The sequence below is a fragment of the Papaver somniferum genome, chromosome 6 (assembly GCF_003573695.1).
Source record: "Papaver somniferum cultivar HN1 chromosome 6, ASM357369v1, whole genome shotgun sequence".
Lineage (NCBI taxonomy): Eukaryota > Viridiplantae > Streptophyta > Magnoliopsida > Ranunculales > Papaveraceae > Papaver > Papaver somniferum.
Genome location: NC_039363.1, coordinates 58,536,307 through 58,608,395, shown reverse-complemented (window position 1 = coordinate 58,608,395; position 72,089 = coordinate 58,536,307). Strand labels below are relative to the sequence as shown.

Genomic DNA, 72,089 nt, shown 5'->3' with positions numbered 1-72,089 from the left:
ATCAAAGATTCATGAGATAACTTCAGAGATGCGGCTGAAACATTTTCTTGAAGAAACATAGGGAGCCACGATAAACAACATAACTCTCTCATTTCTACCTCTTCGCTATGCAGAATATTTCTTCCATATGATATTCCGAGCATCCCAGCGTCACATCCAGAAGAGTACAACAAGCTTGTATCAAATCCCGTGGACGTGGGTTCAAGGCGATTCAATGAAATAATTTCTCAACATGAAGCCGTACATGTGCACCGAAGACTTCAAAAGCACGTCATAAAGATACATTCATATATTCGGCCATGCCATCGGATCAAACAAAGTATAACTGGGGACTGCTCACCGCATCCCATTCCGTACGATAATCCCAGATTCAGAAGATGGTTCGGAGGATGTCGCTTGGAACAAAGTCCTGGAAGACTTGATAGCAGCACATCGGCAACGGAATGTCTTCCAACTCATCTATTTCATCCAGTGGCGCCGGAAGATCTCGACCATACAAGCATTCACAACACATCATCATCACGACCAGAAAGTCCAGGCACTGAACAACCTAAATACGAGGATGGACCGACAACGCAACCAAAATATCCAAGATTAACCTCGATGGAGTTTGGTAAATTCTGGAATCCACTGGGAAGACACTGCAAACGAAGGCGTGGATCCGGACGAGCAACAAAAAACAAAAGAAGGTCAATATCTCTTTTCACGTGGACAAAGTTTCTAGAGTTTAAACAAAATAAAGGTTCTTTCTTGCTCCATGAACGGATGACTGGGCGCGACTATGCTACCCCGGGCCCGCAACATCCCTCCTGAATTTTCCCTGAATTTTACTGTCGGACTGTTTCCACCTCCTAAACGGGCTCAAAACCTAAATATTCTCGCGTGGGGATAGGAAATTATTTTCAGTAAAAATGGAGGGGCGAACCGTCAAAATCCGAGTTCGTATGAGAATTCTACAACGATTTTAGTAAGGGGCGCTAATTAGGGTTTCGGCATGCTAAACCCTAACTTAGACAAAGTCGTCATCTTCCCACGGAACTAAAGCAAGTTGTCATCTTACCGAAGCCAGTCGTCACCTTCCCACAGAAGCCAGTCGTCATCCTTCCACAGAACTGAAACCAGTCATCATCCTTCCACGGACTGAAGCCAGTTTCCACCATTCCACGGACTGAAGACAGTCTCCACTATTCCATGGACTGAAGACAGTTTCCTCCACTCCAAGCCGACTGATACCAGCGGCTCCAAGCCAATCTAAGACAATAACTCTGCGTTCTCAAGCCTAGCCAAGATGGCGCACGGCCAAGCCAAGCTGACGCCAACTGTCTGCATCCCAGCCAGCAACCACCTCTACCACTCCGCGGTCTAGCTAGCAGCACCACGAGTCGAATTTACACAAAGCCGGCATCGCAAGAGTCACAGATTCTCTCTGCCTCACGAAAAAGGACCCTTAGTATTGGCTAGCATCATCTTCTCTCATGCCAGCTACAACAGATTGAAAGAGAAATGCTGGAATACATACCTGGAATATGCTTTCCCGCTTTATTGTTGTTGCTGTGCTGCTAACATCAGGGTGTGAGAACAAAGATTCGAGATAAAAAGGAGAGTTAACCCCTTTTATATAGGCGTGATACTTTTGGAATTCGAATAAGGAAAGGATTTCCTATTTGAGCTACGCATGAAAAGAGGCAACCGGGCCCGCAAGGGCAAGCTTCACAGTTCCAACAATCCGCGCCACACCAAGCTTCATAGTGCCAACAATCCGCGCCACACCAAGCTTCATAGTACCAACAATCCGCGCCACACCAAGCTTCACAGTGCCAACAATCCATGCCACACCAAGCCAGCACTGTTCCAAGTCAGCGCCTACACCAAACCAACATCCTGCCAAGTCAATGCTAACGGCTCCATTCCAAGCCGACCAATGCTAACGGCTCCGTTCTAAGCCGACCAACGCTAGCGGATAATTCCAAGCCAATACAACGCTAGCGGCTCCGTTCCAAGCCGACCAACGCCAGCGGCTCACTTCGCGCCAACCAACACAAGCGGCTCCACTTCGAGCCAAATCCGTGCAGAGCCTCCAACACGAGAGTCGCAGGTTTTCCTTACCTCCGAAAAAGGTTAGTCGTATCTTCCTGACCATCTTTTCATAACTTGCCATTTAGATTCTGTCCTTGTCTGTCACCATCTCATGCTTACCTCGCAACAAAGCCCCTGTTCCGAGCTAAGTAAGGGACTTAATATTGATGGTGGTTTTTAGCTTAGGGTTAAAATCGTAAAACCTAGGCCTGACGTGACGTCACTCTGTAAGGAAACAAAGCTTGAGTACTAATGTCTTCACTAGCGTATTTATTGAGCCTTTCAATACGTATACGAGAAATTTACCAGGGTACCTTTTTTTTATATACATGTTATGTTCCACGGCAGAACTCTTGGTATTGACTGGCATCATCTCCGCACATGCCAACCGCGCATGCTATCCAAGCATGCCAACCGCGCATGCCGTATATTCGAATTAGGGTTTCGACATCCTAAACCCTAATTTCCGCATCACCGTGCCAAAGGCATACCATGCCAGCCGCACCACCGTGCCAACGGCATGCCATCCATGCCAGCCACATCTCCGCGCCAAAGTCATACCATGTCATCCGCACCACCGTGCCAACGGCATGCCAGCCATGCCAGCCACATCTCCGAGCCAAAGGCATACCATGCCAGCCGCACCACCGTGCCAACGGCATGCCAGCCACGTCTCCGCGCCAAAGGCATACCAGCCGCATCTCCGCGCCAAAGGCATGCCATGCCAGCCGCACCACCGTGCCAACGGCACGCCATCCATGCCAGCTGCACCACCAAGCCATGCCGGCCATGCATCCATGCCACTAGCTGCCAAACGGAGGGTTGCAACAATCAACGACTACCCTTCCTTCTGAGATGCAAATATCAGTCGTACAAGTTTGCCACCAAACGCGCGGAAACTTCTGGCCCAATGCCAAATTCCACGGTTTATGCCAAAACCCTAATTTGGCCGCGCCTAAAACATGCCAAAGCCATGCCGACCATGCCTCTATGCCGCTGGCTGCCAAACAAAAGGTTGCAACAATCAATGGCTACCTTTCCTCCTGAGATGCAAATCTCAGCCGTCCAATTCCGCCACCGAACTAAAAGACTTGTGGCGACTTTTTTGTCCACAACGCCAAATTCTTTGGCTTGTGCCACCAAAACCTAACTTTGGCCATGCCGCCATCCCTCATGAATTCTTCCCGAGTTTCACTGTCGGTCTGTTTTCACCCCCCTAAACGAGCTCAAAACCTAAATATTCCAGCGTAGGGAGATAGAGAATTCTTTTTTGATCAAAATGGAGGGGCGGACCGTCAAAATCCGAGTTCGTACGGGAATTCTACAGCGATTCTCGTAAAGGACGCTGATTAGGGTTTTAGCATGTCAAACCCTAATTTAGACAAAGCCGCACGCTGCCAGCGACTCCCTTCCAAGCCGCAAGTTTCCAGCGGCTCCCTCGCAAGCTGCAAGATTCCAGCGGCTCCCTTGAAAGCCGCACACTGCCAGCGGCTCCACTTCACGCCAAAGCCATGCCGACCATGCTACCATGCCGCTGGCTGCCAAACGGAAGGTTGCAACAATCAACGGCTATCCTTCCTCCTGAGATGCAGATTTCAGCCGTACAAACTTGCCACCAAACAACTTGTGGAAATCTCTTGGATACGGTACCAACCCTTGGCCACGGTGCCAAAACTCTAATTTGGTCACGGCACCAAACCCTAATTAGCCACGCCAAGAGCATGCGCAGGCCATGCCAGCACCGTGTCCGCGCCACTGGCTACTAAAGGAAGGTAACCACAATCAACGTCTAACCTTCCTATCAAGATGCAAAATCTCGACCGTCGAAGGTCACCACCGAACCGGAAAGCCTCTCAATCTTAACTAGCCAAATAATAGCAACATGTTGCACGTTTTCCACGAAAACACTCGAGACATCAAAACATGTCACAAACTGGGGGATGCTCATCAGGGTTTACACCGTGCGGCATACACTACTCCCGTTACGAGAAAGTGTCATAAGAGTGAGGCGATTAGTAAATATAAGGAGTAATGGTGAAATGTTTCCTTCGTTATGGAAACATCAATTCCATGCATTACCCATTACCGCTTTCTTCCATTTACTCAACCGTTTCCACTTCTTATGAGACCAGGGTACGTTTCGTTGCGACTTGTATAAATAGGTCTCACCTATTTCCACCAAGAACAAGTTTTGGTCAGGAGAATACAACACTCAGACATCACCTGTTAGCTTTCCACATTGCTAACGTTTCACTTTCTGATACAAGTCGTCAAACAACCACTCTTCCAGAATCAACTATTCTGGTCTCAACACTCTCTTCGCTTCCCTCCCTAAGACCAACCCTTCTCCTTCACTTTGTGACTGAAGCAAGTCTGGAACGACCATTTCTTGGTTTAGGACGGATTTGTACAGATTGATCTCTCGAATCAAAGTACTCCCTTGTAGTACATTTTTTACGGTTTAGACTCGTTTCTCACCCACACACACAAAATTACCAAAATCAGCAGAAATCGTTTTCATCTTCAAACAGGCAGCCAATTGGCTTTGTGACCATCTGGCGTGGTTTCCTCCTTTTCAACACTGTGGCTAGTTTGAAGAAACCTGATTGGTTAATGTAAGGGGGTCGACCAAGCATGGGAGTGGCTACACTTCTGTGTGAGTGTGCGGATTTAAAGCGACCTGGTTGGTCGATGGGAAGTGGGGCCGACAAGCTAGGGCGTGGCCGTACTTCCAGTGTGCTGTGGCGGATTTAATCGCCTAATTTTGCTAAGCATAATTTTTCGACCAACGAGGTCTAGTGCACTGCGCGGGGCGCGAAACCCTAATTTTGTAAATTAGTCGGGTTTATGAGTTTTTTGTGAGTTATCATAATAATTGGCTGGATTTTGTATGCTGCCATAAAAATCCTTGTCTACAGAATGCAGTGTGCTTTCTGTCTGAGCATTTCGTGCAACAGCCTTAACTTTGGTATTTGGAGGTTCACGATACTCCGCTGCGAGTGAACACAAATCCATCATGCCATACCGATATTAAGGGTTCTGCCGGAGAACATAGCACAGGAAAGTACTCAGTGAGTCTTGTATCTGCGAGGTGCCGAAATTTACAGAGTGTTTGGGATGGTTGCTACATTCGCTAGTCTGGATAAATTTCATGTAAATATATTGAATGGCTCAATAAATATGCTGGTGGAGAGGTTAGCACTCACGACACCGTTTCCTTGCAGAGTGACGTCAGATGCAAGGTTTTACGATTTTAACCCTAAGCTAAAAACCACCATCAACAACAACGTAAAAGTTGCTTCAACCTAAGTGAAAAATTTAAACCAATCTGCTTCTCACATAAAATCATATATGTGATTGCCATTCTGAACTTATATCAAGGTGAGATAGGAAATCGTTTGCAGTAGACTAGGTATAGAAAACCTCAAAGTTTGGTACTTATGACTTCTGAAGAGCATCATAGACTATTATTCAACTCACAAGTAAAACCTACTCTGGTTTAAAAAAAGAATCGTTATAGAGGAATTAACTTGTGGAATCACAAAGTATGAGACGAAGAACTTTCTATCAATTTTGCCTGATCGGGGTGAGACTCAACAATCGGTAGCAATCTCAGGATATACAAACTATTAAGATAAAGATAGTCGGACCTGGCTTCACGAATCCCTAAGCGAAGTATTTTTAGTCGCTAAACCTAAAAAGGTTTAAAGGAGAGGACGACTCTAGTTTATAACTAGGACACACAAGAAGAGTGTCAGAGATTCAAAAATCCCAGTTGCTTGAAGTTCTCCTTTTATGGACTTTCAAGATCGAAGGTTGCTTTAGATTTAAGCTAAGGTAGCTTTGAAATCAAGCAATCTTTTTCCATCGTTAGATGAAAAATCGACTTGAGATAAACATAAAAAAATATACACTCTGGTTAGGATAAACCGTAAACGAGCCGTGTATAATGACATGTTCATGAATGGTTAGCCGAAACTATCCATAAAAACCATAAGCTTAACCATTTTCATATAACACTTTTAGACTTTAATCTTGAATCACAACCATAGGTTATAATGTGATCAAATATATCTAGAGGTGTTTTACAGAGGTATTCAAATGCTGATTATCTCAAAGAAATAATTATGATGGATCTGAAAATATTCGGATGGGTAAGTATGTGTACTGGTACGTGCACTTACTTCAAGTTTGTGAGTTATTTTTGTCATCGTACGTATACCGGGTATGTGTACCCTTAAGACAAAAACAATTCAGGAACTTTTAGTATCCATACTAGGTATGTGTACTTTCCTGAGTTCACGAGTCAACAAAACTTTTTGGTATCCATACTGGGTATGTGTACCAAAGGTCGTTGTCGAACTATAGCTACGCTTGTACGTGTACTACGGCTCCGGACCCATAACAGTTACTTGTGTAATACTTTAAAGTCCACTTAGTCATGCGACTTAGTCTCATAGATAGAAAGGTGAAAACTTGAGTAATAGGTTGGTTCACTCTTCACATGCCTTTTGTCAATAAAGTTCTCCAAATGTCTTCAGTTGATCTTGTTTTCAAACGGTAGAACGTACTGATGTATGATACTCAACTACACACTTCTAATCATAACCCAAGACTTGACTAAATGTAGACTGGAAATTAAGATATAGTTTTGATCAACTAAATTTTACAACAAGCTTGAGATATCAACACTTGTGAGTTCGAACGAGCAATGCTTTAACAATCTCCCCCTTTGTCAATTTTAGTGACAAAACTATCAATACTTAAAACTCCATAATCCATCATGCATGATTTCCTTGGTTCTCCAACTTCTTAAATTCTTCGTTACTTCAAGATCGCCAATGATTCTGCACGTGTTCAACTTTGTATCGTTGTTGTTGAAGATCCGTCGGTATAACAACTTTGAAAACAAATATTCTCAAATCGTTGTTATACGGAAACATAGTATTATTATCTTCTCCAAAGTTCAATTATATCACAATTTCGAAGTAATACTACGGTGATATGTTTCTCCCCTTTAGTCAATACTTACATCTTTTGCATAATAGGTGAAACCTATAGATGTAGATTCGCTCCCCCTTACATAATGATATGTAAACCATATGTATGTAGTATGAGACTACTAAATAATTCTCCCCCTTTTTGTCAATAAAAATTGGCAAAGGTACGAAATTATTCGTAAGGAATTCTACAAAATAATAATTCAAGACCAAAGAAACACATATAAACTTTTAGATGATATCACAGAGTAAAAACATACTTAGGTCTTCATCTAGAAGATATTAAGATATAAGCATCCCCTACATATTCCACATCCGCTCTACCCACAAAGATATAACAATTAAGCACAAGTTCAAAAAGAACTCTCCCCCATTTGATGTCATTCCTAAGAGAACAATATGAGTGACCTTACTTTCATAAGAAAGAAGGATTTTGCTGGACATTAACAAATCACATGGACTTGTATCCAAAACTCGACATAAATTAATCTCAACACCAGTTACGAACAAGAAGATAATTTAAACAATAAGACTCAACATAAGAGAAATCTTACGGAGTTGATTATGCAGTAATTTCACAAACGTGTGATCATGGAGAGATCAATACTGCGGAAATTCTCAAAAAGTATACCTTTAGTCAATAAATCCATAAAATCACACAGGGTGGTCTTTGACAGAGACAACATACGTTCATATAAAGTTATCTCATCCAAAGAGTTGTTGATAAGCACGTAAATGCTACATTTTATACCCATATTTATATTAGCTAGGACTCGATATTTTGGCTAACAATATTATTTTAGTGCTTTTGTAGAAAGTACAAGCAAATTCGATCACCCGGAAAATAAGTGGCTAAATTTATGAAACTAAATGACGTTTGCGACAAAATGCAACTGAAGTTATTTCTCATGGCACACCACTCATCTTGTTGGCTGTCATTTCTTGTTGCCACACCACTCATCTCATAGATGGGAAGCACAACAGTAAGGAGGATAGACTAAAGTGGGCCGGGTACTGATCCAAGTGAAGTTTGGTGCAATAGAGTGTGAAGTGGCGTTCTTATTTGGATGCTGTTGGATTGGATACGTGTCCATCAGTATTTTATGTTCTCTACCAAACACAAAATAGAAAGTTTGTGGCCTCTTACATTTTCAGAGATTAAGACTACACAGAGAAGAAGAAAGAATACGTTCTTTAACTACAACAGAATGATTCTTTCCGTAGTCGTCGTTGCCTCTAGGCAGGTGGAGTCTGAGTTCTGTCGGGAATCAGCAACATGAATACTCCCCGGCAGCGACATCAAAAATTGATAGGATCCGGAGATGCCTATATGTAATAACCGCAATCGCACGGTGTCTAACTAGTAGACAGAGGCAAGTACGGGTCGTTCCCACGAGGAGCGGTGGAAATACTGTAATCAATATCTCTAATCAACCAACAAAGATGTTTTTGGGATTTTTATAATTGAAAATGAAATAAAAAAATAAAAATATATTAAAGTAAACTAATATAGTGAACTCTTAGTGAGAGAGCCGATAACCAGGGTTTATAGTTTCAACTACTATTTATATTCAATTACTGAAATGAAACATAACTCATGAAAACATGTTTATTGTCCGTTCTATCAACATCACCTATTATACTATGTATTAGTGTCGCAAATATCGCTGGTATACCCTAAGCATAGCACATCAAAAGACTAAATCCAAGCATGCACCATCAAATTGCATTAGCGAGAAAGTTATACGAAACTAAATTTAGTTCACAAATATTATTCGGCTTTTCTAAGCATAACCCATCAGGGAATTAATCGAAGCATAGATTATCAAATAATAAGAAGAAACATATTTGTAAAACTAATTCATTATGCACATAGGTTTTATAAAACCGGTGAAGCGACAACTAGTTTTCAATAAATCGATAAACAATATAGATTGTGGAATATTGTAATTAGTATTTTTGATTTTGTAAATAGTTAGGTTTTTATTTTATTTTTGTACAGTATTTTTTTATTTTCTTTTAGGATCTCTTTTCCTTTTGACTCTTTTTGTGTTTTAGAATTTTATTTCAGGAGCCTTTTTGAGGATGATGAATTCTTTGTACGAGACGTTTTCTAAGATGACACTTGCAGAAAGCGTAGAAATTCACATTCTCAAGAGACATCTTCTGATATGACGCTTGGGGAGTATATGTATAGGCAACGATATGGAGTTTTTGCTCCATATATGATAAGTGAAGAATCACCTTTAATAATATATGAGAAGTATTACAAACACACACTGCCTAGTTTGGAACAAAGATTGAGAGTTATTGAGTGCCAAAGATTATTTGCTGATGACGATGAATCTTGTAGTGACTCTTTGTTCCAGACAGAACTTATAAATGACCCTGTGGATGATTGTGTGGATGATTTGCCAAATTCCATGGATGAATCTATATCACAAGATCATTCACCCGACTTAGATGTTGTTTCTAAACCCTTAGACTTCCAAAAGTTGCATAATTTAGGGTTAGAATTGTGTGCTTCTAAAGTGTTGTTGGATTACTTTGCATCTAAGTACCCAGAGGACTTGCCTATTCCTGATACCGTGCATGAGCCGACTGATACTGGTCATGAAACTTGCACCGCTGATTTTGAACCTTTATCAGTTTGCATATCTCATTTTGCTGATTCCGATGACCATACGCTTATTGATATTGCATTATGCCCTCTAATAGTTCATCGAGGTAACTCAACGTTGGAAGTTATTTCCGCAGACTTGGAACCAGATTTAGGAGTTACTTATTTTTATGAACTTGAACCACTAAATGCGTATTTAGGTAATTGTGCTGAGTTTGATGATTCTTTGCCTTTTGACAATGTCAATTTATTACTTCCTATGATTTCTAGTGAAAATATTGTGTCGACGGAAGTTATTTCAGCTGATCTTGAACCTGATTTAAAGCGTGTTTCCCAAATACAAACCAATATACATTTTATGTTTGTTGTCCATGTGAGTGATTTAATTATCTCTACTAAGGACTATTTCTATTGGGAATGGATTTACACATCTTTTCAGATGTTTTTAGTGTTTGCAGGTTCATATTTGCAGCTGACCTGATTCGTTGGATCGATCCCCAACTTTTCAAACTTTATATATATGCTTTGCTGCTTACTTTGGTGCAACCTCACCTTGTTTGAGGTTCTTTCTGTGCGCAAGCAGGGATACAAAGATTTTGCTTCATGGGAGTCAACCCATACTATTTCGCTTCATGGGAGTCAACTCATCAGATTTGTTTTCTTTCATCTATCTTTTATTTGTTTGCTGGAATTTCCCATCTTAATTTCTACGTTGGATGACTCAATTACATTGAGCACAATGTAATGTTTAAGTGTGGGGAGTGGAATTTTCGTTAGAAGTTTTGATAAAAAAAAACAGATCAGCTGTTTAGCGGGTCTAAAAAAAAAGAAAAAAAAATTATTAGGATTTTTAGGGTTATGACCAGCTGTGTAGCGAGTCTTTTTCATTTTTCTTACATGTTATGACCAACTGTGTAGCGGGTTTACAAAAAAATAAAATAAATGTTGGTCAGCTGTTTAACGAGTCTTTATGTCTCGCTGTTTAGAAAACATCTCTCGATATCGTTGTTTAACAGATCCGTCTCGCTGTTTAGCAAACATTTCTCAATCTCGTTGTTTAACAGATCAGTCTCGCTGTTCAACAAACACCTTTACACCATTTTTTAGTGTTTTCGTCTCGCTGTTTAGCAGACAACACTCTTCATATCCAGCTGTGTAGCGGATATATTCTTTGTTTTGCTCGAGGACTAGCAAAATATAAGTGTGGGGTGTTGATAAGCACGTAAATGCTACATTTTATATCCATATATATATTATCTAGGACTCGATATTTGGCTAACAATATTATTTTAGTGCTTTTATAGAAAGTACAAGCAAACTCGATCACCCGGAAAATAAGTGGCTAAATTTATGAAACTAAATGACGTATGCGACAAAATGCAACTGAAGTTATTTCTCATGGCACCAATGGAGTTAAATTGGCTGTCATTTCTTGTTGCCACACCACTTATCTCACAGCTAGGAAGCACAACAGTAAGGAGGATAGACTAAAGTGGGCCGGGTGCTGATCCAAGTGAAATTTGGTGCAACAGTGTGTGAAGTGGCGTTCTTATTTGGATGCTGTTGGCTTGGATACGTGTCTATCAGTATTTTATGTTCTCTACCAAACACAAAAGAGCAAGCGGTGGCCTCTTCCATTTTCAGAGATTAAGACTACACAGAGAAGAAGAAAGAATACGTTCTTTAACTACATCAGAATGATTCTTGCCGTAGTCGTCGTTGCCTCTAGGCAGATGGAGTCTGAGTTCTGTCCGGAATCAGCAACATGAATACTTGCAGGCAGTGGCGCTTGTTTGTACTAAATTTTGGGTTCTTTTTGGATTGGAGGCCTGGAGGTACAAATGGGGTTTGTTGTGGACTGAGCTTGATTTGTTGGTTGAGCTCGTTGCCGATCATTACCAGGTGGTCGTGGACTAAGACCGTGGTATGAATGGAGATGGATGATCACAGCGAAGATGAGGGACGAGAAGTGAATGATTTGATTCGCAGGCGATGGATTCGATGAATTATTCAACAACATTTTATATTTGAGGTTCTCTGTGGATTGAGATTTAATCGAATTGGAGGTTAAGAGGAAGAAGTAACGGAACTAGTGCCGTGGCTGAAGTGTGATCCGAGCAGTTCAGGCAGTGACGATGAAAGTTGTTGAACAAGTTCTTCGAAGGCAGAAGTGTAATGGGTTTCTTCGGTATGAATCGAATGAAGACGGACAATGAGTAGATGAAGAGAAGATGGTGATGTTGTGTGTATATTGCTGGCGCTGGTTTGTTGTGTCATGTATTGCCATGGTTGTGGACTGAGTATGGGTGTTTGCCGATTTGATTATGCTGCGAAGAAGATGTTTACTGCAGCAAGGCTAGCTCCTGTTGGTGGAGCTGTTTGTGATCAATGGCAAGGAGCTGGTATATGTACTGCCGGCTGCAGAAGTGATGATGTAGCTGGACGGTGAAGAAAAGGGAGGAACGTGTAGCAGGTGCAGTTGGTGGCCGTAAGGACACAAGATTGGTGTGTTACCTGATCTGAAATGAGAAAAACTGAGGCTTCAATGACAGCATCTCCCAATGATATCTTGTGGTTGTAAATGATGGGTTCTGAGAAGAATTTAAAGGCTCGGAAGCCAAGAACAATACAGAGTCTGTGGAGTTCGATTTGCGAAGGAACTGAACTGAATTCAAGCTGGAAAACCAGCAGAAATGGTTGCGACGTTGTCGTTGTTGGGTCTGGTCCGGAATGGTGCTGCTAGTGATGTGATGGAGGAGATGAAAGAGGTATGAAGTTCAGTTAGCTGTTATTATGAAGGTGCATCTCGAGTTGTACTGCTAGAGTATGGCCTGAAGACGAGAATCGATGGTGGAAAATGCTCAAGGGACATTTTTTCCAGGTGCAGTGGGTGCTGTAGTCGGACTTTGAAAGAGTTCGGATCGTATGCTGGAGCTACTATTGTATGGGCCTGGACTGGGCTGTATTCGTGGGTGGTATTCTCCCTAGGAGAATTAAGGGAGTTATATTCGTCGAGATAGAGAATCAGTGGGGAGAGTTCCGACAACTAAAAAAAAAAGCTGCCGCTACAGAGCCGATAGGTGGAGAAGAAAAAGAGGCGCGGCCAGAAGCTATTAGCAGGGGAAGACAAGGGTTTGCGATTATTGTGTTTTCATTTCCATATTGATTAGGTACTGAATCTCTTTAATATGTTTATGGTTTTTGGGAAAGTCATGTTTGGCTAGATATTTTTGTAACTAGGATTTATGGTTGAAACTATTTGGGGGTATTAGGCTATTTGAATTGATGAATTTAGCAAAAGACTATTATGATATGAATAAATTAATTCTTGATATTGTTTATCGATTTATTGAAAACTAGTTGTCGCTTCGCCGGTTTTATAAAACCTATATGCATATTGAATTAGTTTTACAAATATGTTTCTTCTTATTTTTTTGATAATCTATGCTTCGATTAATTCCTTGATGGGTTATGCTTAGAAAAGCCGAATAATATTTGTGAACTAAATTTAGTTTCGTATAACTTTCTCGCTGATGCAATTTGATGGTGCATGCTTGGATTTAGTCTTTTGATGTGCTATGCTTAGGGTATACCAGTGATATTTGCGACACTAATACATAGTATAATAGGTGATGTCGATAGAACGGACAATAAACATATTTTCATGAGTTATGTTTCATTTCAGTAATTGAATATAATTAATAGTTGAAATTATAAACCCTGGTTATCGGCTCTCTCACTACGAGTTCACTATATTAGTTTACTTTAATTTATTTTTATTTTTTTATTTCATTTTGTTATTTCATTTTCAATTATAAAAATCCCAAAAACATCTTTGTTGGTTGATTAGAGATATTGATTACAGTATTTCCACCGCTCCTCGTGGGAACGACCCGTACTTTCCTCTGTCTACTAGTTAGACACCGTGCGATTGCGGTTATTACATATAGGCATCTCCGGATCCTATCAGTTATTGATTCGATATTTCAAATCATTCCTTCGGGATACAAAGTTCTTAGTAGCCCTAAAATCATTATTCTAACGACATATAGATAAAAGACAAGTTGAGTAAGAACCTTTTTCATCTCCCGGCAATTTCTCCTTTCTGATCCTTTACGATTTGATTCCTTTACATAGAAAAACATTAACAGCTTCAACCACATCCTTTTTGGTAATGCCTCTAGTTACAGGGACCATAATTTCGTATCTTTCCGAGAAGAAGGAATGATACATGAAAGTAATCATCAAGATGGAATATTTTATATATGAAGAGAAATGGTCATGACCAGTCTTATAAAAGGGGTCAGTGAACCAGTAAGACATAGGTAAAATCTTACCGTCCATGAACCGTAAAATACACAACCTTTGACAAACCTTTATATTTTGACTCTATCTTAGGATTCACGTGTGTTGCCCATATTGGTTGTAGGCGCAGGAATATTGAGGAAACTAGGTAACTTGGGGTAGTTACTTGGTCTCAACTATACGAAGTTGGTGGTGTCTTTGTACAACGACTTAATTCTGAGAGTATTCAGAACTGGACTAGGTCCCGAGGTTTTTCTACATTTGCGGTTTCCTCGTTAACAAAATCTTGTTGTGTGCTTTTACTTTACTTCTTGCATTATAATTTGTTTAAGTTATAATTAAAGTAATTGCACTTGTACGTTAATCCCAAACACTTGGGTTGATCCATGTAGTTTAAGGTTTATTTCAGAGTTATACTGTATACCAATTGTATACCTTTTGGTTTGCTATCTTATTGACAGTCTCTGTCTATATTAGTTCACGCAAGGTATTGAAATTATAAGTTTATATCGAAAATATTGTGGTGTACTTGGTATTCTCGTCATTTCACTAGAAATTAAGATATAATTTTATACATCTAACACTGGCAACAAGCTTGAGATAGCAAAACCTGCGAGTTCGACCGAGCGATTCTGTAACAATATGAATCATCCAAAAGGAAGTGAAACTCGTTCAAATCCAAGATTTTTTATTATCATTTTGAATAGGATAAAAATACGATGCCAGCGGTGAAAAACTGGAATCAGTCTGACGTCATAGGAATAAGTTATGAGCGTTTGAAGCAATTCAAAATTAAATAAGTTGTTGGAAACATATAATTGTTAAAGTTAAATACACATTTTACTCAAGGCAACCACATAATATTAAGGAAACTAAATTGTCAATCTTCCATGGCTGACAGTTGAATGACTTATAGGGGAACCCACGTTTCTACTGGGGCAACCACATTTGTTAAGAACACCCATTAGTTCAACTCAATACTTCCATAATTTTTAACAACACCAGCTCATTCAAAATAGACATCTGAGCTTCTTCCTCAATCCAACTGCACAAATCAGCAAATGTTGATGAGACTCATGATTGTTTGTTCGTTGTCACTTTTATGGATAACAGATGATGTTTGACGGAGAATGAGAATAGTGGAACTCGGAGGAATTAGAGTTGGGGATCAATAATGGTGAATTTAAACCAATACTCCTTGGAGAATGACACGTTCATTGCAAAATATAATTAACACTCTTAAAATAGGGGTTAAGTTGTATGTTGCAGTCGTAGCACCTTATATTAGGAACTTACCAAGTGGATGGACTTAAAATGATGCAATATGTGGTTCTCGGAAGCCCTAAACTTCGTTACAGGATATTTATTATTGTCGCCATTATATATATTTAGCTTAATTTTTTTTCTCCAGTACATAGAAGGTAAAAGAGCATATGAAGTGGGGCCACCAGATAATATTTCAAACATGAACAAGTTTTCTAGGTATAATATGAACCCATTGACTTGTAGCCCCAGATATCCACATCCACCATCCACCGGACCATCATTTTCTCAATGCGATGTTTCTCTAGATGACTATACAAATAATAGTGTTGGAACAAGTAGTTTGGATCAAAAAGGAGATATCCCTAAGCAAATGGTCTCAGGGATGATAAAGGTAGGGTTAGGCAAAAACAAGACCGGAATGAGGCTAAAGTTGTGAACGATGAAGTTGATAATGTGGCACACGTACTTAAAAAATACAACACTCACAGGATGGATAAGCCTAATGAAAGTGGAGTAATGTTTCTTGAATATTCAGATATCAAAAGACAGAATGTTGATATGAAAATTTTGGAAATTGACTTAGGCTCCTTGCCTTCGTTGCAAATTATTGGGATTTAAAAACTCCAGATTCTCATTCTGATCTGGATTGAACTTCAATATCATGAAAACTAAATTAAAATCATCGAGGTCAAAAATTCAAACATAGACGAGTACTTGAAAATTTCCAAAGGAGTTAAGTATAAAAATTGGCTAGGTTGAAAAATTCATTCCTAATTGATTTATGTTCTGAAACTATTTAAATCGTGAAAACTCAAACCTAGTTGGTTTTGTTATTTGCAAACCTAACCAATTGTTGATTTAATTTTTGAAAAAAAATGGATAGTAATAATAAGCTACATCGAGAATTTATAGGTAGCCGATCCTTGTATTTATATTTTCTTTACACTCCTCTTACGCTCGATCTCATCGGTTATTCTTTCAGAAAACTAGATGTTAGTGGTATTCTTTTATAATAAAATCCTTTATTTGTCGGTCACCACTCAAATTGTCCATTGTCTATTGGAATCACATACAAAATTTCCTCCGAACCATTTTTAAGGATCTACCACAACTTGATCGTGGTCTGAAAAGTTTTACGGTCTCCTGCTGACGAGTAAAGTTATCTTCATCCGAACGTTCGAAACAATTTAGGGTCTGGTTCATGACTTGAACCAATTGGATAGTAGTATTTGAAGTTTTACCCTCCATTTTTGAAATAACAGAAGTTCTGAATTTCTTTCTTTTGATGATTGAAACATTTCCAAATGATAAAATCATTGCTTAAGCAATTTTCAGTTAATCTACAAAATTAATTCTTGAACAATAAATTGTTTCGAACTAATATTTTTCAGTACCTTTGAACATTCAATGTTTGAATTCATATTTCGAGATGTTTAACAAGACAAGCTTGACTCGAAATTTCTTCCTTGCAATAAATCTACTAGACGTCATACGACGTAGTCTCATATAGATAGAATGGTGATGCATGTGAGTAAATAAAATGGTTCAATTTTCACATACCTTGTTGATGAAATTCGCCAAATATCTTTGTCGATCTCCAGTCTTCGAGGGTGATATCTGATACTCGATTATCAACTTTTATACCTAGTCTGAGACTTGATTTAATAGACTAAAAATCAAGATATAGTTTTTATCAACTAACATTGGTAACAAGCTTGAGATAGAAAAAGTTGTGGGTTCAACCGAGTAGTGCTCTAACATCAATTATTTAATACAAGATACTTTTAGATAATTATTGGTTTCACAACACAATGGATCCCGTTAACGATGTTACCAGATTCAAGGGTTGTACGACCTTGATTCAACCAAAAACATACTAGAATAGAGTTTCGGATATCGTTAGGGATGCATATGGGCCGTTACGGTACAGGTTTTCCCATACCCCGGTACACGTACCTCCTAATGGCTGGTTCCTGTTATGGGTACCTGAACCTGTCCCTGTCCCTGTCCCGGTGTTGTACCTGTACCAGTGATACCTGTCCTGTTCTAGACCGGTACCGAATTTTTACCTGATGCCGTTTCAATCCTTCTCTGCATAATCCTACACATATAACTTATAGCACAACCACCATTAACTCCATGGCAATTAACAACAACAACATCTCTAATTTTTCTTCATTCAACCATCAGAACCCATCCCTATAATTCATACACAATCAAAATCCTAATTTCACTAAATTGAAACCTAATTTCTCAATTAAATAAAACTCATATTTACCGATCTAAATCAAAACCCCAATTTAATTTCATCAAATCAAAACCTAATACAGTATCAAATCAAAACCCCAATTTCATTTCATTTCATCAAATCAAAACCTAATATCATCAAATCAAAACCTTATACAGTATCTGCAGTTTTAATATATCTAACTCGTGATCATAGGCATCCCCCTCATGATCAATAATAGTATTCACAGGTAGTTGATAACAACATGAATCCTTTGAGAGGTCGATTGTAGGAATAAGTGGTAGTAATTGTCTTCTCTGTAAGGAAGAACTGTCTTCTCTGTGAGGAAGAGAAGAGAAGAAGTGACTAATCGGTGAGAATGTCGAGTAGTTTTAGGTTTAGCTTTATTACAATGACCTAAAATCAACAACCAATATTCAATCATAGGAATTCTATCAATGGCTTACATTGATCGGTTCTTTGGTCCGGTCCTTGCATGGGAATCTACTAGAACCGGTCCCTGTACTCACTGTACGACCAGTTCTAAATCCTATTCCTGTTCCCTGTACTCCCTTCTCCGGTTCTGGTCCGGGTTCATCGATTTTGATCTGGTTCCTCGGTTCCGGTCCGGTTCCTGTGCACCCTTAGATATCGTGAGAAATAGGAAAATGAGAAAAGAAACATAATAACAAACTGATTATTTTTCATTCATTTTAAGTCTCACTAACAACATTCAAGGTAATATAAACAATGAGTCATCCATTGGAGATGTTCATTACTCTTCAACAGGCATGACATGAGTCTGCTCTATTACGTCACTTGGAACTCAAAACTCAGACAAGTTTTGATATTAGAAAAAATACACAATCTAAAACATATGTGATTGTTGAACCTAGACTGTCGCCTTTGCACCCTTAATTCAGTCAGTCAACTAACTTTGGCCGAGGAGGACACATCCCCTGATCAAATTTTAACCAATTTTGTTTTCCCATTATCATTAGGAAAAAAACCAAATTAATTTCCCAAATATTTGAAAATTTCTAACGATTTATTCTATTTTCACAACAGTAAATATCATATATTAATCAACTTTACTTAAATTTAGTGTCAAACACTTAACTAATGTTAGTTCTCTGTTGGAATTTCCAAAATACAAGTTGTTATTACATATCGATATAGCGCTAGGACTAATATAACCGGAATTGTTACACATTACTGAAGAATTATGTATTGGCTAGAAAAATTAGCGAAACCTAGTAAGAAAAATTTAGGAATCACTATCACCATCAGATTGGCCTGGATATTGATAAACAACATAAATCGAAATACTTGGTTAACGGAAACTAACTAAAATCTTAATATAATTTCACTAGTAAAATTACCATTACCCCGCCACTACTACCAGGATAAACACAATCCACGGTCCTAGTGTAAACACCAGAGCTAAAAAGGTGTAATTTTTACCACCATCATCGAGATGAAAGACTAACTTTGCCTAAAAAAACAAAAAAGAAAATGAAAAATGTTTCTCACCAACATAACATTATTCTTCTTTTTCCCGCTTGCTTCGCCCTTTTCTTTTTCTTCTTATTATTTTAGGCGGTGACTAAATTCAACTCTATATTATGTCTTTTTTTCTTGTTTTTTGCCTTCTCATTTTAAATCAAAAAGACTAAAACTAAGTCACTTGAAGCTTTGGAGAAGGATGAAGACATTTCAACGTAGTAGGTTACTCCTCTGTTTGATGTTGTTGCAATTTAGAAATTAAATGTACTAATATTGAGGACCACAAATACCTAAATGATGATCAACCTTTGTTGTTGTCATCGTTTACTTTGTCAATTATCTTTGTTTTGACAAAAATAAATAAATCGAGTTTTCTTTCTTTACATAACACTAAGTCACTAATATTAATATAAAAGAAGTAGGATTCATGGAAAGTTAGACACTTTTAGATGGACAAGGTCAGAGAAAATTTGTGCAATTTTCTCAAAAATCCAAACGATAATGAATTTAAGTGTTATATTTTGATGATATGTTCCTCTTATAAGACTCTATATTCCTTAAAAAAATAAGATATCAAACCTCACCATCTACTTAGCATCAAAAGAAAAAAAGAAAAAAAAACTCACCATCTACCAATCTTAATTTCAACCGTTAAATTTGAACGACTGATATTCAAAGGGGTAGATGATCGTTTTATACATCTCGAATTGTTTTCAACTTTTGTAGGAATGCAGAATCTTATAAGAGTAACATATCATCAAAATATTACATTTGAATTTTACGGAAAAAATAACACAAATATTGTCTGACCTTGTCCATCTAAAAGTATCCATAAACCCTCCACAATATAAAATACTCAGATAATCAATGAGGCCGAATGTCAGCGAACAGGTTCCATGCACCATTTTTTATTTTTATTTTTCTTCTTCTTTGGGTAGGGAATCAAGCATTCTCGTCCTCCAGTTTGGTCACAACCATTAACTGAGGCAGACAGTTAGCCGTTTCAGCCTAAACCTAATTTAAAGTTTAAACCGGATGCTCATTCATGTATCCACGCGCAGAGTAAACTAAATTGGACTAATTAACAAATGTATTTTGGCGGGCAAAATGTACAAAGAAAAACTTTAAAAAGGTCGTTTTCATATACAGTACGAGAGAAAGAGAGTTGTGATGTGGGAACAGAGAAAGCGCCTAGTCAGAAAAGAAAACCACGAGGTTATTGGAATGGTGACCTTCCTTTACCCTTTCCATCACGGTTTCTTTCTTTCTCACTTCCTATTCGTACCAACAAAGTAGTAGAAGACGATCCAAGAGAAAAACCCCAAAGAAGAATTCAGGTAAGCGACCTGAGATTACTCCTAGGTTTTCTTTTTTATTGCGTTTTACATTCTTATATTTCTAGGGTTTTATTTAAATTCCAGAAATTTGCATAACTGTTTTAATTTCTCTTCTTTGTAATGATCCTTCTCTTTGAAATGAACCTACTACTCACTTTATTTAAATTTGATTTAGTGGTTTCGATTGTTTTATTTTTTTTATCTTGTGTATGAATTAGTGTATTCTTATATGATTTAGTTGGATATTGATCAGTTTGGTTTTGAAATTGGGGGTTTTAGTCAACAATTTTGGTGTAATGTTCAGTTTAAATCGTTGGTTTTAAATTTAGGGTTTAGTTTCGGGATTAAGCTGTTTAAATTGACTTTTTCCCACTTATTTGAGGAATATAAACGTGTTGAAATTCGATCATTAACAAGCGACTTGGTAATCAACAGAGAATAATTGCTCGTTAACTTTGTGAAATGATGACTTCGGGAAAGAAATATACCTTTTCAGAGAGTGTCTGAAGTCGTCGTGCAAAATTGAAATCATTTGTTCTTTATTTGCAGTTTCAAAGCAAGGCTGTATAGTTCCAAAGGCTTGAATAAGTAACGGATATGAGTTGTAGCTGCTTCCGTTCCTCAATACTAGAACGAAGAAGGGGACCTGCTAATGATCTTGGGGACCTAACAGGTGATGAAAACATTTGGCAGTATCATGCTATTTTATATTCCTGCCTCAATTTTTTTAGTTATTGATGATCTTAGATTAGTTTCTAAACCCTCTTATTTACCTAGGTCCCCTGCCTGGGAATATCAAGGTTTTTACTTACAGAGAGCTTAGATCTGCCACAAACAACTTTCTTATAAGCAATAAAATCGGCAAAGGAGGTTTTGGAACTGTTTACAAAGTAAGCTTTTGCGAGCCTTTTTAATTACAGAGATCAGTTTTGTTGAATATGCTCCGTAAATAGTTCTTTGACCATGTTGAATCTTCATAGCTGAATCAAAGTTATCTTACGTTCGGTGTTATCCTACTGTCACCGGACAAAAAAAAATAAAATAAAAAAGTCCTACTGTCAACTCAAAGAGTACTGTAAGCTTTCACGAATATTCCCTGTTTAGTTACACTTTCACAGCATCAGTTGTGAGCAAGGTTCTCACGGGAACGTGTATACTTACTCTAGATGCATAGCATCTGATAATCTGATAAATGATGTTTGTTTCCAAGAGGCGGTCGCATCACGCAAATCTCTCAAGGTGATTTGATGGCATACACATGGGAGCATATGAGAAATTTAACATCTAGACTTTTCTATTGCATTTGACAGCTGTAGGTTTTACTTGATATTTACTGAACTTGTTGTTTGTTGCATAGCACACTTACACTTGGTTGCAAACTGAAATTTTCTTTGAGAATGAGAGATTAAGCATTAAGGCACGTAGGGAGGGGGATGTTGGCTATTCTTTTCATTCTTTATATTTTGTCTTTGTTACCTTGTTAGGGGGTCCTAAGAAATGGAAGCCAAGTTGCTGTGAAAGCGCTTTCAGCTGAATCAAGACAGGGAGTGCATGAATTTTTGACTGAGATTGATGTGATCGCTAATGTCAGGCATCCAAACCTTGTCGAGTTAATTGGCTGTTGCGTTGAAGGAGCCCATCGCATTTTAGTCTATGAATTTGTGGAAAACAACAGCCTTGACCGTGCATTATTAGGTAATTTCAGAAACTTTATTAAGGAAGGTCAAAATTTCTGAAAGTCGTTATACTCACGAAGGTGCAAAAATGTTTGTTTGACACACATCTTAGGTCCAAGGAATAAAACCATTAAGCTCGATTGGGCCAATAGATCTGAAATTTGCTTGGGCACTGCCAGAGGTCTTTCATACCTTCATGAAGAACTGGAACCATATATTGTACACAGAGATATAAAAGCAAGTAATATACTTCTTGATAAATATTTTGTCCCAAAAATCGGAGACTTTGGGTTGGCTAAACTCTTTCCAGAGAACATTACTCACATTAGTACACGAGTGGCAGGAACAACGTAAGTAATTCTAATATTTTGTATTCTTGACTTTTGATATATCCATGGCATATAGATACCTAATGAAAATATGTTTAGAATTCCTGGGAGACTATCATTTGCTCCCTGCTTGGCTACTTCATTATCAAGCTTGATTCAATAAACATTTTTGTTCGAACAGATCAAATTTCTTTTGTACCCACCACTTTGATCACTTTATATTTAGATAACAAGATCTTTGATGCATGATTATCGTTAACTTAGTATCATTTCGTGCAGTGGCTATTTGGCACCAGAATATGCAATGGGCGGTCAGTTAACAAAGATGGCAGACATATATAGTTACGGTGTCCTGGTTATTGAAATAGTTAGTGGGAGAAGCAGTTCAAAGCAAAACTGGGGAGAGATGCAGAAGTTTCTTCTCGAATGGGTGCGTTGTTTTTTATTGCTCCAATTTTCTTCCTATCGTATTTGTAATATGGGGTTTGCTTTCCTCCTCCTAACTGTAAAATTTGTAAACTCTAGTGTCTTGGAGAATGAGCACTGTATACATAAACCAACGTGTTTCTTTTGAATCAACTTACAAAACCTTAGAAACAAGCTACCGTATTTTAACTTACGTACATGTTTCGCATGAACAGACATGGCAGCTATATGAAGAAGGTAAACTGGTTGAATTGGTGGATCCAGAGCTCAATGAATACCCAGAGGATGAAGTAGTCAGGTACATAAAGGTAGCACTTTTCTGCACTCAGGCAGCAGCAACCCGAAGACCTACAATGACACAAGTAATCACTATGCTCACCAAGAACAAAAGGCTCAATGAGAAGGAACTTACTGCTCCAGGTTTCTTCTCAGAGGGATCGGGATATAGCGGTTCATTAAATAAGAAATCGACATCCAACTCAATTAGCCAAACGATAAGCTCGTTTCCTCCCAGTATCACTCAAGTTACTCCTAGATGATTTTATGGAGAGCATTATAATCATCTCAGTTAGTAATCAGATTCTGACATAAGTCACATAATTACAGAGCGGTTATTCCTACTTTGCTCAAAGAAGATGTGGAAACACATGTATCATCAATGCATCAAAATATAGTTTCATTTTTACACTACGATTCTATATATTCATATCTCTATTGTTACAAGCTTTTGAAGCTGTTTTTCTAGTTCAAAGCAAATTTGTTTCTGATAATTCTTTTTTCTTTTTCTGCCAAGTCTTTAAGGTAGTATTCCAGGTGTGAATCGTGTGAAGTATTTCCTGGAGCATTATTGATTCAAATGGAAAATTCAATACAAACATTCAACAATACCTCTTAATTCAACAAAGATTGATATATTTGAAAATCAAATGGTAGTCCAAAACATAATTCTACAGAAGAAAAAAAAATCTCCACTAGTTCACAATGATGAGAGACCATAGAATTCTCATAAAAAAAACAAACCAAGTGTTCTTATTCTCAGCAATGAATTGGGTGACGTGAGATATCAATGCGCGACCAAGGTTCATAGAGAGCAAGAAAATTGACGCGAAAAAAATTAAAAAAATGTAATAAAAAGTTAAAAACGGTAAGGGATCAAGCACCAACAGCTGGTTCAGGTTCTGATGCTGGCTGGCCCTCGACTGCCTCTGGAGAGGCCTCTTTTTTCGACGACTCATCTGGAGTACCGTTTGCTACTGCGGCTTTAGAAGGTGAATCTCCTGCTTTTGCAAGTTCACCAGCAGCAGCTGGGGCCTTATCTTTAGCATCCTTGGAAACCTCTTTGCCATCATTTCCATCTTTAGCGTCCTTTCCATCCTTTCCATTTTTAGCATCTTTAGAGTCCTTGGCAGGTTCAGGTGGTGGTATCATATGAGGTGGTGGTGTGTGCTTCAGCTTCAAAAGAATTTGACGCATCCTTGCAAGCTCAGTAGGCTTTCCAGGCTTTGGACCTTGAACAACAACTATAGATGGCTTCTTCTCTGGATCTTTCTTTCCTCTCTTCTTCTCAATGTTTGGGACCTCATGGGGGATGAGTTCCGCAATAGCTTTCCAATATTGTTTGTCGGCAGTTTTGTGAAACTTCTCTTGGTTAGCCAAGTATAACTATTCCAATTACATTACAAAAAAGATGTCAGATGAGAAATTTAGGGTAGTACAGAAAAATGAAAACAGCATTGACTACGTTAAGCTTATTACCTTCTCTCTTTCTCTGTTATTGGTCTTGGTAGTTTCACAGTTAAGTTTCCTCTTCTCATAGAAAGATCGTTTATATTCTTCAGCTTCCTCAATGATCTGGTTGCGCATCTCCTTCTCTCTTTTCTCCTTTTCCTCAAGGTGAATGGCATTTTGTCTGCATCAGATAATCTTAATTTATGAATTATTTTTAGCTAAACATGTAGGGCAGTGTAATTATTGACAGAAAATATCCACATATTCTATGGGAATTCCAAAAGTGTGTCCCAGAATAAAACTACATTAACGATTATGCATGAATGAATATATCATATATGGCCTTGGGTAAATACCAATTCATAGATAATTAAGGGGTTAATATACCATTCTGGCGTATAATGACATTCTAGTATTGTACTGTTTTCCTTACAATACTGAAGTCATTAGCCTCCCAATAAGATGATAGTATGAAATTTAGGCCCCCAAATTGTTATCTTGAAATGGGTCAAGGCCTTCTATATCATGATTCAGCAACTTAAATGCTAAAAAGAGTCGAAATATTTCATCAAGTACCACCACAAGAGAACATTATGAAATTAGAAAATAGATCACTTCATATTCCAACATAAGCCTATAGCCTTTGATGGAATTATGAATATGTCTCGTTGGGAAAACTGCAGATCCAAACTAGCACAACTGAATTTGTTGGGAGGCAGAGGACACATGCAAGCTCCCATGGTACATTGTAGATTCATTTTCTCATATTGTAATAGCCATTATGACATTCAAAGTGATACAAGATTACCACAGACATCAGCCATCAAGAAATGCCACACGCTGCACGAGAAATAAACTTCCCATTTGTGCTGGTCCACCACTAAAACAACTTTGTTCAAACACGGTTTAAAAGCCATCTAGGTAACTCGAAGAGATAATTTTTTGAAACAGACTTAAACTTATTCCTAACTATGGTTGGTGTGCTTGCAGTTCCTTGAAATGGATGGAAAATTGCAGAAATATGTAATAGAGGGGAGTATCTCTTCTCTCTCAATGTCGGCAGTAACAAGGAAATAGAACTGCGTCTGTAAAATACCTCTCCAAACCTTGCCTATTACAAATAAGTGGAGAAAATGCTGCTATACCACCTGCGAGAAATCGCTAACATACCAAGTAGTTAGACATAAGCTATACTCAGTTTCAACTAGTTACCTTTATCCCTTCCAATTAGCCACGTAGACCCAGATTTTAACCAAGTCTTTTTAGTGTTGACCAACGCAAATGGGAACTTTTCATAAATCTCTAGAAACAGCCATACAAATGTGCATCAAATTGGGGGGAACCAAAAGAAGACCTGATAAAACCCAAAATGCCGAATCACCTATCTCTATCCATGTTAAATGTACATAACCAACAAAAATATGATGGCGATGATTGTCTAGTACCAAGATCTAAAGGGGGAAGGTGAACCCAATTATCATTATGTCTTCACATGACGCGATATTGTTCACCTAGCAGAGCTTAGCTACACACGCCATGTCCTTCAAACAACTCTTCAATTTGACACTATTCCCACAATCATGACAACCATAAGTATCTGAACTAAATCCAACTACACAGTTTAGCTTTCCCCTAGTTATGCTGATTTTGTTATAGGAACAATTGATATTAAAACTGAATCAGAACTGATTTCTTATTAATACCTCATCAGGTCAACCAATCTCATTCTTATGATTAGCTCGTAATTATTACATAATAAATTCAAATGAATTCCACTCAATTCCTAAACTAATCTCGTTATGTTTCTTTGCGTTGGATTCTAGTTTTGTTAAATAACTTAAATAAGCAAATAATAGATCTAATTAAAATTGTGCAACCCTAAATCTGTAACAAATGGATAAACCTAGATCTAAGCTGATAAATCATATATAAACAGATCAAGAAGAAAATTAAGATCTAAAGAAAGAGTGTATCTAACCTTCGCCATTCACGAAGAACAAATCCTTCTTCAGGTTGCATTTCAGTAGGAGGAGGAAGAGCAGGACCATCAGAAGTAAAAACCCCATCAACATCTTCACTCATATCATACCCGATTTTCCCATTCCCATTGACATTCCCATTACCAAAAGGAGATTGCGAAGACGAATAATCAGCATTGTCATTATGATTAGCTGGGGATGAACTAAATCCATAGATCTCAGGTGAAGCTGAAGAATTATTTGCCATATCAATGTCATCAGCTGGAAATCCACCTTGATAATCATCAGATTGATGACGGTATGGTGGTGGATTAGGATCTAGTACATTGTCATGTTCATGATCTTCATAAACATCATTCGCAAAATTTGAATACGTAGATTCATCGTATCTTTGGGATGGTAATCCAGAATCATAACCACCAAGATATCCATCGCCACCTTCATCAAATCCTCCTCCTCCATGAGGATTTCCTTCTCCTCCATTATTACTGAATGTATCAAACGCCGACATTATTTCTCCTCGCTATAATTTCTTCTCTTCTCTTTTTTTTTTTTTTTTGTTTCTCTCCCGCGAAACAAATCTCTCTTTTCTCTCTGGAATGTTAATGTTTCTCTCTCTACTGTCTACGAAGTTTGATCTGACTTCCGAGAGATAAAAAAGGGCCTTCTCTTTCCATTCAAACGTGTCTAATAAATGGAACTATTCATATCCAAATTACTATATTGTCCTTGAGTTTCTTCTACGATATGCCCAATTGCCAATGATTGATGGATCCATTGGAACTAAATCTTTTACCGGGGCCATCTTTGTTTTTGGATTAGAGCAACCTATTCAAGACTCTCTGAACTGATGTCTTTGGAATCAGACGCAGCTATATTAGTTCGGTACAACTTTGTTACTTGGAGTCTTTTTTTTCTTACCGAGGAGTAAGGGCAATAGCACTAGGGTGGAAAAACGAGAAGATTTGCCTATATGCCCAAAAATTTTCCTGTATGCCCTTGGCATGGCTTAAACAAGTTGCTTGAGAAAATACCTGCCAAAATGTGCAAGTGCAACTCTCCATTTCAGGTTGTAACTTTATATCAAGTAGAAAAAAACAAAGCAAACAAGGTCCTATTTTAAACATCTTTGGATCGTAAGGAATGGTGGTTAGTGACATTAGGTGAGAAGTTCGTATAAACATTGTAAAAGCGGTCAGAGACGTTACAACATAGAAACATCAATATTACATCCGACTTCTGTTTCAGTACCAATCTTTTTCTTCCATACTAATTATACTTCACCCATTGCAAACTACAGCAAATGCTTTTTTAGGATGATCTTGACCTTACAGAAGAAAGCCACTATTCCCATGAAAGAAAAATGTTAATCACCAAAAAATGGGACAATAACTACTTCGAAGAAAGTTGGGACCAGTGGGGTGACTGGGGTCCAACTCCTAAATTTACATCTCTCTATACCCACGAAATAGAAGTTCTATCTTAAACAAATGTACAACTCTGAACAAATTAAATGATTCTTTAGATTTCTTCTTCCAGAAGAACCCGACACCGTCAGAAGTTAGTGAGATGCACCACGGTAGAGGAGATGCCCTTATATTGCCTTTCTAAGCAATTTCTGTGTACAAATGACAGAATCGATAGTAATGCATGGACTGCTAATTGAAGATCTCGACAGCCCAAGCTTTTGATTCCCAATGTACGGTGTGCATATATCTCAACATCGGCAGCTACATGAGATAACGGAAAAATGAATATGTAGCTCTCATTTTGTAAAGGACAGGATGGGTGTTAGTAAAATATCTGGCAGATGGTGGCATCCATTGTAATACTCCTGCGAACTCTGGCTTCAACCATTTACTTCAAGTGCTGCTTGTAATAACCTAAACCAACCTTTAGAGGCTGACATGGCATTAATATCTTGCAGATGGAGGTATTCGTTGCAATACTCGTGGGAACTCTGTCTTAAAACGTTTATTAGGAACTGCTGCTTGTAATGACCTAAATCAACATTGGCATTACTACTAATGGTTAGTTATCCGTCCCGAGTTTTCAAGTCATAGTATAGTAGAACTAAAATATACAAAAGCAAGACTACAGAAAAGATAGCAGCCAAAACCATCGGGGAGCAAAAGGATTTACGCACCTCGGCGAACCTATGCGTTTATGAGTATCCTGACCAAGTTTGACTTTCAGATTCATGAGGGCCTCTTCAGCTGCCTGCAGAAAAGGGTTCCCAAAAGCGTTTAAACTTCAGTTTACAAAAACACAATCCACAATTCCACATCATCAATTCAATTTCAGTGACTTGACATAAAACTAAAAAAGAAATTTACCTGCGCCGTAGCTGCATCCAATGTTAACCCATTACCATTTCCAAACACCTGACCTCCTATTTCAACCTAACAACAAAATAAAGATGTGTCAGAAACAACAAGTCCGCATTTTGGCTCAGATTATCATCTTCCAGTCTAAAACTGGCACACTAAGTTTTTGCTTAGGGTTGTTTCCGTCCAATTCAAACCCATTAAGACTCTTAGGTGTTTTTAGTTATGTAGGAATCATATTTATTAGAGCAATCAATTAAGTTTTTCAGGATACATAACAAGTTGATGTGATTGAGTAGTATCTTAAGTAAAAAACTGACCATTTGAAGATTGGAAGAGCCAACCAGCAATCTAATATTCATAAATTTCTATTATACAGTTTTGTACAGGGTTTACCTGGGCATAAGCTTCTCCTTTGTGGGTTAAACTAGTTGAAGATGTCGGCCGTGTTCGAAAATCTAATTTAAGACCTTCGTCCATACACTGAAAGCAACATGGCGCACATGAATTTCAAGAAATTGCATTTTCGAGGCAGACCTAATGTTAAGATAGTAATGTATAGGAAAGAAAAATAGGTAACAAAAAAATGAAAAAAGAAGAGAAACGCGGAGGGACTAGTGTTCTTGCAGTTACCAACTCTTTAAGGGTAGAAATGGGGTCCAAGTTACTTTGTGATTCTTCCATCCTCGTGTTCATATACCTAGAGGGCTCTGATGTACTTGATGCTGGTACAGAGTCCTCATTCAGAAATGGCTGACGAAAAGAATTTGAATCATTTATATAACCATTCATATCCACATTTGAAAGCTTGTTAGGGTCCCCATACACAGTAGTTTGATCTGGCTTAGCGTTTATTAAATATTTATCTGCAAAAACAGTTGTCTAGACTATCAGCACTAAGGTCCCATGCCAAAAGCAGAGGCACCATTAAATCTGAACCAGGTTAGATTCTCCAAGACGGGAAAAGAAAATTAAAAGCTGACATTGATCAAGATGTTAAAATTTGTAAACTGGTATATTAGTGATTGAAGTTGATAAATATCTTGTACGAATATAGAACTATAACTAACATAATTGCTCTCTGGTTATGGCAGAAAGTGAAAGATAGCATGCTTGCATCACTGAACAAAGCCATTAGCAACTAGATAAATTTGGAAAAATGCATGCATGTTTCAGCTATTCCGTTTACTTAGATCCAAACAGAAAGATATGAATGGCAATTAACCACAAGAAAAGAACATTAACAATCGCTACAGAAGATGCCAACACAGACAGAATACATGAAGATTCTCTGCTAGTCTAAAGTTCATAGTAAAGATGTATAGATGAAACATATCACTTCAAGGCAGAGATACTAGTTGCACTTCATGAAAAATAAAAGCAAGATTCTGAACAACTGGCAAACAAGAGACAGATGCTCGAAATGAGATTAGGTGGTTTCTTACTAGCCAAAGTCCTCAGAGAGCGTTCTGCTGCTTGGCGTTGGGCTTCCTTCCTCGTCTTCCCAATTCCTACACCTATTTTTTCCCCGCTGAACCAAACCTATAAGAACACAGAAGTACAGTATAATTAAGATACCAACTGCTGCCTAAAGAAAAATAAGATATCTTAAGATCTAGCAGATTTTAACGGGTTGAGAAAATTTGAAGCTCAAGAAGTAAGAAACCGAGGAACAACCTCAATTGAGAACTGCAATTCCGCACTGGCAACCAAGGCTGACCTGAATATCACCTATAGGTATTTACAAAACCAAATAATAGAATTGAGAAAAAAGTTACAAATAGGAAAAAGAAGTCAAGGCTATTTTGTAACATATTAAATAGGTATGCATCATTTATGTAATATAGTATCCTTCTTTATTACCTTTGATCCACACTTGATTGCAATATCTTGTAAAACTTTAGCAGGGGTGTCTGGATACTGTGAAGTACCTCGTCCAGATTCAGTCTGCAGATCCTTGCTGCTCGGAGCTAACCGAGCAAGAGGCATCTCTTCATCTTTAGGACTAGGAGACAACTTGTTGTTTGAAGCTGATCGACCCAGTGGCGCCTCCTCACCTATACAGCAAGGAGATATTGAATTATATTTAAAGCTTCTCAACCAGGTAATCAATTTTTCAAGCTAACTATTTCGAAAGTAAATCTAGAATGAGATATACAATAAAATAGGTTTGCATCACTTTTATGTAAAGAGTTATACTCCAGTGAGTAACTTTTGTGTATAATGAACATCAACTCGAAGAACAAATCCAAAATCTCAAATCCGAAGGAGCACTGAGCTATAAGCCAATAAGCAACCATTTATTTCCTAATTACACAAGTCTCTTTTAACCGCTACCTGAAAAGGATTGATATTTTGGGTGTGTACGGCTTAACTTTGCTCGATCATCTCCGATATGTACCTACAAAAAAAAGGTCTTTTCAGATTTTTACACTGCATCAGTAAATGTTTTCTTAAGACATCATAAGAGAACTTACAGATTGTGATGAGGAAACAAGACAAGCACAAAAAAAACTAGGAAAAACAAACACAACAGAAAAAGAGGAAAAGCTCAAGTTGGAAGACAAGAGGGACCCAATGGAACAACAGAAAAGCTAAGCTAGATCGATGTAGATTTATTTTTCCTCCAGTTGATAGTAATGTCCTCAATTTGTATACCCTAGAAGCAATTGTCTGAAGAAGCCCAGTATTGTGATGGGTACATGTTTTGCACGAACAAACGTTCTTAAGCAGAACCAGTAAGAATTGGTTAGGTTTTAAATATACTAAGTCCAATCTATCTATTTAAGTATTTTCATTACAAATCTGATGGGGAAAGCATTCAACTCCAGACTGTAAGCATGTTAAACCAGCACGCTTTACCTCTTTAGGTAATCTCAGATTTTCATGAAATGTTCTTTCTGATTGAACAGAACCACCGGTCCCTTGAAAAGAAGATGAACGCTGAGGTCGGCTGTTTTCAAAATGCATAGCTTCTGATTCTACAGAAAAATCCTTTTGTACTTGTTTGGGTAATGCCCGGTTTTGCTTTGGTGGGCTAGTCTCTTCTTCAGATGGGAACCAATTTCCACGTGATTGTATAGGCGGGCCAGGAACTGGTGGAGCGGGGGGCCTGACTGGAAAGGGAGGAGATTCCTTCGGGGGATGTTCTCTAATGTCTTGACCATGTTGCAAAATCAAAAGCCTTCTCCTTGTATCTGGATCTAATTCCGATTCAGGGACCTCGCCCTCTTCTCTGGCAGGAGAATTTTGCAAGCTAGCTTCTGATGGGCCCACGCGATTCACTGGATTAAATGATGGTGGTGCCTGAGGTTGTTGTTGGAGCTGTTGATCATGGAAAGGCATTACCGAGCCTTGCGTAGAAGGTTGAGGCACTGTTGGGTTTGATGACGAACCCACAAATTGCTGAAGAGTCGAGAACCTTGGATCAATACTATTGGGGATTGAAAAAGCTGGCACGATATCCTGGTAAATGAAAAATTCAAACACTTTGTCACGATATCGTAACCATTTCCGGGGAATATTTCTATATGAAGATTCAACAAAGCTCCTAATTGTATTAAGCACAAAAGTTGACCATGAACAACATGGTTTTTTTCGAAGCATAGGCACAACAGAATTCAGGTCATGTATTCTGTGATTTACACACGGGCAGTTCACATGACTTATCCTGCATATCGACAAAAAACAATTATTGAAACAACAATGAGATTGACCTTCAATTTCCTCTCAACCTCAACGTCAGCCATGCCCTCGAAGCGCAGTGGACCTCTGTTTGCAGCAGTACCATCATCCTGAACACGATGATAAATTGTGTCAATTAGAAGGACAACTGAAGTCCATGATGTACCATAAAGACCACAAAGCAACTGCATAGCATACATGGTTGTACGAGGATGAAACCCAAACTTGCCTATTAAACTGTTAAAAATGCTTTAATCTATTTTGGATTCAAGTCCACCAATGGAAATCTTAGGTATGACTATTGCTTGATATCGTAATATGATGAGATGTACAGAGATACTTCTAGTGTGGTAAGCTGCTACTCCAAACAGATGGAGACTTCTATATAGTTCATGTTTACCACTTACCTCTGAAATCAAAAAGTTGCTCACGTCAGGAGGAGATGGGCCTTCTTCCACGTCATCTTCATAAAATATGCCAATAATCCGTTGCAAAAGACTTTCATCAAAATCTCTGCCAAAATTAAATAAACCAATTTCATCAACCATAAGCCACAAACAAGTAGATTCAGAAATAAAGGTTCTCACAGTGAAAGCTGAAGAATAAATATCAATAAACTAACTTCTGCATAAAGTTCTTACTTGAAAAAACCACCTCTAACATTGCAAGCAACATTTCTTGCAACACAAAGAACCGGCACTACATTGTTTGCCTATAAAGAAGAGAGTTACAGTGAGCACACAGCGATAATTGCTTTATCTTTAATAAGCAGAACAAAGCAGGTGATGGTTTAGTATACCTCAGCCTGAGGAGCATAGTAGGGAGCAAATGCAGGAACAACATGCACTCTAGGTTGATCTATCTCATCCCACACTTTCAGACGATCATCAATAACCAGAGCCATTTTAGGATCACATATGCCACCATGAAAAACATTCAGCAAAGATTTCCGCAATCCTATTTCCAATGTCACAAAAGGGTATAAAGAGGTTTAACACTGGTAAGCAAATAAAAGCAGGAAATACAAAAATAATACGGCATTCTTCTTCAAATATGAGGTGGATGGAAACAGTATATATATACTCTATAATAGTTATTATGAACGAAAGCCATTTTTGCCATGAAAGTATACTTAGTTACTATGCTTTTGATTCACATAAAACTGCATCAAGAAATATACAGTGCAAAAAAATATTTACCCGCTTTGACGCATACAATGCGATTCAATAGTTCGTTTGAGCTGATTAAATTTGATTCAGGATCAAGAAGCCTCCACATTTCCAAAGCATAATCTCTTTCAGCCATTGTGCATACATAAACCTCAAAACGCTTACGACCTCTAGCAGTTAAGTAGCTCCTCAGATCCTCCCATGCAGGCCTCAACCTCACAAGAACACTTGTGTCACGAATCTGTAAGATACAAATGCTATTATTACCATAAAGGATTCCCAGTCAACGCAAAAGCAACAAAATTAGGAGCGCTGAATAGACTAAATGTGTAAGCAAGAATATTGTGTTAAAATTCCGATTATTAACTGCCCAGATTACTACAACGAGACAACCATATTAATCTTATTAATGCCATCAATTTAGGGAACTGTATATAAGTGAGAGAAGTATATCATCGTGGTATATGGTCCTGGCAGAGGGAGCTAGCTATTATTTCATGGTCGAGCAAAAAACAGTACAATGTCCAACAATGCTTTGATATCATGGAATTCTGAAAAGACACATACCAACGGATTGATGCGAGTCAAGATAATGTTCTTCTCTTGTAACCTTATAAGCGGGCGAATAATTGGTTGATGATTATCAGACAAAGCTGGAAAGACTTCGGACTGAACTTTGATCAACCTCCCATTTTCCACAATCTGGTCAGTTTCTACATATTGTTTCAAGATAATCTTGTCATCTTGATATCGCTTAATCTCTTGTAACATGCCAGAAACTCGCTGTGGGTCCATCTCAGTAGTTATTTTTCGCTGTAAAGCATCAATTCGGTCCTCAAAAGAACGCATCGTATTTGCGACTATTAGTGTCTCATCTAGATCAAACACAATTCCAAGACATCGAAGGTTCAACATGACAAGAGATGAGTTGTAAAGCCCCTGTGGAGCATAAAAGCCCCAGAAACATGCACCGTGCAAGGGATTTCTTCTGGAAGGCATGGCCACCAAATGCAGCTCTTCCTCTCCTACTCCCATAACTGCAGTCTGTAGAACAAAGTGCCATCTAATGATCAATAATCATAATAACATGCATGGACATGTGTAAGCACTTGCCACATATTGCATACATATTAAATGGGATAAAATTTATGAATCTGAAAGTAAATAGTAAATATCAGAACTCAAGCAACATTCAAAGGGACTGCCATGTGCCATCAAACCAAAGCATTTTCCTGCCAGACATCGGGACAAGAAACTTCAACAGCCTACTTTTTAATGACCATTATTGGGAAAAAAAGAGCTCACTTCCAACAATCTAAAAAGCCAATCACGTAAAGTTTCTTATACAAATGGAAACGCGACTCTATACTAAATAGTTTAAACGTAAGCAAATAGACTTTTGTTGTGGTTTACTTTGATATTGCTAGGTATCAATTAGCATTATGTCAAGCTCTTTGATTGAACTTCTACTCCTTCAGAATTAGCTGTAAAATTTGTGATAAGGTTATTTTGTTCTAAACAAGAGTATTCTCCAACATGTCAAAGTATCCTAGACTAGATCCGTAGAGGCACTATTACAACATTCACCTTCTATATGTATAACATGAATCTCATTCTATATGCTTTCAAGTTCCTATTGACAGCTGATCAGTTGCTATGATCAAAAACCTAAGCTATCATCAATTGCATTTAAGTCGTTATCAACTGTTTTCAAACTTGACACTACCAAAAAACTAAATTAACCCATGGCAAACAAAGCAATTAATAGTGTCATGATCAAGGAACTAATGAAAAAAAAAAATTCATGCAAATCAACCATAAAACACATATATCAACTTATCAACTAAGAGTATAAGTACTACATGCCCAACTATCTCAGTGAACTATGCCCATGAAAAGCATTAACATAGAAAACATATGCTAAATGAGATTACCCTAAAAGCATACTCATGGAATTGACATAATTAGCCACCATAAAGCTCATTCAGCATCACTTTTGCATCAAGAATTAGTTCCAAATCCAAGATAGAAAACACAGCATTTTACTTTAAATTCAGCTTCATCATAAACTTAAGTAGTTCTAGCTTTCCAAGTTGAGCAATATTCGTGTAAAAATGTTTAAGCAGTTCAATGATGTGCCATCATGTAACAAAAATCATCACATTAAAATCAGAACCAAGACTTGAGTTCAGTGTAATCCACAGAGTAGTATCTAAAGTATCTATTGATTGGGCACTTTTATTTTAGAACCTCAATTCAAATCCTCTGAACTAATTTATCCCTTCTTTCACTTCTCTGTTCGAGTTTATACCTTGTTCTCTCCAAGCAAAGAATAATGCAATGTATACAATAGCGAATCTTCAGACTGTGACTTTGATGCCTCCATTTTGAAGCTGACACCGTTGGGGGCAATAGTATGAAGTACTGCAAGAGGTGGGCACCTTTCACTAGGTTGTGAATAGGTTGAGATCCTGATTTCCTTGTTCAACATAATAATGTCCATTTGCTGGTTCTGAGGGTAAATCTCTACTTCCCCGAGTAGTGAATTCCCTTCATATACCATAGATTTGAACATATTTATTTAATCCTTTTCTTTAGAAAAAAAAAATCAAAAATTCCTTCTCAAAATATATATCAAATCCTTGCTGAAATTTCAGTTCCCCTTTTGGATTTCATGATTCGACATTAGATAAAGAGAAGATAATAATAAGTTCAAGAGAGTCCGGAAGGAGAGGTCTAAATCTTGAATCTGATAACAAGCTTCCGAAAAGAGGTCAAAAGTACTTAAGATATTGTGTTGATTTCATCTTGAGATTTCGATATTGTTGCGTCTGATATTCAATCAATCTAACTCAATCTTGATTTATCAAGTTTTTGTGTTTTTCGTTTGTAAAAATTCTGAGATATTTTTTTAGGTCAAGATCAAAGAGGGGGCGAATACGGCGGAATTTGATTGGAATACAAGAAAGTTTTTTCTTTTCTTTTTTTCTTTTGTTAGATCGGTTTTTGGTTTTGAGTTTACAGTGAGTGACTTAGGGTTTGATGAGAAATAGGAAGAAGACGATTTTTTTTAATTTTTAAAATAAAATAATAAGAAGAAAATAAAACCCTAGAAGAGAAAGTGAGACCACGCAAGCTTCCAAGGTTATAAACGATTCAACCAAATTGTGATGATCATCGGGTCATCTGACTCAGCAACTCAGAACTGATAAGGGCACTACTGTTATAAATTGCTATGTATGGAGAGGAAGTCAGAAAGACACAAAACACAAGGTGGGTGGGGGTGGGGGTGGGGTGGGGGAGAATTAGAGAAATTTCATGTGTGTTTCCGTAGATTTAAGCCTCTATTTATTGGAATGTACGAGACTTGGTTTCCAAGTACATGAAAATCAGTATAGGAAATAAATCCGGCTTGATTGGGATATATCCAATTTTAAGTGGATTCTTTTTTAAGGGCAAAGGAGGAGTTTTAATGGGTAAAGTTACAAAACTACCTTCTCTTTTATAATTCTAATTACCCTAAATCAGTTTTCATTATCTTCATTTTATCTTCTTCTTCTCCTACTCAAACACCTTACCGGCTCCTCCATCCCCCACCACCGAAACTCGTCGATTAATTTGTCGTAATCGTCGATTCAAAAGTTCCGATTAATCTTCAAAAATGGAACCACCATGGCGGAAGGGAACTCGTATGAAAGACGCTAATAGAAAACCCAATGAATACAATCCTGGATTTACAAAATTAGTTCAACAAAAAGAGAAGAAAAAAACGGTTGAAGAAGAAGAAATCGTAGCCGCTGAAAAAGGAGAAATGATGCGATTAAGAAAGTAAGGACCTACTTAAACTCACTCTAGTACTTCAATTTGATGTTTGCATGTCAAATTAGATCAGAAAAATCAAAATTCTGAATTTGCAGTTATATAGCCGGCAAGGTGTTTGTTCAACGACCTTGCCGACATTTCATAACTAGGTTTAGTCGGCAAGCTCTTAGGTTGAAGATCTTGTCGGCTGTTAATATTTGTAACTGCTACTTACAGGGTCGGCAAGGTATTCAACCTAGGAGCTTGTTGGCGATAGTTTTTTTATAGTCGGCAGTGTTATAATTTTTTATCCTGCCGGCTGTTTTGAAAATAGTTTGTGTCTCCTGATGCCTTAAATTTTAAACGTCGGAATGGTATTTTTATACCACCCTGCCGGCTTTATGTTAGCCGGTATTGTTTTGATTATAGAGCCTGTCGACTATTGATGTTGAAAATCCTATGTTCAAGTTGTTATAAGCCAGCAGGTTATTGGAATAAGACCCTTCCGATTATGCTTTTGCCGGCATGTAGTTTAGATATCGACCCTTCCGACTTTTGGTCGCCGACAAGGTTATATTTGTCGACCCTGCCGACTGTTCATTTTTTTTTTAAATTGTTCTTGTTTAGGTCGCAAAAGGGAAAGAATAAACTACTACTCCTCCTTCAAGACCTCCTCGTGTTGGTGAAAAACTCTTGACTGCGACACATCGAGGGGAATTTGTTGAGTGGGGACGCTCAAGATCAGTGTACGGAATGATTCTCAACCACCATCGGAACCAAGTGATTTGGATGAAACTCCAGATGAAGACCAATCAATTCCATCTGGTAGAAGAGGTGATGATGATGATGTTTTTGAAAGAACTTCGGCTACTGGAGGAGGCAACAATGATGATGATGATGGTGATCAAGACATGCCACATGTTGGAGGAGGTAATGATGATGATGGTGATGGTGATGGTGATGGAGATAAAGATAAGGATAGAGAAGATGAAATTGTTGAAGAGGAAGAAGAACAACAAGAAGAAGAAGGTGGAGAACAAACCCAAGCTGCAACTACCCAAGCTGCAATTGCAACCGCCGACAGACTGAAGAGGGTTATCACTAAACCAGATGATTCCCACATGCCCCTCTCTCACTTGATGGTTAGACTAAAACCAGGTGACCCTCCAAAGGGAACCCAGAAGATGGTGGACATGTTCTTTTCGGATACAAAGACTCATGGGCATGTCAAATCCATAATACTATCCTAAGTAATCTCAATCCGTCTTTATTTTTTTTTTATTTAAGTGTATCTATCTTAAATTTGCGTCAAGTGTTTGTATTTATTTTCGTTTTGTTTTTTTTGGTATTTAGGATCACAAGCATGCCATCCGTCTCATGAGGCGCCAAGCTTCATGTTCAGTGATCAAGAACTGGGATCTTGACGATGAATGTGACGAGGTGCAAGCGATTGTCAAGAACTCTGGGTTGTGGACTGCGGTGGAGAGTTCGAATATTGAGCGTGATAGAGTTATCGTATCTGCATTTTGTGAGGGGTTCTACGGAGAGACTGATACAATGTTATTTCCATTCGGTGAGATGGCGATAACTCCCGATGATGCTCATTAAATTCTAGGCCTCGAGGTTGAGGGAAAAGCAATCAGTGAGGGCTTCGATAATAAAATTTCTTGGGAGGGTATCTTCAAATTGACCAAAACTTTGTTTGGTTGGGATCAAATTAAGACGGAGTCTATGCTTGTGGTGAAGGATGGTCATCTAAGCAAGAAGTTTAATCTGAATAAGTTGAAGGACACATTATCTGGGACCAAGAAAATCTATAATGAGGAAGGAAGGGTGGACTTGGTGCGAATCAATGCTATCGCGTTAGCTTATTTGCTATACGTCCTGGGCAAATGTATTTTCCCCGGTAGTTCCGGAAGCTTGGTCGACGTCAGGTATATGCAACTATTGGATCCATTAGATAAGATGCATGAGTATTCTTGAGGTACTGCGGTGGTCGCCTTCTTGAACAATGAGTTGACAAAGGCTTCAAGGGCACTCACTGCGCAAGTTAACGAAAATATATATCTCTTCCAGGTAATTTTATTGTCTAAATCATTTATATTTGCAAAATTCTAGTAAGATAAGATTCTTACTAAACTTTGTGTTTGCATAGGTTTGGATATATGAGCACTTCCCTACTTTAGTGAAAGGCAACTCCTACGTTAAAGTGGATGAGAATGTTGCGATTGATAAGCCAAGAGGACAAAGATACAGTTTTAAGGGTGGTCAGGATAAGGAAATGCCGCAACAGCTTATCAAAATCCGAAGCGCCTTGGACAAATTGACTGCGGATGAGGTAATATTTGATCTTTATCGAGATGCTAGAAATCAAGGTTTAATCCAAAGGAGAGATAATGTATTATACGACGGTCCCTTGTTGTGCACCCATGGATATTCAATGTACGATCCACATCGGGTAATGCGACAATTGGGTTACGTCCAAGAAGAACCCAATTTCGATGCTGAGCCGTTCTTTCAAGTGCTGAGGGAGGTCTGCACCACGTCCCAAAAAATTATTAACGTCGCTTACGCTCCAGCTCCAGTTAAAGATCATTGGAACGAAAGACGTGGTCGTAAAGTCGATACGAGTCTTTTGGACGAGGTGACAGAAGGTCATGAAGCTCATGAGAGATACATTCCATGGTACTTGGATTGGGCTCGTCCTACTGTGATTAGGGAAATGACTGCTGAATAATTGGCTCGTAAGAGGAAGATGGTATCGAAAGACCCAACAACAAGTTTTAAGTTCTTTATATGTATTTTAGAGTTGCTCTTACTGTTTTAACATTACATTATCAAATCATTCTATTAATTTTTTGTTGTTTAATTGAAAATAGAATGGGCATTTGAAGAGCCTTGTGAGGGTGATGTGTTGCGCGAGAGAAAGAGGAGAACGTTTGTCGATTGAAGAGCAAAGAAAGCACATTGACTTTGCTAGCAATGTTGACAATGAGGATGCCTATGAATTGTTCAAGCAAGCTGATGCGAAAGTAAAGAGGGAAGAAAAAGCCAGGAGGAAAGCACAAGCCAAGATGAATGCTGACAAAAAGAGGGGTCGTTCCCGTGTGGTGGTGAATGTAGTAGTAGTGGTGGTGCTCCTAAACGGGGTCGTGGTCGTGGCCGTGGTGGTGAATGAATGCATTCCTAGTTTATTTTCTTTATGTTGTGGTAGACAAATGTTAAGGTTAATGGTTGTACAAATGTTTTTTTAAGGTTTATGAGACATGTTTTCGTATTTTGGACAAAAAATGTTGGATTTCTAGTTGTTGAATGAATGGTTTGTTTAGCTATGTAAAGTTTCAATAGTTCAGCCGGCATGCTTTTATTAAGTTACATTGCCGACCTAACCAACACCGACAGGGTTGTGAACTGTCAGACTGTCGGCCCTGACTGCAGAAATGGTGCAGTTACCATGGTCGGCAAGGTAAGAAAATTACCACCTTGCCGGCTGTTTGACTGTTGACAAGGTATTAGATTATCGACCTTGCCGACTATCTGTTGCCAAAAATACCTTCTCCTGATGACTTAAAAAAATAAGGTCGGAAAGGTTATAAAATTACGACCTTTCCGGCTATAATGAAGCCAGCACGCTAATGACCAAATACCATTTCGACGGTTAAACAGAAGAAAGTGAACTCATGATGCCTAAAATCATAATAAGGTCGGCAGAGTAAGAAAATTAAGACCCTGCCGACCCAACTTAGTCGGCATACCGGGGAAACAAAAATCGCGCCGGCGAATTCAAAATTCAATTTTTTTGCAAGTACAATTGCATTGATTGACTTGTACTTGGGAACTATAACATCCAAATTTGGGCACTATCCTATAAATACACTGGTTATATGTACAAAACAACACACACCTATTTGCATATACTCTCCAAAGCTCATATCATCATACACTCTATCTAACTCTTCCAATACCTCTACATACAACAATGACATCATTTGACTCAAATGAAGATTTGGCAATCACCAAAGCGTGGTACGCGGAAACTCGGGTTAGACATTAGTCCTCTGTAAGGGTGGATGCCGTAACCTTTTGGGCTAGGGTACACAACAAATTTAGGCAAGATTTTGAGAATCCTAATGGAAGAAGTGTTCAACAAGTCCATGATAGGCACCCAGTCATCGAAAATGTGATACTTACTTTTTTAGCTCTCCAACCCCGGATTTTCAACGCTACCAAGTTCAACTTGTCTATTGAACAATTTGTAAATATGTTTGTGGTTTATTTTACGTGATACATGTTGTTTGGTCTTCCTACTAAACACCGCTAACAAAGTAAGTTTGTGTTTTGCTTTTGTAGCATGAAGTCGTCAAAGCGCGCTACTTGGAGGAAAAGGGGGAAACATTCGCATTCGACGCAAGCTATGAATTCATGGTCTCCAAAATCCCGGAGTATGCCCCGGACTTTATGCAGGACGGAGATGACTGGGATTCCTCCAACGAAGATTGATGGTTTTAGTGTAGGTTTTGTGGGCATATCTCTATGTAAACCTTCACGAGACTATAACTCGTCTACTAGGGTCGCCTAGGGGTTCAAAGGCTTGATGCACATGCTAAGTGCATTCGTTTTTCTGTCGACAAGGAGTTATATTTTATGTTTCAATCAATATAGTAACCAAAATTGCATGAATAAAGTGAATTGCATCTATTATAATTCAGTTTTCTTTTTAGGGATAACTAAAGTCGGCAAGGTTGTAAGATTACCACAGTGCCGACTAAATGCTTGTCGGTAAGATAAGAAAGTTAATAAATGCCGACTACAGATAGCCGACAAGGTAAGAAATCAATACCATGCCGAATACTGACGCATTTACAACAGTCTTTTATGTATCAAAAATAATAAAGCTAGCATTTTCTTCATTCGTATACCTTGTCGGCCATTTTAAGTCGGTATTTTCTTCATTCGTAGACCTTACCGGCCAATAATGGTCGACATGATCTTCATTAGTCGACCTTGCCGACTTTTCATACTTTCAGAACTGAAAGTGTTGATTTCTTCTTTGATTTTGAGTATGATTTCATACAACAGATTTGCAATCCTCATTTTAGAAGTGTTCCGGTTCTGTGCTTTCATTTTCGTTGCAAGAGATATTCTCAAAAAAAAAAAAATTCATCAAAAATCTTCCCACAGAAGTTCAATCAAAAACAAAATCTCATAACTTAAACTCATAAGTTTTAATTTATTCAATCAATTTAAACTTAATTAATTAATTTAATCATAATTTTAGTGTTAATTAAACAAGGGTAATATAGCCATTTAGAAAATACATGATTAAGAGGTGGCTTGGTTTACTTCAAAATGACCCAGATTTTGTCTCATTAGGTATACCCCAACCAAGCCAGGGAAATAAAGGGAATTATTTAGTAAATAAATTTGGTTTATAATATTCTCCTTAATGACCACAATGGCTAAATCATTGCAAACATAAACCAGGAAAACTAAAATATAAAACTCTGAATATGCACGGGCATTAAAGACTTAAAAGTTAAAACAGTGTTGGTGTTGCCACGTTAAAACCTTGACAACAAAAGCATAATGGGCCAAAACTTTGACGGAGGAAAAAGAATACAACGTGATAAGTCCAGTAAATGCACCCTTGATGATGACGCTTCCCCTGATAAGTACTTCAACCACTGTGGTCATCAAGGAGAGTATGCAAATTTTTGGGATGAGCTTTTCCAATTTCAATAAACGAACTTCTTGAATGCAGAGTATTGTTGTGTTTTATCAATTTAATCATAATGGGAGATAAATCAATATAACTTTTAACTTAACACCAACTTCTGGTAGTATACCGTCTTCCCCCGTACATGGCGGGAATATGTTCATCTCATATACGTAAACAAGTTTCGTAAAAATATTATGCGGTTAATTTGAGGACATATACAATAATTTCTGAATTTCAACTATACCGGGTTGGACAGTAGATACCGATTTCAAGAGTGTTGGCGGATAAAAATGACTCGCTGATTTTTTGGTCAAAAGGTGGTGGAGGAGGCAAATGCTCGATGAAGCAAATCTTCTGAACCTTTAAACAAATGTACTGCACCTGTCAGTACTTTGAATTCGAGAGACTAATATGTGGGACCCTAGCCTAAACCAAGACAATGGTCGTTCCAGGTTCAATTTGGTCACAAGAAGAGGAGAAGGGTCGGTATGTAAGGAGGGAAGCTGAGAATATGTGGAGATCAATGAAGATTGATCGATTGATGATGTGATGTGTTGAACTACTTTTAGGCCGCCAGACCAAAACCCAAGTGATATCCCCCGATGCGACATGAATTTATGTCTCATGTGTAAGTTTGCTTTGCAGACGCATTTTTATGTATGGTCAATCTTTGACCTAGTTAAACCATCAGTTTTAACTGATAAACTGGACAATCGAATTTGTTTGAGCATAACTCGTTGAACTCACCAAGCGTTGGTATGTCAAGTTTGGTTGTCATCTTTTAGTATCAAAACTCATCTAGAGTCGCTTGATTAAATGCTAGAGTCAACTTCGTTTAGGTTATACTAGAAAGTCTAGGAATGTTTACATACAAGTATACTCTGAAGACCTGAAGAATGATAAGAAGTAACGACTACAACGACGACATCATCCTCCCACTTGAGGTTAGTAATGTTGATTTGAACTTGTTTCAATTCCCAACGTATCTTTCAAGTCGTGCTATATTGAAAACATAACATGCGAAGCTGTATATATTGTGTATATCAATGCTTATACAACAATAGTGTATTCTGTGTCACGGGACGGCTGGGATACATTGGCTTTTCTAACTAGCGTCCCTGATCTTCCCTCCCCTCCAAATGATTTGGTTAATTCAAAGGATACCCTTGTTGTGTGTCTTAATATCCTTAATAAATCTTTATCTTAATTGCAGCTTTGATTATGTAATGGGACAGCCGTGGCCCGTAGGTAATAATCTTCATTTTTTTTAATGCTCTCCTCAACAGCGGATGAAAGTTGCAGTTGAGCTTAGAATCCGGCAATTAATAGTCGTCTCATTATCTTGCTCTTAATTGTTCTCACCTTTCCCATCCCGTAACGGTTCAAAAACCCCAGGCGTCCTTGGATTCTTTCTGCAAAAACATAATATTTTCCCAATTCAATTGATTAACGATTATTTGGCGGCTTTGCAAAACCAAAACGCTCATCCCAGCATTGTATCATCTCCATAAAATTTCAAATCCAATTCGAGAACAGAATCCATTCTACCGGTTCAACATGTAAGTTTTTTTTCTTTCCTTTTCTCCGCATACATTTCTGTCAATTGTTCTTTCCTTTTGGTCGTGCAAATTTTATGAATTTTAGTTTTTCAATTGCTATGATAAAGTTTGTCGTGGGGTTTTCAGTTTTCCTGCTTTAGGTTGAATAATGTTGCAGAAATTGTTATCTGATGTAATGGTTTTTAAGAAAAAATCAGTAGCTATCAACAGAACACACCAGGCGGCATTGCAGATGAATTACAAACCCCGGGTAGCATTTTTCGGTTGCCAAGGACCACTTCAAGAGTTTGGATCCCACGACGAAGGAAAATCAAGCATCCTTTCTTTTCGGGTTATTCAGAAATTCGAAATTTGGACTTTATGACCACGAGCAGGTAGTGATCCCGATGTTTTCATAAAATTAAAATATATAGTTCAATGATGGTGTACTAACACCTATGTTGATCCAGAGAGCTGAGTTACATGACATCATACCCAAAAAAAACTTATCTGGAAATTTGATAAGCAGATTCGAGAGGGTGTTTTATACTCTATTGACAAATTATATTTGACTGTTGCAGTGTTGCTAACCCGAATTCCGACCAGCAAGCAATGAGAAGAGGGGCTTATTTCGGTGGAACACCTCCCTCACAGCTTTAGATGCTTTTTTTTGTCGATTATTTCCCATAATTTTTTGTCTCACTGAGTTCAAAGCCCTCGAACCGAAGCATGCATCTTATAAGTAACTTTTACTGTCTCTATGTTGATTCCAATGTTATTAACAGTTTTGGGTCCCAAAAATACTAAAACTCGATTAGCTACAATTTATGTTGTGTTATGTTCTTGGTAGTATTGATATTCCTTACATAGATAACCATATGTCATTAAATAGATAATCATATTTGTTTCATTCCTTTAGTGACTCAACTGTTAAATGTTGAAGATTTGCATTTCTTATAAGAAAAAAACCCACCAGAAATGGTTGGTAGCACAACATATCAAGCCAGCAATTATACGCAAAGAACTATCAGTCGAAACAATTAAACGATAAAGATCTGACACATGACTAACAAGACCTTCTATAATGGTTGGTGTTAAAAAGATTCAGTAAAATCACCGTCTTAGTTTGTCAGGTATGCTAAATACAAAGGGCTGGTGGGCAATCCGGCCGAATGCGCGAGATCACAATTGAGAATATTAGGTAAACACAATTTATTGTTAACGTCACTTAGTTTGTCATTTTCCAATATTTTTGTCCATATATGTAGTCAATTGGTTATTTCCATTTGTCAGGGGATCAACAATGAGGATTTGCTCTATGGGGTTCTGCTACTAATCAAGTTGGGAATTTCCCAATTGATTGCGACTCGAATACATATCATGTGCTAGTTGTTGTTTGCTCCACTTTTATGAAGAAATACCAAGGTAAACAACAGGCCATCAAACATGCTTTATTCCATATTTTCCCGCGTTGGTAATGGGTCTTAATGAAGCTGATTAATGAATTGTGCCTCGATAAATTGAATAAGACACTCCAAATATTTAGTCTGTATCGTCCTGGTTTTTATGTTTTCTTTGTTTGCACACCGTGTTTCCAATTTTCTTACATCCTTGACAATAGTTATGCTTATTACTTGCCTTAGGTTGTTTCTCATGTGATCTAAGTCTCCTATATCAACCATGTAATCCTACTATATGTACATATCAGATGGTTCATTGCACTCCAAACGGAAAGACCAGTTTGACATATTTGTTTAGGATATTGAGGTAAAAGGATATTGAGGTGCAAAAAAACTAACCGGTTTGAAGAGGTGGGCAATGACATACGCCTTTCCGAACCGTGAAAGCTTACAGACAGAAAAAATTCAGTTTAATCATTGTTCGAATATTTTGTGGATCCAGGAAAACGGGACGGAAGCGGCTGAAACACGCACTACTAACTATCTTCGGGTCGCGTATTGATTACCAGATTACAAGCACAAATTCTAACAACAAATGGAAATGTCAGTCAAGTGTACTCGGTGGGAAACATCAGTTACCGCGGCTGTCATTTGGAGATCTCATTATCAAGAATTTATGCAAGATCTCCAAGATTAGAACCCTCTACTCATCTGCCGAACATATCAAATTGGATTGAATGCTAACATATGGAGTTTTTAACATCATACAAATCAGATATGAAGTGTGTTTCGTCCATTGTGTTAAGTTTATTTTTCCCTAAGTTTTTTATTTATCTCTAATTTACTGTTAGACTTTTGGCAATTTAAGACGCATTTTAGATGCATTGTTATATTTTTAATAAAGTTATAAAAAAAAAATTGTTTGAGCATACAAACGAAGTTTCAGCTATATTGTTACCAGTCTTGGGTACTTTTGTTGATGTTTCGGACTGAGAAAAACAAACAAAAAATGGGGCTCATTCATGCATCTTATTACAGGAAACAGACTTACTTGGAACCCATATCGGATTACATAAGCGGAACCACTATTAAAGTCCATAGATATATAACTTTAACTGTCGTTGATCAAAAGAAACTATCGTAGTGAAAAATCGAAGGTTGGTGCAGCAACGTGAGAGTGATTTTGGAAAACACGGACGATAACCACTGCCTAGATGTACATGATAAACATGAATCCATAAAAATATAGCTCTTAAAAGTATATAAAAAGGAGTTTTGGGTGGCTAAAAGTGCATTTGGCTAACATGCAAAATCTCATGCAGACCTATACGCTGGAAAATTGGTGAAAACAATTATTTACAACACAAAGATCTTTCCAGGATATCCCATGAGGCCCGACAGTATATAAAAGGGATTTTTGGGAGATTGGGATTGTAGGGAAAACGAAGAAAAAATCACAGTGATGGGATTAGAGAAACAATATCCCATTGGTGATTGGAACAAACTAGGATTAGAGAAACGATATCCCACCTCATATGTAACGCCATCGTCACGCATGTGCTGATTGAAAATGGTTGGAACTATCTTGCCTGCCATCGGTGTAGCAAGAAGGTTATGGGTGATGACGGAGACCTTTGGTGCACTGAATATGAAGCCAAGGTTGAACTGCTCATCGCAAGTTAATCACCCAGAACATAATTTTCAATCACTCTGACATGTCGAAAGCTATCCATAACCTAAAAAATGCACGGGTCGGTGGTTCCTTTTCGCATCACAGGTTCATGGTCCATTTTGAGTTAGAGACCACATTGGCACCACAATCTTTATAGCTCTGGATAGTGAAGTCCAAAAATTTGTCTGTGCTACCGCAGCTGAGCTCACAGGAGCGTCAGAGGTAAACCCGTCTCTATATTTTGGGTTTGATGATATATTTTGAGCATGACATTAGCTGGCAAGCTTGCATTCTTTGCAGCTGAGTTTTGGTCCATCCATGTGTGCATACTTATATATCATAAAAATCCGTTTTTTTATTTTCATCTATAAAGATCTTTGGAAGATTTGTATAATTTTTAAAAAATTTAAAGAGTTCAGAATAGAGTTTAGTAGAGAAATTTAATTGAATACCTGGGGAGATTGATATTTATGGACCCAAGTTTAGAAAAGCCGCCAACTCCGTGATCATAAATATATAATTATGTCTTATTATTTCCCATTCATCCACCAAAGTAACGTTACATTCAACTCTTAACATCGCAGGATAATGCAAAATCTGCGGTAATATCTGGATTCTCGCAGATACTTCAACGAGTTGTTGATTTCCAAATTACTATCAATTCCTTCAACATGAAGCAGAAAACACCAACCAGCTTCACCGTCACCCACATTAACTTCAACAACCAGCCTGGCCAAGGTGTTTCTGCGACTGTGAAAGTTGAAGGGGATTCAAATACTGTTGATGGACCACACACAAAGAAACCTCACCTTGACGAAACATGCCTTTGGATACCAGAAAAATAAATGCATCGCCAATCAAACGACCAATATTTTTTAAAGTAATCACTGACATGATTTTTCTTCATGTGCCAATTAGAAAAATAAATGAAAGGCTCCTCCACAACTTATTAGAAGACGCCCTCATCTAATTCACACTGAGAGTACTGCAAACCTGCACAACAAAAATGTATCAGAGGCAGACTTTCAGAAATTTCAACTGTGAATGACTCTATGTTCGATGCTATAATTTTCAAACTATTAATCCAAGGCCTATGCCCTTTTAAAAGATTCTAGAAGGCACATAGATGAATAATTCATATTGATGAAACGGTGTCTAAAACATCACCATTACATGAGAAACGGGAACCAATATGGCAGATTGAGCAATACTAGGAAAAAGTGACCAAGTTACAGGTGCAAATCGTCAATGGACTTAGGTGATTTAATAAAAAAAATATCAAAGTCAAGACTGATTAGTTATATGACACAATATCTGTTTCAATAATACCCATTTCCTGATTTCACATAATTTAAAATCAACATGCATATATTCAATAAATCAATTATACATTCGTTCAGCTTTTTTCACACAGGGTGTGCTCTTTAAAAGAAACCAAGAGAAAACCAATAGTTTCATTGATTAACTCGCATTCAAAAATATAAGAAACCAAAACACAGCACAAACTATCATTTAACACATACCAAAAACAATATTGACTTAATATAATCAACAGGAAGTGTCACCTAAATCAATATTGTTCACATCAAAAACTTTGTTAGTAACACCGTCAACTGCATTCTCTATTGGAACTTGACCGTTTTCTACCCTCTATTTGATTATCTTCATAACAAAAAAACAAAACAAAAAACTAACCTTAAATTCCACTATGCGAAAATGGATTCGATCAATTGCAGATAAAAATTTGATTGACCGCTTGAAGTTTGATAGAATCAAATTAAAATGAAAACAATTTCAGACTAAAATGAAATCAATTTAATACCAACAAACTTCACCGTTATCACCCACACTACTAATGACCACGCCTTCTAGAAATTGAACACAAAAAATTTCACTAAAAAACACACACACAACTATGTGACTTGGGAGATACAAACCAGAGGATAACAGAAAGAAGAACGTGGTGCGACAGCAAAGCACCCCAGAAAATAACGGTATGAAATAGCCCGCGCCGGTACGGCCACGGATGATTGCCTAGTTATATATAATACTCCAGTGATGAGACATGATCATAATAGTATGGTCATAGTAATAAGGAATTGAAAAAAACGGGGGTATAACAACCACACCTAATAATTCGTTCAGCAATCTGTATGGACTAAACTCCAATATAATTCCGAGATCACCAACTTAAAAACGAGACTCAATCAAGAATTATATCAAAGAGTTTTTATCTCTTTCTCAATATAATCAGCAAATCAAACAGATAGAAATCCGCGAGCCTGATTGATATGAGAAATAACTTAGAGGGTACCAAAGACCAATGTCCAAGTGTCAATCAAGTTCTATCCAACAAACAAGGTCGGATTTATCAACTGATTGAACTAAGCACAACCTATGATATTTAAATTATATAAAAACATAATGCAGAAAAGAAATAACACAGACACCAGAAATTTTGTTAACGAGGAAACTTCAAATGCAGAAAAACCCCGGGACCTAGTCCAGATTTGAACACCACACTGTATTAAGCCACTACAAACTTTAGCCTACTACAAGTTAACTTCAGACTGGAATGTAATTGAGCCCTTAGCTGATCACCCACAACTAAGAGTTGATACGACCCAAAGTCGAAGACTTATAAACAAATTTGCCTCTCACAGATATGTCTATCCTTTATTTTGTTTGTGCTATCTTTTGATATGAAAATCAAGATGAAAAGGAGCCAACTAATAATCCGGTCTTATACTCCCTGAGAGCATCCTAGAAATAGTAATCACCTCACAATAACCAACTGTTTAACAGGAAAAATTATTGTGGAATCGTAAGAGTCTGAGACGAAGAACTGTTGTGATTACGTTTTATATCTTACCTATCGGAGATAAATATCGAGTATATCTTAGAGAAGATAAAAATCAATACGATAGAACAAGTAAGATCATAATACGAAACTACAGAGAAAATAGTTGGATCGGCTTCACAAATCCAAAATGAAGTCTTCAAGTCGTTAACCTAATAATGGTTTTGGAAAAACCTAGGTTAAGGGAGAATCGACTCTAGTTTGCAACTCGGACACATGAAAGTGCCCGGATTAGGTTTCTAGTTGCTAGAGTTCTCCCTTATATAGTCTTTCAAATCAGGGTTTCTTACAATCAAAGACAAGATAGCTTAGTAACAAAGCAATATTCACCGTTAGATGAACTTCTGATTTAAGATTCAAGCTAAGTCTGCTTAGAAATTGAGCAATCAATCTCCACCTTTAAATGGTCTTAGCTTGTTACACACAAATGAAATATACTTATATTTAGATATGGGTTATCATACCTAAACGATGTATATTGAGTTGGCTCAATAACAGCTAACCGAAGTTAGCCATATGAACACTTTTGTCTTAGCCATATTCATCTAACACTTCTAGATCAAATATGAAGATCAATCAATCATGAAATATAATCAAATGAATCTAATTGTATTTCAAATAGAGTTGTTCAATTGTTTACAATCTCATAGAAATATTTATGAACAAATTGAATCGAAATCGGTTTGATTCGTAATCGTACAAAGTACTTATACAAGAATCAATTCATGAACAATAAGCCATGGTTGGAAAATATTGCATTCCTTAAATCATAAATATTTTAGTTCATGAGCATGAGAATCATACATAACCTATTTTAGAACTTCACCACTGTGTTCGCAAACCAAGTACGCGAACAATAACTCCGGACCTTGGCCTAGTCAAGCCGTTCGCAAACCTGGTTCGCGAACAGTTGTTCCAAACCCAACTCAGGTAAACCCGTTCGCAAACTAGGTGCGCAAACAAGAGTCCTGAAACTTCTTAGGTATATCCGTTCGCATCCTTGGTACGCAAACAACAGTTCCAGACCTGAATCATCACAATACAGTTCGCATAATAGGTATGCATACCGTGTTGTATCCAGACATGGGTAATTGTTATAAACTCGCATTTCAATCATAGAAACATCCTTGGAAGACGACAATGGTAGTCTCACGCGTACGATTAGCTTCAAGTACTTTTCAAGTGATCGAATGATCAATACGAAACTTCCCGAGCTAATATCAAATGACTGTCTCATACAAATCATATAAGATTTTTAAGGTAATTTTCACATGATCATCTTTTGACTTAATATTTAGTTTCCAACAAATAAATTGTTTCCAACTAAACTCGTCAAGAATATGATGAACGTACAGCCACAACAAAACGCTTCCAACATATATATCGATAAATATCAAATGTGTATAATGTAAAAGTTTATATAGCTATATGACTTACTATCATTAGAAGATAAAATTGAATAGACTTATGAGTGATAGATAAGTTTTAGTCTCCATATACCTTTTGTTGATGAAATTCATCCAAGCTCCTCAGTAGATCTTCTTCTTCAATTGGTAAACGCCATGAAGTCTAAAGCTCAATACACATTCGATCCTAATCCGAGACATAGCTATAGGTAGACTAGAAATCAAATATATAGTATTGATCAACTAAACTTGACAAACAAGCTTGAGATAGCAATGCTTGCGAGTTCGACCGAGCAGTGCTCTAACAATCTCCGCCATTTGTCAATTTCAGTGACAAAACTATCAATACATATGGATTACAAAATAAATAAACTTTGTAGCTTCTCATCCATCATGCTTGATTTCATTGGCTCTTCGACATTCCTTGAATTCTTCGTTACTCCAAGTACTTCAGCGATTCTGAACGTGTTCAACTCAGAATCATTGTTGTTGAAGATTCGTAGAAAACATATGTTCTCGATCATTGTTATATAGTGCCATAGTATTATTATAGATAATCAAAGTCCAATTGTATCACAAATTTGAAATAATACTATGGTGATATGTATCACTCCCCCTTAGTAAATACTTCCATATTATAATGAAAACCACTCCCCCTTGCATAATGATCCGTAAACCATATGTATGTAGTGTGAAGTACCAAATAATTCTCCCACTTTTTATCAATATAAATTGGCAAAGGTACGATAATTACAAGATCATAATGAAATTTCCAAAAAGATACTTCATGACTAAAAGATAACATATCAACTTTGTTTCGATGATTTCACATAAGCGAAACTTAGTGTATTCATCAAGGAATTTATAAAGATACAAGTTAACTCCTACAATATTTCACAGCCGCACTCCCTACAAATATATGACAATTAAGCACAAGTTTAATTAAGAACTCTCCCTCATTTGATGTCATTCCCAAGAGAACAACATGAGCGACCTTACTATTACAAGAAAAGAAGGATTTCTTTGGACATAAACAAATCACATAGATTTGTATCCAGTAAACTCGAATAAATTAACCACAAGGAGACCTTTTTGATTAATTTAATCGGAAAGACTCAACATTATAAAAATTACGGAGTCATACACTACTTTCACACAAAAGTGGATCAGGGAAAGATCAAAACTGCAGAATTTTTCAAAAGTCCATTCTATCTTTTATAAATATTTGCATAAAGATATAATAGACTTAACTTTTGAGAATATATGAGATAATCACAGTTCACGAACGTAAACACATATATATCTCATAAGCAATTGCAATATATGAAATCAAAAAGGTGAAATACTGCAAAAATCATCTTCCAAATAACTTTAGAATTTAAATAAATAAATAAATAAATCTAAAAACAATGCAAGATGTAAATCCTTGAAATAACTATGTGTAATCACAATAATTATTATTCCAAACTGTTAGAGCACTGCTTGGTCGAACTCGCAAGCGTTGCTACCTCAAGCTTGTTTGTCAAGTTTAGTTGCCAAAACTATAAGTCTTGATTTCTAGTCTACTTATAGCTAAGTCTCGTATTAGGGTAATAAGTGTAGTTGAGCATTATACTTCACGGCGTTCATCGATTGAAGACGAAGAACTACTAAGGGGAGCTTGTGGAACTTCATCAACAAAAGGTATGTGGAGACTTGAAATCATCTATCACTCAAAGTCTATCTACCCTATCTCTTATTTGAGACAAAAGTCGTATATCTATATAGACTTCGATTATACACATTTGATATTTTGAGATGAGTTTAACTCGCTTACATATTTCTCGAAATATGTGTTGGTATGCTATCGCTTTAACCAAGTTCATCTTATATTCTTGACGAAGGTCAAAAGATGATCATGTGAAAATCGCCTTGTAACATCTTACATGATTTGTGTGAGACAGTCATTTGATGTAGACTCGGAATGTTTCGTATTGATCATTCGATCACTTGAAAATTGCTTTGAAGCTAATAGTTTGTGTGAGACAACTATTGTCTTTTTCCAAGAACGTTTCAATGATTGAAATGAGAGTTTAGAACAAATAACCATGATTGGATATAGCACAATATGCGTACTTGCATATGTGTAATCCAAGACCGAGAAGCTAATATGCATACCCGTATGCGTACTGGTTGGTCAGTTGAAGTCCGGGAGTTATAGTATGCATTCACGTATGCGTACTGGCGAAGTCAGTTGAAGTCCGTGAACTTTAGTATGCGTACCCGTATGCACACTATATTCAACTGAGTTCGGATGTGAATGACAGTATGCGTACCTATTTGCATACTGGCGAACACAATCCAAGTCCATACTTGAGTAAGTTATGTTCTAAATCGGTTTTTTCATGAACTAATATATTTATATATTAAGGAATGCAATCTTTTAAAAACCGTGGCTATAATGTTCATGAATTGATTCGAGTGAATCAAAATCGATTTTGCTTCAATTGTGGCTTGTATACTTCTATGAGAATATAAACAATTGAACAACTCTAGAACTAGTTTCATTTGAACTAGTTATGGTTAAGATGAATATCGTTGACATGAAAGTGTTCATATGGCTAACTTCGGCTAACTATTTTTGAGCCAACAAAGGTGCACACGTTTAGGTACGGGTATTCATATCTAAATGAAGTCACTTTTCATTTGTGCGTAACAATCTAAGTTCGATCCAACAATTGAAAGATATTAGCTTGAGTCTAATCAAGTTTTCATCTAACGGTGAATATTGAATGCTTTGTTACCAAGGTACCATTGATTGCAAACCCTGATTTAAAGACTATAAAATGGAGAACTCTAGCAACTGGGAAACCTAATCCCCACACCTCTTATGTGATACTAGTTGCGACTAGAGTCGATTCTCCTTTAACCTTAGGTTTTTCCAAAACTCTGTAGGTTAACGACTTGAAGACTTCATTGGGATTGTAAAGCCAGGACAAACTATTTTCTCTGTAGCTGCGTGTTCTGAACTTGTTGTTTTCTATCATGATTGAGTACTATCTTCTCAAATATTTGCTCGAGATTTAATATCCGATAGGCAAGATAAAAAGTAGCCACAAACATCTTCGTCTCATCGTTTGTGATTCCGCAATATCTTGTTTCGCAACCTTACGATTAAGATTATTGTGAGGCGATTGATATTTCTAGGTTGTTCTTCGGGAATATAAGTCTGGTATATCAATTGGTTCATGTTCACCTTGATTTATCAAAAGACGGAACAAAACTCATAGGTATATCTGTGGGAGACAGATTTATCTATTCAATAGACTTTTCTGTGTGAGACAGATTGGTTTATCAAGTCTTCGACTTTGGGTCATAGAAACTCTTAATTGTGGGTGAGATCAGCTAAGGGAATCAAGTGCGCAGAATCTGGCGTGGTTCTAGAGGCGTAAGGAACACGACTGTACCTTGATCAGTGTGAGATTGGTTAGGGATCCATTACATTCCAGTGGGAAGTTAACTTGGAGTAGGATAGTATCTGTAGCGGCTTAATACAGTGTGGTGTTCAAATCTGGACTAGGTCCGGGGTTTTTCTGCATTTGCGGTTTCCTCGTTAATTTTTTTTCTGGTGTCTGTGTTATTTTTTTTCGGCATGATATTTGTTTATATAATTGAAATTTCACAGGTTGTGCGTGAGTTCAATCAATTGTGAATCCAACCTTTGATCGTTGATTATATTGATTGACACTTGGATATTGGTTTTTGATACCGTCCAAGTTATTTCTTGTATTCAATCGGGCTCGCAAATTCCTATTTATTTGATTGCGGATTGAATTAAGAAATAGAGATACAACTCTTGGATATATTTTTCTTAAGATCGAGTCTGGCTGTCTAGTTGATTCTCTTGAAAGTACATTGGAGTTAGTCCATACAGATTGCTAAGCGAAATATTGGGTGTGGTTGTTAGACCCCCGCCTTTTCACAAACCCTAGTTTTCCTTCTTAAACATAAGAATAAATTCTCATAAGAAGTTTGCTAGACATTATTTTAACATTGAACAGAAGACATTTCACTTACTTTGAAGATTTTTCGAGTTCATTCTTTAAGGCATGTACTTGTTCCAAAACAAGATTCATAGTTAGTGAGAGCTTATCAAGTTGAGAGATTGATGGATTCACATCAGAAGAGGAATCACCTTTGTCAACTCAACTCACTATCAGAAGAATCAAAACGAACTCTGTTAGAAGGAAAGAGAACAGTCCATACATCATCTTTTTTACTGGAAAGACTTGATGAGGACATGATTAAAAGTAAATGAAATGCTTTGCTCAAGAAATGAAACCTTCAACCTTAAAAAGAAGAAGATACGGAATAAATTCCCAAAATAACCTTTGACCAAAACCCTAAAATAATTTTGGATCCCAACAGGGCTTCGTCAATCAAACTCCATACACATACCCAGGATGTGCACAAGCTATTTTTCACGAACATAAATACAAGAAATGGTTCTTAGCTCAATAAACGAATTTAGAGCATAAGAAGAAGATACATAAACAAGTTAATCATGAGAATAGATTCTCGTCTAGCTCAAGAATTATGAAGCATCATGAACTTTTTCACACCCCTTTTGGATATTATGGTCTCGTATAAAGAAATACAAGAACACTCTCAGAAACTATTACAACTTGTAATTTCTCCCATCCAGTAAAGGATCGGGTGTTTTCTCAAGAGGTGAGGATGAATTCCTTATTCCTTGTCTTTGATTTCTCTTTATGGAGGAATGGATAAAAGAGAACATCTTCCTTTCCTGCAATGTTCTGGAAGCTCTATTTATCAATTTTTTTGCAAACTATGAATGATTCTGAATATCTCTTTCGAAAGTGATGTTGATTTCTTATGAGATTTTCTTCTCTTCTTCTGATATAATAGATTAATAGAAGAAGGTTTTTCAAGAACCTTTATGTAATACATCTTTAGGTGATCCTGGTTTTTACACAAGGAAGACTTAGGATTTGTTGTTTCCTTGCATGTTTTTCTCTTTACAAGAAGAGCTTGAACGCAACATGTTTTCAGGAGTAGTATGCTGATTGAGTTTAAAAGGGTTTTTCGAGTGAAACGATTTTTATTATTGTGATCATGGTTGTGAGATATCACATTTTATTTTCTTAATTTTTTTAGTTGACATTCCAGATTTTCAATCCTTTTAATCCAGGCTTCCTTGTCTAGTTGAAACATACTCTTCATTGAGTACAAATCTTTGGTCAAGAGATCAATTTTATCATATGGGAAGTTTGATTGTTTATCATGGAATAATCAGAGTTGTTGGAGAGAAAAGTGTGATTATCATCAAAGTAAGTGAGATAACATTCATAGGATTCTTCCTCAGGACAGTAGTCAAGAGTTTCCATCCATGCTTTGGTCATCTCATTAACCTCCTTATTAGGAGAACAAGAGATATGATGACCATATCTGTAGCACTTGGAACAAGTTCCATCATCACGGTCTTTGTGATCTTTCCTATCAATTTCGTTGACTGGTGAGGTAGATTTTTTACGAGACTTTATTTTTCTCTGTCTAAGAATTTTGTTCAACTGTTGTACAAAAAGTAAAAGAGTTGAACTAAAGCAACTCACATCTTTCATATCAATCAATTCATGACATAGAGAATGTACATCAGGTGCAGCAACATGATTGCATGACACACGGAGTTTTCTCTCTTACTCAGTTCAACATCAAAAATATTTAGCTTTCCAACAAGCAAATTCCTGGAAAGTGTTTTAAGGTTATTTCTTTCAACGATGGCATGTTTCTTCGAATCGTATCTAACTGGCAGCGATCTGAGAATTTTCATCGCAATATCCTTTTCAGGAATAGTCTTACCTAACGCAAAATATTATGATTACACTCATCAAATGAATCTTCATCAACGATACAAAGGTTTTCCCAATAAGAATTTAGGTTTTGAAGCCTAGCTTCTTTCTCAGAGGTATTCTCTTCAAATACGGTTTCTAAGATATGAATACCACATTGTATTAACGAGGAAACCCCTGGACCTAGTCCAGATTTGAATACCACACAGTATTAAGCCGCTACAGACTCTAGCCTACTACAAGTTAACTTCAGACTTGAATGTAGTTGAGCCCTGACCAAGTCTCACACCGAATAAGGTATAGTTGATGTGTTTTCAAAGTTGTTGTAGTAATATGATTCGTTCAAGACTTGTGAAAGAGGATTTTTAGATTTTTTTTAATAAATAAAAATAGCGAACTAAATTAAAAAGATGTTGTGAAAATTATGGAGAGAATGGGGCTAGGATTCCACCATTGGTTGATATTAGTGATTTAATAAAACAATAATTATGCAACTCAACATTCAAATTGATTCTAATAGTATTGCCTAGACATGTAGATTTCCAAAAGAATAGATGTTAATCCAAGCATAGAATATCAAAACCCTAAAGCAAGCATATTCTATCAAGAGAAAATACACCTAACTAATCAAAATCATATAAACAATTTTTAGTTCAATGCAAAAATCATAATAGAGTTGTTGTAATTAATTAATAGAAATATATCACTTTTACCGAAACAACGGCTTCCTCCATAGCCCCAAGGATTGGGTTTAGCTCATCATGATGTTGGAAACACGCTCAAAAGTTGATTTCATTGCTCAAAGTAGGTGTACAAATGATGAAATGGAGAAAATGATGAAAATCGGGTGTTTGCAACGTTTATAATTGTTTCAAAACACTGTTACAAAGAACGATAAAAAAGAACTGCTGTTGTTGTATCTCTGCGACCCTCGTGTGGTTGTCGTTGTCACTGTTGATAGACGACTGCCTCTGGTGGTCTTTTGTTCTTCGTGGAGCAGCAGAAACAGAGTTCTGAAAACTCTTGATTCACGCCTCCTGAGCTCTCCTCTCGACCCCAAACTCTCCGCCTCCTTATCTATGATCCCAGCAATCTATTTATACTCCTCAGCCTCATTTAATCACGCCATAATTCTCAATATTCTTCATTGAACTCGGGCAGTAAAGAAAATATTCTGGGAATATTTTCTTCCCTGATTTAGCTTCTCACGCGTTTCTACATCTGCAAAATCTCCTTATTTATCTTTTTCAAGGTCCAAAGTGTTGCTCGAGTCATCAAACATGAGCAGAACACGTTTAAATTCCTCACAACTCGTGCAAGCTCATGTTTTTCCTCCAACTCCCTGTTTGGATTAAACCAAGTTATCCAGCCAAATTTGATCGAAACAAACACCCATACCAGCTTTGTTAGGACATATCACAACTACCCATGAAGTTTCAGCGATTGAATCGCACAAAAACTCCTCCAAAATCCGATCGAAAAATCTGCCAGTGAAGTGAATATTTTTCCCGCCATTTTTTATTTTTGAAATATTGAAGATGAAGTGCCCCTATCCTTTTATGGGGTGCGAATAGAAGATGGGTGCTGATCACAAATTTGGGTGCTGAGGATGAATTTGGTCTACACATAACCTTGGGTGTCCCTTAGCCAAATATGGGGTCCGTATAACAAATGTCCTCCAGGGGTCCAAATAGCACTTTTTGAGCAACTTTTTCCACACAAGTGTATTTCTCCAAAAACACCTGCACAAACATAAAAACACCATAGTAAGAACAAAATCAAGCACTAGCAATAAGAACCAACTAATAAACGTATTCTTTACGCCTCTATAACCACGCCGGATTCTGCGCACTTGATTCCCTTAAATGATCTCACCCACAACTAAGAGTTGCTACAACCCAAAGTTGAAGACTTATAAACAAATCTGTCTCCCATGGATATGTCTATCCTTTATTTTGTTTTTCCATCTTTTGATACGAAAATCAAGGTGAATAGGAACCAACTAATAATCCGGTCTTATACTCCCGAAGAGCAGCCTAGAAGTGTTAGTCACCTCACAATAACCTAACTTATTAACATGAAAAGTTATTATGGAACCACAAGAGTCTGAGACGGAGAACTGTTGTGATTAATTTTTATATCTTACCTATCGGAGATAAATCCCGAGTAAATCTTAGACAAGATAAAACTCAATACGATAGAACAAGTAAGATCAGAATACGCAATTACAGAGAAAATAGTTGGGTCTGACTTCATGAATCCCAAATGAAGTCTTCCAGTCGTTTACCTAATAATGGTTTTGGAAAAACCCAGGTTAAAGAGAATCAACTCTAGTTTGCAACTAGGACACATGAAAGTGCCGGGATTAGATTTTCCAGTTGCTAGAGTTCTCTCTTGTATAGTCTTTCAAATCAGGGTTGCCTGCAATCAAAGTTAAGATACCTAGAAACAAAGCATTCAATATTCATCATTAGATGAACTCCTGATTTAAGATTCAAGCTAAGTCTGCTTAGAAATTAAGCAATCAATCTCCACCGTTAGATGGTCTTAACTTGTTACACACAAATGAAATATACTTATATTTAGATATGGGTTACCGTACCTAAATGTGTATATTGAGTTGTCTCAATAACAGTTTACCGAAGTTAGCCATATGAACACTTTTGTCTTAGCCATATTCATCTAACACTTAGATCAAATATGAAGATCAATCAATCATGAAAGATAATCAAATGAATCTTATTGTGTTTCAAATAGATTTATTCAATTTTCACCATCTCATAAAAATATATATGAACAAATTGAATCGGAATCGGTTTGATTCGTAATCGTACAAAATACTTATACAAGAATCAATTCATGAACATTAAAACACGATTTGCAAAGATTGCATTCCTTAAATCATAAATGTTTTAGTTCATGAGTATGAGAATCATACATAACCGATTTTAGAACTTCACCATTGTGTTCGCAAACCAGGTACGCGAACAACAGCTCCGTACCTTGGCCTAGTCAAGCCGTTTGCAAGACCAGTTCGCGAACAACTGTTCTGGACCCAACTCAGGTAAACCCGTTCGCAAAGTAGGTATGTAAACAAGAGTTTCGGACCTTCTCTGGTAAATCCGTTTGCATACTTGGTACGCAAACAAGAGTTCCAGACCTGAATCATCACAATACAGTTCGCATACTAGGTATGGATACCGTGTTATATCCAGACATGGGTAATTGTTCTAAACTCTCATTTTAATCATTGAAACATCCTGGGAAGACGACAATGGTAATCTCATATGTACCATTATCTTCAAGTACTTTTCATGTGATCGAATGATCAATATGAAACTTCCCGAGATAACATCAAATGACTGTCTCACACAAATCATATAAGATGTTCAAAGTAATTTTCACACGATCATCTTTTGACTTAATATTTAGTTTCCAACAAATAAATTGTTTCCAACTAAACTCGTCAAGAATATGATGAACATAGCTAAAGCAAAAACCTTCCAATAAATAAGCGAGATAAACTCAGCTCGAAATATCAAATATGTATAATGTAAAAGTCTATATATCTATACGACTTAGTCTCATTAGAAAATATAATATTAGAGCACTGCTCGGTCGAACTCGCAAGCATTGCTATCTCAAGCTTGTTTGTCAAGTTTAATTTCCAAAACTATAAGTCTTGATTTCTAGTATACTTATAGCTAGGTCTCGGACTAGAATAGAAAGTGTAGATGAGCTCTAGATTCCACGGTGTTCATCATGCAAAGACGAATATCTACTCAAGGAACTGGTGGAACTTCATCGACTAAAAGGTATGTGGAGACTTGAATTTATCTAAACTCAAAAGTCTATCTACTCTATCTCCTATCTTGAGACAAGAGTTGTATTTCTATATTGACTTTGATTATACACATGTGCTATTTCGAGCCGAGTTTATCTCGCTTATCTATTTCTCGAATATGTGTTGGTAAGCTTTCACTTTGGTCAAGTTCATCTTTACAAGTGACGAAAGTCATGTTCATTATTTCAATATCTTGAAAACTGCTTTGATGAAAAATAGTGTGCGAATAACCTCTATTTAACATCCTCTAAGAATGTTTCAATAATTGAAATGAGATTTTAGAATATATAACCTTGAACTAAAGTATGCGTACTTTACTGGTTCAGGATGTCTGAAAGATAAGTCCGCATACCCGTAGGCGTACTGCCGGAAGTTCACATCCCGTGAATTTCTGCTGGAGTTTGTGAACTGAAAACAAACTCAATCCGAGTACTTAAGTATGCGTACAGGTATGCATACTTTATTGGGTTATTTTCTAAAAATGGTTTATTCATTAACTAAGACATATATAAACTAAGGAATGTAAATTTTGAAAACCGTGGCTATAATGTTCATGAATTGATTTGAGTGAATCAAAATCGTTTTTGCTTCGATTGTGTCTTATATACTTCTATGAGATCTAACCAATTGAACAACTCTCTAACTAGTTCTTTTAAGTCATTTGAACTAGTTATGGTGAAGATGAATAAGGTTGATATGAAAGTGCTCATATAGCTAACCATTGGTTAACTACTGTTGAACCAACTAGGTGTACACGTTTAGGTACGGTTACACAAACCTAAATGAACGTGCATTTCATTTGTGTATAACAAGCTAAGTTCTATCTAAGGTTTAAAAGATATTAGCTTGAATCTAATCAGGTTTTCATCTAATGGTGAAAATTGGATGCTTTGTTACCAAGGTAACTTATATTGCAAATCCTGATTTGGAGACTATATAAAGGATAACTCTAGCAACTGGGAAACCTAATCCCCATACCTGCTGTGTGATACTAGTTGTATAAGCTAGAGTCGATTCTCCTTTAACCTTATATTTCTTCCGAGACATTGTAGGTTAACGACTTGAAGACTTCATTGGGATTGTGAAGCCAGACACAACTATTTTCTCTTTAGTTGCATGATCTGATCTTGTTGTTTCTATCGTGATTGAGTGCGATTGTAAGATTGGCTTGAGATTAATTTCTCCGATAGGCAAGATAGAAAAATAGTCACAAACATCTTCGTCTCATCGTTTGTGATTCCACAATATCTTGTTTCGCCAGTCGATTAAGATTATTTTGAGGTGATTGATCTTTCTAGGATGTTATTCGAGAATATAAGTCTGGCATATCAATTGGTTCATGTTCACCTTGATTTATGAAAAGATGGAACAAAACTCGTAGGTATTTCTGTGGGAGAGATTTATCTATTCCTGTATAATTTTATGTGTGATACAGATTTGTTTATTAAAGTCTTATACTTTGGGTCGTAGCAACTCTTAGTTGTGGGTGAGATCATCTAAGGGAATCATGTGCGTAGTATCCTGCTGGGATCAGAGACGTAAGGAGCACAATTGTACCTTGGATCATTGTGAGATTGATTGGGGTTCAACTACAGTCCAGACCGAAGTTAGTTTGTAGTAGGCTAGTGTCTGTAGTGGCTTAATACAATGTGTGTTCAATCTGGACTATGTCACATGGTTTTTCTGCATTTGCGGTTTCCTCGATAACAAAACTTCTGGTGTCTGTGTTATTTCTTTTCCGCATTATATTTTGTTATATAATTGAAATATCACAGGTTGTGCGTTGAATCGATCAATTGGTAAATCCAACCTTTGGTTTTTGATTGAAATTGATTGATCCTTGAACATTGGTCTTTGGTACCGTTCAAGTTAATTTCTCTTGTATTCAATCAGGCTCGTAGAATCGAGAAATTGAGATATAACTCTTTGATATACTTTTCATTAAGATTGAGTCTGACTGTCTAGTTGATTCTCTTAAAAGTATATTGGAGTTAGTCCATACAGATTGCTAAGCGAAATATTAGGTGAGGTTGTTGTACCCCCACTTTTTCAAATAGAATAGACTTCTGAGTTATAAATAAGTTTTAGTCTCCACATACCTTTTGTTGATGAAGTTCCTCCAAGTTCCTCAGTAGATGTTCTTCTTCAGTTGGTGAACCCCGTGAAGTCTAAAGCTCAACTACACATTCTATCCTAATCCAAGACATAGCTATAAGTAGACTAGAAATCAAGTATGTAGTTTTGATCTAATGAAATTGACAAACAAGCTTGAGATAGCAACGCTTGCGAGTTAGACCGAGAAGTGCTCAAACATGAATTATATTACGAAGTATAACACATATCTTTTGAACTTCGTATATATGACATCGACATAAACTTGTATATAGTTTTATGATTATGTGTATGGGTTAATGGTGAAGATTTCATCCTAGGAAATGATGTTTTATATTTTTTTTAAAGTAAGTAAGTTCGTGAACTTGTTTCATAAATTGAAAAGGAAATCAATAGGTATATTGGTCCGGCTATTTATTGCATATTCTTTGGATGACCAATATGTGTGAGTTGGTAGAACCGATCTTAACTCAGGTTATGTATCTTGGTATAACCGATCACAATACCTAAACTTATGATTTGGTATGACCTGTTCTGGTAATTGGTGTAACCGAACCTAAGTAATCACCATGAGATGGTATGATCGATCCTTGTAATTGGTGTGACTGACCATAAGTGGTTGTGTGACCGATCCCTGTAATTGGTATGACCGATCACAAGTAGGTACCATGATGTTTAGGTAGAATCGATCCATGTGATTGGTATAACCGATCCAAACCCATGTGTGTGACTTGGTAGGACCAATCATAACTAACCATTATGACTTGGTATAACTGATCACACAGTAGTCTTGGAATTATTGTAGAACCAATTCTAAACTTGTTTGGAAGTGTGGTAGAACCGATTCCAAGATGCAAATCCGTTTTTCCATGAATTACATATTTTCTTCATGAACTTATGCAGTTTCAGAATTAAGATTTGTTGAATAAAGATTTTAACATACTTTAAACATGAGCATTAACTCTTATCATTTATTGTTCAAAGATATTCTTGGTACTCAAGGTGATCCTGTACCGAAATAAATTAAGAATCTTTTAATAAAGGTTTTGGTTTTATATGCTTTAATTACCAGCAATTAATGCATATCTCTAGAGAATAAAAATTAGTAATGTGCATTTACTTAGAATCAATCAATAGATGAGAGAGGGACCGAATACATGAGGTGATGGACCGACCATGTAGTGTCGAGGTGCTCGACCAAGCATTCACCAAATCCCTTTGTAGAGCAGTTGGTGTGTGGATGAATAATTACTGTTTAATCATTATTAGAATAGTGCTTGCTTGAGCATTAAGTAGTAAAACTTAATTATGGAGAGAGAAGGGACCTACTAAAGGATGTGAAACCGTCTCTTGGTGGTTGTGGGACCATCTGATGTTGAATGGATCATTTTCCCAATTGCTGGAAAGAGTTTGAACCATTTTAGTCATATCACGTTTCTAGTTACGAAGTAGCCCCGCCATATCACGTTTTAATGCTTGTGATCTGTCTTTTAATTTTTCCAACCATGTTGCTGATGTTGCCGTTTTCTTATCCACCTCATAAAAAATAGCCTCATCTTCTCATTTCAACATCTCATTTTCTTTGATTCTCTCTTTCTATCACTCATGTTAATATATAAGTCACGTGAGCCAGCTAATGCAAATGCCGAATAACCTAAGCTTAGGTAACTGTTGGTTCTTTAGCCATCACGTGCTATATAAAGCCATACCCATTATTGTATGAATTGGGAATGATTAATTAGGTCATTAATCATTGAAGGAGGTGTGACCGGCTTCTGCAAGTCAAGGGGCCGACCATGACCAACCATGGTGGCATGTCCGTGTCATCATGCTTTCCATGGACCAATCCTGAGAATTTTGGTATTTTTTGATGGTCCATAGAACACTATTTCATCCTTTTATGAAGAATTTGAGTTTGACTGAAACTCTTAATTTTGGTTGAAATAACAACTATTAAAAATATTAAAATACTAATATTTTAATATTTTTTATGGTAGAAAGTCATAGTGGTTGTAGGACCACTTGCTTTGCTAACCATATGATCCATGGAGCAATATTCGAAAAAATATAGAAACTAGGAGTTTTGATCAAAAGAGGAAGTCCTTGAAAGAGAAAAACAGGTAGCTAACTCAGCTGGTCATCCCCGATCCTCAAAGGTTTCATATGCTCTAAGAGGTCCCAGATTCGAGTCTCTGATGACGCAATATTGCAGAATTTATCGTGGAAGGTAGAGTTATCTTGCCCCCATTGCGACATAATCAGTCCCTTTATCCGCTTGGGATCCATTGGCTGGTTCTTCACGAGGCTCGCTGGGAGGCTAGCACGACAACCTATTCAACTAATGTAGTAATACGTTGTTGGATCTTAGCTTGTTAGGCTTCCAACTAGTTTCTTGTAATAATACTATTTATCCAATAATAAATCAATAATAATAATAGAATAAAGGAAAATGGGGGTGGGGGATAAAACCGGCGGCCTGGCTGGCCGGATAGCCGTGTGGGCCTATCCCTCACCGTTTTCCTGTGTTTGTTATTAATTTATGTCTCTTCCTTTTCCTTATTAGATCAAACTTCCATATCTTTGTTCTTCCATGTTTTTGGATGCTCCTTTGAGCATTATTACCAAATACGCCAGTGTTTTTAATCGCGGCTTACTCGGAGGTTCCCCATATGCCCCAAAGGTGAATATCCATTACTATTTCATGGAATTCAGCTGAGAAAAGCCATGAATCTGAGTAAGTGAATATTTTTTTAGGAATTCAACCGATGAATATTGCACTAGATTTAATTAATTAGTCGCTTTATACTAGCATGCAATATATCTAGGAGCATTTAATTGATTCAGATATGATGTGATCAACATCATATTTGTTCTGAATATTATTCTGGGTAAGTTCAGACGCCAGAGATGAATTATGAATTCGAAAGAGACACCGAGTCTTTTAGCTTAATCATGAAATATATGGAATATTAAAAACTCTGCTTCAGAAACCCTAATATCGCCGACATATATTATTACTTTCATGAGGTTAGAGAAGTGCAATTCAGTTCTCCTGCAGAAGGTGAAGATATAAATTTTTCGCGATTCTGATCCTGATCAGAGATACATAATTTCCGATGTAATTTTACGAATATGACATTCGTCAAAAATCCACCATCAATATTAAGTCCCATGCTTAGTGTGACAGTCATGTTCTGCAATATGCATATACATGGTGATAACATAATCAAAATGAATGAACAAGCTTAGTTGTTAGTGCCACACACAATAATTCGTTCGGCAATCTGTATGGACTAAACTCCAAAGTAATTCCGAGAGCACCAACTTAAAAGCGACACTCAATCAAGAATTATATCAAAGATTTTTCATCTTTTTTTCAATACATTCAGCAAACCAAACAAATAAAAATATGCGAGCCTGATTGATATGAGAAATAACTTGGACGGTATCAAAGACCAATGCCCAAGTGTCAATCAAGATCTATCAAACAAAGAAAGTCGAATTTATCAACTGATTGAACTATGCACAAACTATGATATTTTAATTATATAAAAATATAACGCGGAAAAGAAATAACATAGACACCATATATTTTGTTAACGAGGAAACCGCAAATTTAGAAAAACCCATAGACCTAGTCCAGATTTGAACACCACACTGTATTAAACCGCTACAGACTCTAGCCTACTATAAGTTAACTTTGGACCGGAGTGTAGTTGATCCCTAACCAAGTCTCACACCGATTAAGGTACAAACACGTTTCTTATGCCTCTAGAACCACGCCGGATTCTGCGTACTTGATTCCCTTAGCTGATCTCACCCACAACTAAGAGTTTCTATGACCTAAAGTTGAAGACTTATAAACAAATTTGTCTCCCACGGATATGTCTATTCTTTATTCGGTTTTTGTTCCGTCTTTTGATAAATCAAAGTAAACAAGATCCAACTAGTAATCCGGTCTTATACCCCCGAAGAGCAACCTAGAAATATTAGTCACCTCATAATAACCCAACTAATTAACATGAAAAGTTATTGCGGAATCACAAGAGTCTTAGACGAAGAACTGTTGTGATTACTTTTTATATCTTACCTATCGAAGATAAATCTCGAGTAATCTTAGAGAAGATAAAACTCAATAAGATAGAACAAGTAAGATCATAATGCGCAACTACGGACACAATAGTTGGATCCGGCTTCACGAATCCCAATGAAGTCTTCAAGTCGTTAACCTATTATGGTTTGGGAAAAACCTAGGTTAAAAGAGAATCGATTCTAGTACGCAACTAGGAACACACATAAGTGTGGGGATTAGGTTTTCCAGTTGCTAGAGTTCTCCCTTATATGGTCTTTCAAAAATCATGGTTGCTTTCAATCAAAGCTAAGATAGCTTAGTAACAAAGAATTTAATATTCACCGTTAGATGAAAACTTGATTTAAGATTCAAGCTAAGTCTGATTAAAAATAAAGCAATAAATCTCCCCCATTAGATGGACTTAGCTTGTTACACAAAAATGAAATATACTTTCATTTAGATACGGGTTATACCTAAACGTGTATATTGAGTTGGCTTAATAATAGTTAACCGAAATTAGCCATATGAACACTTTTGTCTTAACCATATTCATCTAACGCTTCTATATCAAATATGAAGATCAGTCATGAAATATAATCAAATGAATCTAATTGTGTTTCAAATAGAGTTGTTCAATTGTTCACTATCTCATATAAATATATATGAACAAATTGAAACGAAATCGGTTTGATTCGTAATTGTACAAAGTACTTATAAAAGAATCAATTCATGAACATTAAGCCACGGTTTTCAAAGATTGCATTCCTTAAATCATAAATATTTTAGTTCATGAGTATGGGAATCATACATAACCGGTTCTGGAACTTTACCACAGTGTTCGCCAACCAGGTACGCGAACAGCATCTCCGGACCTTGGCCTAGTCAAGCCGTTCGCAAACCCGGTTCGCGAACAACCATTCCGGACCCAACTCAGGTAAACCCGTTCGCATACTAGGTACGAAAAAAATAGTTTCGGACTTTCTCAGGTAAATCCGTTCGCATATTAGGTACGCAAACAATAGTTCTGAACCTGAAATATCACAATACAGTTCGCATACTAGGTATGCATACCGTGTTGTATCCAGACATGGGTAATCGTTATAAACTCTCATTTCAATCATTAAAACATCCTTGGATGACGAAAATGGTTGTCTCACACAAACCATTAGCTTCAAGTAATTTTTAAGTGATCGAATGATCAATATGAAACTTCCCAAGCTAACATCAAATGACTCTCACAAAAATCATATAAGATGTTCAAGGTAATTTTCACATGATCATCTTTTGACTTAAAATATTTAGTTTCCAACAAATAGATTGTTTCCAACTAAATTCGTCAAGAATATGATTTTTTTTTTTGCTAAATCACAATTTTATTGATTTTAATCAAATTTAGATATTAAAAATTTTGAAGAACAAAAAAAAAAAGCTAAAAAAGCTTAAAAAATACACTTAAAAAGAAACTGTTATGGCTAACAAAATCTATAGTACTTTCTACCTGGTAATTCAACTTGAGATAGAGATAAAGGCTTTCCTCTATTAACTACCACAGATCCCTGAGGTAATCTTGCACCTTGTTTATAATCGCGTTTTTAGGGGCCACTCAAAAGGATTTAGGGGCCAATAATAAAACAAAAAAGGTCACCCAAAGGGAAAATGTAGCCATCCCTTATCTCGCGTAATTCGTAATGGCAAAATTACCCTTATATATTCGGAGGATATGATAACATTTTTATCCTCCGATTTCAATCGGAAGCCAAAATATTACCCAGACTTCCGATTGTAGTCGGTGCAATATTAGAATGATTTCTGTTTCATTTTTTCCATTTCTTTTTCATTTTTGAGTTGTTAGAGTTATAGAGAAGAAGGTGAAGGAAAAAAGGGAAAACCCATTTTTCACTACAAAAATGGATGGATATGAAGAAGAAGGTGAGAATCATGGCGAAGACGATTTGGAGTATATGTTGAATGATCCAAACTTTTGTGGAGAGGAAAACCTAGACGACCCTGTCATGGAAGAAAATGGAGAATCGCCTGATATTGAAGCTAACGATGCATGTAAAACACAGGTATTGTGTTAAGAAACTCAAATACTCGATTTGCATGCGTTTGTGTGCTTTTGTAAACAAGAAAAACTGATTATTGCATACATTGAATGCCATGAACTACCCAGATTTGGTAGATAATTTCTCGAATAAACTTACGAATATAGCACACAGAGTACCAAATATGTATATTCGGTAGTTCCAAGATAGTAGTTTACTTCCGAATATGAGAAAAAACCCCAAACTGGTTTTCCGAAAAAATCTACATTCGGTAGTTATGCAGAGTTATTTACCCCCGAATGGCCCCAAAAACGAATTCCTCAAAAAATTTCAAAACTCAGTATTCTTATCCTTTACAATCGGTAATAATTTAAGATTATTTGACTGCCGAATATAACAGTGGCCTCAAAATAAAATTTCCGAAAACTTGAAAATCGGATGTTTATCCTTCTATATTGGCCCTTGGAACCATCTAGAGCCATGGCATGGTTTGCTTTGAACTTGTAATATTCGGAGGATAATTTTTTTTTGTAAAGTCCCGAATGTACGACGGCCCAAAAATCAGAACTTGGGAAAAACTGATACTTTTCAAATTTTGAACTTGCAATAATCGGAAGTCAACTCAGTTACCCAAACTTCCGAATATGGGTTGTCTAACCTTCTATATTGGCCCTTGGAACCACCTAGAGCCATGGCATGGTTTGTTTTGAACTTGTAATATTCGGAGGATAATTTTTTTTGTAAAGTCCCGAATGTACGATGGCCCAAAAATCAGAATTTGGGAAAAACTGATACTTTTCAAATTTTGAACTTGCAATAATCGGAAGTCAACTCAGCTACCAAAACTTCCGAATATGGGTTGTCTAACCTTCTATATTGGCCCTTGAAACCACCTAGAGCCATGGCATGGTTTGTTTTGAACTTGTAATATTCGGAGGATAATTTTTTTTGTAAAGTCCCGAATGTACGATGGCCCAAAATTCAGAATTTGGGAAAAACTGATACTTTTCAAATTTTGAACTTGCAATAATCGGAAGTCAACTCAGCTACCCAAACTTCCGAATATGAGTTTTCTAACCTTCTATATTGTCCCTTAGAACCACCTAGAGCCATGGCATGGTTTGTTTTGAACTTGTAATATTCGGAGGATAATTTTTTTTTGTAAAGTCCCGAATGTACGATGTCCCAAAAATCAGAATTTGGGAAAAACTGATACTTTTCAAATTTTGAACTTGCAATAATCGGAAGTCAACTCAGTTACCCAAACTTCCGAATATGGGTTGTATAACCTTCTATATTGGTCCTTGGAACCACCTAGAGCCATGGCATGGTTTGTTTTGAACTTGTAATATTCGGAGGATAATTTTTTTTTGTAAAGTCCCGAATGTACAATGGCCCAAAAATCAGAATTTGGGAAAAACTGATACTTTTCAAATTTTGAACTTGCAATAATCGGAAGTCAACTCAGTTACCCAAACTTCCGAATATGGGTTGTCTAACCTTCTATATTGGCCCTTGGAACCACCTAGAGGCATGTCATGGTTTGTTTTGAACTTATAATATTTGGAGGATAATTGTTTTTTGTAAAGTCCCGAATGTACGATGACCCAAAAATCAGAATTTGGGAAAAACTGATACTTTTCAAATTTTGAACTTGCAATAATCGGAAGTCAACTCAGTTACCCAAACTTCTGAATATGGGTTGTCTAACCTTCTATATTGACCCTTGGAACCACCTAGAGCCATGGCATGGTTTGTTTTGAACTTGTAATATTCGGAGGATAAAATTTTTTTTGTAAAGTCCCGAATGTACGATGGCCCAAAAATCAGAATTTGGGAAAAACTGATACTTTTCAAATTTTGAACTTGCAATAATCGGAAGTCAACTCAGTTACCCAAACTTCCGAATATGAGTTGTCTAACCTTCTATATTGGCCCTTGTAAAGTCCCGAATGTACAACACAAATCATTGTCATTTTATCTGCTCTTCTTTACTTTACGACCGTGACTACCTCCCAGTCCTGCACGACCACGGGTTTGAGCACCTTCAGTTGGAGCAGCTTCAGTTGGAGCACCTTCAGCGCTCGATGAAGCTCGAGTTCTTTTACCCGTCTTT

The 72,089-nt window shown here is 37.1% G+C and overlaps 3 protein-coding genes and 1 long non-coding RNA gene across 5 annotated transcripts; 2 read left to right on the top strand and 2 right to left on the bottom strand.

The window, feature by feature from the left end:
* Positions 1-20,167: 20,167 nt before the first annotated feature.
* On the top strand, positions 20,168-23,538 carry LOC113287678 (cold-responsive protein kinase 1-like). The gene is made up of 7 exons (XM_026536496.1): positions 20,168-20,337; positions 20,887-21,010; positions 21,115-21,227; positions 21,822-22,032; positions 22,126-22,363; positions 22,622-22,772; positions 22,984-23,538. Exons 2-7 carry the CDS (start codon positions 20,935-20,937, stop codon positions 23,305-23,307), a joined length of 1,113 nt encoding a protein of 370 aa, XP_026392281.1. The 5' UTR covers positions 20,168-20,337; positions 20,887-20,934; the 3' UTR covers positions 23,308-23,538.
* Positions 23,539-23,660: 122 nt separating this feature from the next.
* On the bottom strand, positions 23,661-27,127 carry LOC113287677 (clathrin light chain 1-like). Its single transcript, XM_026536495.1, has 3 exons — positions 26,475-27,127; positions 24,524-24,677; positions 23,661-24,430 (listed from the first exon to the last, which is right to left on the bottom strand). The coding sequence occupies exons 1-3, from the start codon at positions 26,984-26,986 to the stop codon at positions 23,921-23,923; spliced, it is 1,176 nt and encodes a 391-aa protein (XP_026392280.1). The 5' UTR covers positions 26,987-27,127; the 3' UTR covers positions 23,661-23,920.
* Positions 27,128-27,648: 521 nt separating this feature from the next.
* Positions 27,649-36,755, bottom strand: LOC113287675 (RNA polymerase II C-terminal domain phosphatase-like 1). 2 transcript variants are annotated; one of them, XM_026536493.1, is made up of 17 exons: positions 35,967-36,755; positions 34,223-34,699; positions 33,686-33,896; positions 33,286-33,443; positions 33,128-33,198; positions 32,894-32,999; positions 32,519-32,596; positions 31,665-32,267; positions 31,140-31,203; positions 30,666-30,859; positions 30,480-30,533; positions 30,248-30,344; positions 29,436-29,668; positions 29,199-29,285; positions 28,812-28,877; positions 28,622-28,695; positions 27,649-28,476 (listed from the first exon to the last, which is right to left on the bottom strand). In XM_026536493.1, the coding sequence occupies exons 1-17, from the start codon at positions 36,228-36,230 to the stop codon at positions 28,389-28,391; spliced, it is 2,925 nt and encodes a 974-aa protein (XP_026392278.1). In that variant the 5' UTR covers positions 36,231-36,755; the 3' UTR covers positions 27,649-28,388. The 2 variants fall into 2 exon arrangements, with proteins under 2 accessions (XP_026392278.1, XP_026392279.1); XM_026536494.1 differs by having other exon boundaries at positions 32,537-32,596.
* A 7,660-nt stretch (positions 36,756-44,415) lies between these two features.
* LOC113285691 lies at positions 44,416-46,971 on the top strand. The gene is made up of 5 exons (XR_003328866.1): positions 44,416-44,734; positions 44,861-45,108; positions 45,295-45,914; positions 46,007-46,138; positions 46,616-46,971. It is a non-coding gene; the product is annotated as an uncharacterized LOC113285691 (long non-coding RNA).
* The last annotated feature ends 25,118 nt before the right edge of the window (positions 46,972-72,089 follow it).

Coding starts and splice junctions, on each gene's coding strand:
- LOC113287677 (XM_026536495.1), bottom strand. CDS start 26,986: ATGTCGGCGTTTGATACATTCAGTAATAATGGAGGAGAAGGAAATCCT. Junction 24,678..26,474: donor GTTCTTCGTGAATGGCGAAG/GTTAGATACACT, acceptor TATCTGATGCAG/ACAAAATGCCATTCACCTTG. Junction 24,431..24,523: donor ATAACAGAGAAAGAGAGAAG/GTAATAAGCTTA, acceptor TAATTGGAATAG/TTATACTTGGCTAACCAAGA.
- LOC113287675 (XM_026536493.1), bottom strand. CDS start 36,230: ATGTTCAAATCTATGGTATATGAAGGGAATTCACTACTCGGGGAAGTA. Junction 33,199..33,285: donor ACTATGCTCCTCAGGCTGAG/GTATACTAAACC, acceptor TCTTCTTTATAG/GCAAACAATGTAGTGCCGGT. Junction 28,696..28,811: donor TGGATGCAGCTACGGCGCAG/GTAAATTTCTTT, acceptor CCTTTTCTGCAG/GCAGCTGAAGAGGCCCTCAT.
- LOC113287678 (XM_026536496.1), top strand. CDS start 20,935: ATGAGTTGTAGCTGCTTCCGTTCCTCAATACTAGAACGAAGAAGGGGA. Junction 21,011..21,114: donor TGATCTTGGGGACCTAACAG/GTGATGAAAACA, acceptor TTATTTACCTAG/GTCCCCTGCCTGGGAATATC. Junction 22,033..22,125: donor CCTTGACCGTGCATTATTAG/GTAATTTCAGAA, acceptor CACACATCTTAG/GTCCAAGGAATAAAACCATT.